Source organism: Somniosus microcephalus, chromosome 10 (genome assembly GCF_052327205.1).
Source record: "Somniosus microcephalus isolate GS21.2 chromosome 10, FLI_Smic_1.0, whole genome shotgun sequence".
Taxonomy (NCBI): domain Eukaryota; kingdom Metazoa; phylum Chordata; class Chondrichthyes; order Squaliformes; family Somniosidae; genus Somniosus; species Somniosus microcephalus.
In genome coordinates, this window is record NC_140996.1 from 168,424,048 (window position 1) to 168,496,136 (window position 72,089).

The 72,089-nt window shown below is 44.6% G+C and overlaps 1 protein-coding gene across 1 annotated transcript; it reads left to right on the plus strand.

The window, feature by feature from the left end:
* Positions 1-20,189: 20,189 nt before the first annotated feature.
* LOC147111840 (adrenodoxin-like) lies at positions 20,190-55,602 on the plus strand. The gene is made up of 4 exons (XM_085999122.1): positions 20,190-20,522; positions 31,406-31,530; positions 49,570-49,699; positions 55,364-55,602. The coding sequence occupies exons 1-4, from the start codon at positions 20,305-20,307 to the stop codon at positions 55,476-55,478; spliced, it is 588 nt and encodes a 195-aa protein (XP_085855248.1). The 5' UTR covers positions 20,190-20,304; the 3' UTR covers positions 55,479-55,602.
* Positions 55,603-72,089: the final 16,487 nt, after the last annotated feature.

The following is a 72,089-nucleotide window of genomic DNA, read 5'->3' on the forward strand; positions in this document are numbered from 1 at the left end:
CGATATTAGATTCTCCTTATATTAAAACTGTTAAATAATTACTGGGTTCCCTTTGTTTCAATTTAATGACAGAGCTGGTTTTCTTTCAAAATTATGCCATGATAAGAATGATTAATGAAAAACTGCCCTTTACTAGACAGTGAATTTATTAATGGTGAGATCAACTTAAGTTTGATAGGAACATTCATTAACATCGTTCTTCTTGGAGAAATGTCATGCAAATATAACAAGATCTGTAACTGAGTAGCCATATTGTAGGTAATTAATGTATGTTCATTATGATCACTGTTTGAAAGAAATGCAATTGCACCAGTCATTTTAATATTCTGTTGTTGGCCAGAACCAGGGAGCAGATTTTGGAGAATAGCACATACTAAAAATTTAAAAATAAATCAACGTGAATTTCATTACACTGCCTTGGTATTCATTTTGTTTCTTCTCTTTATAACCTTCCATTCATTTAAATGTTCCTTTTGATTCTCCTAGGCAAAATGCAGACAAGGACAATCACACAATGGAGAAAAATTAGCCATAGCACTAAGAATGCATAACAAGATTAGTGCTAGCACCAGTGAAGAGGAGAGATTGGGCCATTAGCCTTCCAGCTACAACAGCTCTGACAACTCCTCTGATACTCATTTACGTAGTCCAATACAACATATTGGGCCAGTAATTCCTGTCCCAACGCGTGAGTACGGTCGGGGTACTCACGCGTCTGGCCGGAGGAAATGTCGGTTTTCAGCATGCACAGCGCATGCGGGGAAAACCGGCATTTCCTGTCCTCTGAACGAAGGGGTTCAGAGGCAGAACGCGCGCGACTGCACAGGCAGCGCGTGCGCAGTAAAATTCCTTTTTTTTTTCAAAGTTGCGCGCGTGTAAAGGCCTCCGGTCTTTACGCGTGGAAAAACAAGACGTAAGTATTTAGTTTTTCAGGTAAGTGGGCTTTTAGTACAATGTAGAAATTTTTTTCCCACAGGTTTGTTATTTTTAAAGAATTTACAGGATGGTAAGTTTAGTTTTAGACTCTATTTTTCAAAAAATTATTTTTTTCAAAAAATTAATTGTTTAAAACATTTTTTAAAACTTATTTATAGTTATTATAATCAGTGGGATGTTTTTTTAAATTTTATTTAAAGTTAAAGTAGTGTTTTGGCAGCCCATACTTTTCATGAGTTTGACAGCTCTTACTGATTGGCTGTACAGTGCTCACCTGATCCCAGCCGGCACATCGCACTAACTACGCCGCTGGATCAGGTTAGCACAGCGCGCCGACAGCTGAACCGGGCCTGTGACAGGAAATGCAAGCAGGCCCGGGCTTCAGATGTCGGCGCGCAGGGTGAGTGCAGATCGGGGGCTTGCACGTGCGGCAAGCCCCCGATCTAATTTCAGGGCCATTGTGTGTAGTGGTAATAAAGCAAAAATATTTCCATGGATAAAATGATGAAGCAATATAGTTTTAACTGAATTTGATTATAAAAATTATACGTGGACATTTGCCAATGGCTCAGCTGGTTAAGGTAATATGGAGCTCGGGTATCTAGACCAGGAAAGTCCATGTTCAAATCCCTAGTATGTGTTGAATTAGTTGATCTCAGCTGGGGCTGCAGATGGGATGCTACAACTGGTCTCAATGCACCTGGGTTAAAGAGAAGAAAATTAGCCTGGGTTTCCACTCCTGATCACTATCCAATCAATCCTGTTGGAAATGTGCATGTGTGGACATTGGGTGAGGTCAGGCTCAGGCTTGACTGTAATCCCACGCCCCCATCCCCACAATGTCAAATAGCCTGCTGATGCGTACTATCGGAGCTTATACTTGAAGGATAGCCAGTTGAGCAAAGATGGAAAGTGTCTGTAGAATTATATCTCAACAAGAAGTCAACAACTTTTTGGAAAAATTACTTTTATTGCCAGTAGTATATGATGAGTATTATTAAATGCGATGCTGTAGGCCATTAATTTTTAAACCATAAAATTTGACTTTGAAAAACAAATAAATTTCAATCGTTAACATAGAATTTATTGTCAATTTAATATATTGCTGTTGAATGCCTGTTGATGTTGGTGCTTAAACCAGAAATGATTTTATTCACCAGCAGCTGTGGTTCAAATTCCATTGCATCTTTAAAATGGCATTTCCTCCTCACCCTTTCCCTTGATCTTCGACACCAGACACCAATTGTGATCAAAAGGGTAGCCGGTGACTTGCTGCCAGACTTGTGTTAATGTTGCTCTGAAATTGATACAAGAGTAAGGTCTAATTTTCCCTTGCTACCTCTGGGAAAGCACCTGGCCTTTACCTGGTGCACCCTCACTGCACCAGAGCTAAGATCAGGAACCCAGCATGTGGAGAACTGACAGTCTTGTCACTCTATTTGCAGCACGTTGATGCTTCAAAGCACTATACCATCATTGCAGGCTGCTTGCTGCTATGTTACAACACGTGTGCACAGCTACAGCTTTATACAAATTCAACTGTTTAAATTACTAACATACAGCATCAACTTTAAACTTTGAGACTGCTGAGCTGTCCTGGAAAAACCACATTATGCCATGATCAGCGAAAGATGGGAGCAGTGATATAACTAAGGAAATTCTCTTTTGATCACTCCTACGTGAGAGTGCTCTCCTCCACTAAGAGAGGGCTGATCTGAACTGGCAGTGGTAGCATTGCCTTGCACCGAGCTAATTTCAATTGCATCTGCATGGTACCTTCAGTATCCTTTTGGGAGCCCTGCCCTTTATATTTGTGTACCTCAAGAAGCATGGCAGACCAATAATGTTACAATATGATCCACAAACAAAGCAGATGGCGATAGAACAATTCAATGCACCTTTATGAATTTGGACCAGGTCATCCCATCAAGGATATATTCCCGATGTTCCTCGGGTAAATGAAAACATGGAATTGACAGTAAAAAGTGACTTTTTTTTTAAAGTGTGCTAGGTTTATATATTCTGCAACAATGAGATCACTATTTTACAATGGTACATTTTCATTGTCTAATAAATGGTCCAATAGCATTCCAATTTTTTATCTTCTTTATTTTGAGGAACCATGCAAAATTGTTTAACCAGAACACTGTGGCATTCACTTTTCTGTGACTGAGAGGGAAGGGCAGAAGTTCTGTTTCTAGACCTCTAATAATGCCATTATAACTGGCTGCTGGGGGTACTTGAAACAGCTTAGGGGACTCTTTGCTTTTAGCTCCTTTTCTGTGAGAGAAATGCTTGACTTCCTGAAGTCCTCCGATGTTCCATGATATCCTAACAAAGAAGACCATTAATATTGTACTTTCAAGATGAACACAAATCAACTGGATTTCACTATTTCACCCCCCACTATCCATAAAGTTACTTATATTCAGCACCAAAAAGAGCTTTACAGTCTGTTTTCTACAAAAGGGAATTAAATTGCATCGCCATAACTACAGTCTAAGTGAAAACATTTTAAATCTACATTTTAGGGCAAGGTTATAAATACCAGTCACACATTGCCTGTATCTGCTGACATTGCCAAAAAAGGGCATCCATCCATTGATCCAGTGATCTATCAATTCATAGAATCATAGAATGGTTACAGCACGGAAGAAGCCATTCGACCCATCGAGCACGTGCCGACTCTCAGCGAGTCCCACTCCCCTGTCCTTTCCCCGTAGCCCTGCAAATTCTTTTCCTTCAGATACTTATCCAACTCAAATAACAACAGAAAATGCTGGAATTACTCAGCAGGCCAGGCAGCATCCGTGGAGAGAGAAACAGGGTTAACATTTCAGGTCTGGGACCCTTCATCAGAACTGGAAAAAGCTGGAAATGTAACAGATTTTAAGCAGGTGCAGAGGCGGTGGGGGGGGGGGGGAGGGAGGGGTTTAGGAGGGGAGGAAGGAATTGAAAGAACATGCTGTGAAAATGTTGCAAATGGGAATGGCAAAATCATACTGCATGAAAAATGGGGGCAGGGATTATTATCTGAAATTGTTGAACTCCATGTTGAGTCCGGCAGGCTGTAAAGTGCCCAATCGAAAGATGAGGTGCTGTTCCTCGAGCTTACGTTGAACTTCATTAGAACAATGTACAGGAAACTTTCTGGTATCCGGCACGGATGGGACCGAGCTGGTGCCGGTCTATCAACAATGCCGGAGAATCGAGCGCTATAGTTAAAAGATACGGAGCTCAGCGCTCCGTCTAAAGCAACAAACCCTGTTGCTTGGCAACAGCTTCAAAACAATCAGCACAGCTTGCAAGCATCTCTGTAGCTTAGCAACAGCTTCAGTTAGACGCTTGCACAGCCAGAAATGAGTAAAAAAAAGTAACTAAAAGTAAAAAAAGTTATCTGAACCGACTCCTGAATTTTGCCGGTTAACCGACATTTCCGGTTATTTAGTGGCCGGTTAATCAAAAGTTTCCTGTATTAGGCCGAGGACAGAGAGATCAGAGTGGGAGTGAAGTGGAGAATTAAAGTGACAGGCGACCGGAAGCTCAGGGTCACCCTTATGGACTGAACGGAGGTGTTCCGCAAAGCGGTCGGCCAATCTGCGTTGGGTCTCCCCAATGTAGAGGAGACTGCATCGTGAGCAGCGAATACAGTATATTAAATTGCAAGAAGTACAAGTAAATCACTGTTTCACCTGGAAGGGGTGTTTGGGGCCCCGGACAGTGGGAAGGGAGGAGGTAAAAGGGCATGTGTTGCATCTCCTGCGCTTGCACGGGAAGGTGCCAGGTGAAGGAGAAGGGCTGTTGGGGGTGATTGAGGAGTGGACCAGGGTGTCGCGGAGGGAGCGGTCCCTTCGGAATGCTGAAAGTGGAGGTGAGGGGAAGATGTGTTTGGTGGTGGGATCACATTGGAGAACATAAGAAATAGGAGCAGGAGTAGGCCAATCGGCCCCTCGAGCCTGCTCCGCCATTCAATAAGATCATGGCTGATCTGATCCTAACCGCCAATCTACTATCACAGAACCATCTCCTGAATCTAACAGAATTAGACACACGAAATAGGAGCAGGATCAGGCTACATGGCCCCTGGGCCCGCTCCGCTACCCACAGGGCCATGTCTGATCCGAACCTAGACTCATGTCCAAATTCCTGCCCGCTCCCCGTAACCCTTAATTCCCTTTACTTCTAGGAAACTGTCTATTTCTGTTTTAAATTTATGTAATGATGTAGCTTCTACAGCTTTTTCACAGAATCACAGAAACCCCACAGTGCAGATAGAGGCCATTCGGCCCATCGAGCCTGCACCGACACATATCCCACCCGATCCCCGTAACCCCTACACCAACACATATCCCACTCTATCCCCGTAACCCCATGTATTTAATCCACCTAACACAAGAGTAGTTCCTCCTCATCTCAGTTTTGAAAGAGCAGCCCCTTATTCTAAGACTATGCCCCCTAGTTCTAGTTTCACCCATCATCGGGAACATCCTCCCCGCATCCACCCGATCCAACCCCTTCACAATCTTATATGTTTCAATAAGATCGCCTCTCATTCTTCTGAACTCCAATGAGTAGAGTCCCAATCTACTCAACCTCTCCTCATATGTCCATCCCCTCATCTCCGGGATTAACCGAGTGAACCTTCTTTGTACTGACTCGAGAGCAAGTATGTCTTTTCTTAAGTATGGACACCAAAACTGTATGCAGTATTCCAGGTGCGGTCTCACCAATACCTTGTACAACTGAAGCAATACCTCCCTGTTTTTATATTCTATCCCCCTAGCAATGAAAGCCAACATTCCATTGGCCTTCTTAATCACTTGCTGCACCTGCATACTAACCTTTTGAGTTTCGTGCACCAGGACCCCCAGATCCCTTTGTACTTCAGTACTTTCCAGTTTCTTGCCATTAAGATAATAACTTGCTCTACGATTTTTCCTGCCAAAGTGCATAACCTCACACTTTCCAGTATTGTATTCCATCTGCCAAATCTCTGCCCACTTACTTAGTCTGTCTATGTTCCCTTGCAGGTTTTTTATGTCCTCCTCACTCACTACTTTCCCTCCCATCTTAGTATCATCTGCAAACTTTGATATGTTACACTCGGTCTCCTCCTCCAAATCGTTAATATAGATTGTAAAGAGTTGGGGACCCAGCACTGACCCCTGCGGAACACCACTAGTTACTGATTGCCAGTCTGAGAATGAATCATTTATCCCAACTCTCTGCCTTCTGTTAGATAGCCAATCCTCTATCCATGCCAGAATATTACCCCCAATCCTGTGATTTTTTATGTTAAGCAATAATCTTTTGTGTGGCACCTTGTCAAATGCCTTTTGGAAGTCTAAATACACTACGTCCACTGGTTCCCCTTTATCCACCCTATATGTTACTTCCTCAAAGAACTCCAGCAAATTTGTCAAACATGACCTCCCCTTCATAAAACCATGCTGACTTTGTCCTATTAAATTATGATTATCCAAATGTCCTGTTACTGTCTCCTTAATAATGGACTCCAAAATTTTACCTACCACAGATGTTAGGCTAACCGGTCTATAGTTTCCAGCCTTCTGTCTACTGCCCTTTTTAAATAAGGGTGTTACATTAGCAGTTTTCCAGTCTGCCGGGACCTTTGCTGAGTCCAGGGAGTTTTGGAAAATTATTACCAATGCATCCACAATCCCTACCGCCACTTCCCTCAAGACCCTAGGATGTAAGCCATCAGGTCCAGGTGATTTATCCGCCTTGAGTCCCATTATTTTACCGAGTACCACTTCCTTAGTGATTTTGATCGTGTTTAGCTCCTCCCCCCCTATAGCCCCCTGTTTGTCCAGTGTTGGGATATTCTTAGTGTCCTCTACTGTAAAGACTGATACAAAATATTCATTCAGTGTTTTTGCCAGCTCCATATTTCCCACCATTAATTTCCCGGTCTCATCCTCTAAGGGACCAACATTTACTTCAGCCACCCTTTTTCTTTTTATATAACTATAAAAACTCTTACTATCTGTTTTTATATTTTTTGCTAATTTACTTTCATAATCTATCTTCCCTTTCTTAATCAATCTTTTTGTTATTTTTTGCTGTCTTTTAAAGTTTTCCCAATCCTCTATCCTCCCACTAGATTTGGCTACCTTATATGCCCTTGTTTTTAGTCGAATACTATCCTTAATTTCTTTACTTAGCCACAGATGGCTGTCTTTTCTTTTACACCCTTTTCTTCTCAGTGGAATATATATTTTTTGGAAGTTGTAAAATAACTCCTTAAATGTACACCACTGATCATGTATCGTCTTACCCTTTAATCTATTTTCCCAATCCACTCTACTCAATTCCGCTCTCATACCTTCATAGTCTCCTTTATTCAAGCTTAGCACGCTTGTTTGAGATCCAACCTTCTCACCCTCTAATTGAATATGGAATTCAACCATGTTATGGTCACTCATTCCAAGGGGATCCTTTACTAGGACATTTTTAATTAATCCTGTCTCGTTACACAGGACCAGATCTAAGGTTGCTTGCCCCCTGGTCGGTTCAATTACATACTGCTCAAGAAACCCATCCCTAATACACTCAATGAACTCATCCTCAAGGCAGCCCTGCCCAATTTGATTTGTCCAATTAATATGATAGTTAAAATCCCCCATAATTATAGATGTTCCCTTATTACAAGCCTCAACTATTTCCTGATTGATACTCCGTCCAACAGAGTTGCAACTTGTTCGGAGGCCTATAGACTACGCCTACTAGTGTTTTTTTCCCCTTATTATTCCTTACCTCCACCCAAACTGTTTCATTATCCTGATCTTTTGACCCAATATCATTTCTCTGTATTACAGTGATTCCTTCCTTTATTAACATAGCCACCCCACCTCCCCTTCCTTCCTGCCTGTCCTTCCTGATCGTTAAATAACCTGGTATGTTTAATTCCCAGGCATTGTCACCCTGCAGCCATGTTTCTGTAATGGCCACAAGATCATACCCATATGTAGTTATTTGTACCATTAACTCGTCTATTTTGTTACGAATGCTACGTGCATTCAGATAGAGAACTTTCAAATGGCGGAGGATGATCCGTTGAATGTGGAGGCTGGTGGGGTGAAAGGTGAGGACAAGGGGAACCCTATCATGGTTCTGGGAGGGAGGGGAAGGGGTGAGTTCTGGGTGGGAGGGAGGGGAAGGGGTGAGTTCTGGGAGGGAGGGGAAGGGGTGGACTTATCCAACTCCCTTTTGAAAGATAAGATTGAGTCTGCCTCCACCACCCTTTCAGGCAGTGCATTCCAGATCTTAACCACTCGCTGTGTAAAAATGTTTTTTCTTACGTTGCTTTTGGTTCTTCTGCCAATCACCTTAAATCTGTGTCCTCTGGTTGTCGACCCTTCTGCCAGTGAGAACAGTTTCTCTCTATCTGCTCTGTCCAGACACCTCATGATTTTGAACACCTCTATCAAATCTCCGCTCAATCTTCTCTGCTCTAAGGAGAACAACTCCAACTTCTCCAGTCGATCAACATAACTGAAGTCCCTCATTCCGGGAATCAATCTCGTAAATCTTTTCTGCACCCTCTCTAAGGCCTTCACGTCCTTAGTGTGGTGCCCAGAATTAGACACAGTACTTCAGTTGGGGCTGAACCAGTGTTTTACACAGGTTCATCATAATTTCTACACTTTTGTACTCTATATCTCTATTTATGAAGCCCAGGATCCCGTAAGCCTTTTCAACTGCTTTCTCAACCTGCCCTGCCACCTTCAACGATTTATGCACACATACCCCCAGGTCACTCTGTTCGTGCACCCACTTTAGGATTGTACCATTTTAGTTTATATGTTCTCTCCTCATTCTTTGTACCAAAATGTATCACTTCACACTTTACTGCGTTAAATTCCATCTGCCACGTGTCTGCCCATTTCACCAGCCTGTCTATGTCTTCCTGAAGTCTATCACTCTCCTCCTCACTGTTCACTATACTTCCAGGTTTTGTGTCATTTGCAAATTTTGAAATTGTGCTCTCTACACCCACGTCCAAGTCATTAATATATATATCAAGAAAAGCAGTGGTCCTAGAACCGATCCCTGGGGAACACCACTATGTACCCTCCCCCAGTCCGAAAAACAACCGTTCACCTGTTTCCTGTCACTTAGCCAATTTCGTATCCAGGCTGCCACTGTCCCTTTTATTCCATGGACTTCAACTTTGCTGGCAAGCCTATTATGTGGCACTTTGTCGAACGTCTTTTGGAAATCCATGTACACTACGTCAACCGCATTACCCTCATCAACCCTCTATGTTACCGCATCAAAAAACTTGATCAAGTTGGTTAAATACAATTTGCCTTTAACAAATCCGTGCTGACTTTCCTTAATTAATCCACCCCTATCCAAGTGACTGTTGATTTTGTCCCTGATTACTGTTTCTAAAAGCTTCCCCACTACAGAGGTCAAACTGACTGGCCTGTAGTTGCTGGGTTTATCTTTACACCCTTTTTTGAACAATGGTGTAACATTTGCAATTCTCCAGTCCACTGGCACCACCCCCGTATCTATTATGGCCAGTACCTCCGCGATTTCCGCCCTCAATTCCCTGAGCATCCTAGGATGCATCCCATCCGCTCCTGGTGATTTATCTACTTTAAGTACAGCCAGTCTTTCTAATACCTCTTTATCAATTTTTATCCCATCCAGTATCTCCACTACCTCCTCCTTCACTATTTCTATGGCAGCATCCTCTTCCTTGGTGAAGACAGAGGCAAAGTGCTCATTTAGTACCTCAGCCATACCCTCTGCCTCCATGCATAGGTCTCCTTTTCAGTCCCTAATCAGCCCCATCCCTCCTCTTACTACCCTTTTACTATTTATATGTCTATAGAAGACTTTTGGATTACCTTTTATGTTGGCTGCCATTCTATTCTCATACCCTCTCTTTGCCCCTCTTATTTTCTTTTTCACTCCTCCTGTGACCTTTCTATATATAGCCTGATTCTCAGATGTATTTGCATCCTGACAGCTGTCATACGAGCTCTTTTTCTGCTTCATCATATTCTCTCTCTGTTTCATTATCCAGGGAGCTCTGATTTTAGTTGCCTACTTTTCTCCCTCGTGGGAATGTACCTCGACTGTAACCGAACTATTTCCTCTTTAAAGGCAGTCCATTGTTCCACTACAGTTTTGCCTGCCAATCTTTGATTCCAGTTTACCCAGGCCATATCCGTTCTCATACCACTGAAATTGGCCTTACCCGTTAAACATTTTTACTCTAGATTGCTCCCTGTCCTTTTACATAGCTAATCTAAACCTTATGATATTATGATCACTGTTCCCTAAATGTTCACCTGATGACACATGTTCCACTTGACCTACCTCATTCCCCAGAACCAGATCCAGCAATGCCTCCTCCCTCGTCGGGCTGGAAACATACTGATCAAGAAAGTTCTCCTGAACACACTTCAGAAATTCTTCCCCTTCTCTGCCCTTAACACTATTACGACCCCTGTCTATATTAGGATAGTTGAAGTCGTGCATTATTACTACTCTATAGTTCTTGCACCTCTCTGTAATTTCTCTGCAGATTTGCTCCTCCATATCTTTCCCACTATTTGGTGGTCTATAGAATACACCTAGTAGTGTAATGGCACCTCTATTATTTCTTAACTCTAACCAGATACATTCTGTCCTTGATCCCTCCAGGACATCCTCCCTCCCCAGCACTGTAACATTCTCCTTAACCAATACTGCCACACCACCTCCTATGTTTCCTTCCCTATCTTTCCTGAACACCTTATTACCAGGAATATTTAATATCCAATCCTGCCCTTTTTTGAGCCAGGTCTCAGTTATTGCCACATCATATTCCCATGTGGCTATTTGTGCCTGCAGCTCACTTACCTTGTTTACTACACTTTGTGCGTTGACATACATATACTGTAAACTCATCTTAGACCATCCTGTATTTTTTCTTAGTTGGACCTCACCTAATACCTTACTATTTCTTACTTTAGTGCTCTCTGCCTCTCCCAATCCTTTGAGCACTTTATTTCCCCTTTCTAATGTTATATGTGCTTGACTAATCTACTGGAATTTTTTGAGGATGTAACTGGTAGAATAGATAAGGGAGAACCAGTGGATGTGGTGTATTTGGACTTTCAGAAGGCTTTCGATAAGGTCCTGCATAAGAGATTAGCGTGTAAAGTTAAGGCACATGGGATTGGGGGCAAGGTACTGACTTGGATAGAGAACTGGTTGGCAGACAGGAAGCAAAGAGTTGGAATAAACGGGTCTTTTTCCGAGTGGCAGGTAGTGACTAGTGGGGTACCGCAGGGATCGGTCCTAGGACCCCAGCTATTCACAATATATATTAATAATCTAGATGAGGGAACTAGATCTAATATCTCCAAGTTTGCAGACGCCACAAAGCTGGGTGGGCGTGTGTGCTGTGAGGAGGATGCCGAGAAACTCCAGTATGATTTGGACAGGTTGGGTGATTGGGCAGATGCATGGCAGATGCAGTATAATGTGGATAAATGCGAGGTTATCCCTTGGTGGCAAAAACAGGAAGGCAGATTATCTGAACGGCAATAGATTGGGAGAAGGGGAAGTGCAACGAGCCCTGGGTGTCCTTGTGCACCAGTCGCTGAAGGTAAGCATGCAGGTGCAGCAGGCAGTTAAGAAGGCAAATGGTATGTTGGCCTTTGTAGCAAGAGGGTTCGAGTACAGGAGCAAGGATGTCTTGCTGCAGTTGTACAGGGCCTTGGTGAGACCACACCTTGAGTATTGTGTGCAGTTTTGGTCACCTTATCTGAGGAAGGATGTTCTTGCCATGGAGGGAGTGCAGCGAAGATTCACCAGACTGATACCTGGGATGGCAGGAATGACGTATGAGGAGAGATTGGGTCGATTGGGCTTATACTCGCTGGAGTTCAGAAGAATGAGAGGGGATCTCATTGAAACTTATAAAATTCTAACAGGACTAGACAGACTAGATGCAGGAAGGATGTTCCCGATGGCGGGGGAGTCCAGAACCAGGGGTCACAGTCTAAGGATAAGGGGTAAGCCATTTAGGACAGAGATGAGGAGGAATTTCTTCACCCAGAGTGGTGAACCTGTGGAATTCTCTACCACACAAGGCAGTTGAGGCCAATTCATTAAATATATTCAAGGAGTTAGATATATTTCTTAAGGCTAAAGGGATCAAGGGATATGGGGAGAAGGCAGGGACAGGGTACTGAGTTTGGATGATCAGCCATGATCTCACTGAATGGCAGAGTAGGCTCGAGGTGCCGAATGGCCTACTCCTGCTCCTATCTTCTATGTTTCTATATCCTGGTGCCCATCCCCCTGCCAAATTAGTTTAAACCCTCCCCAGCAAGCCTCCCCATGAGGATATTGCTTCCGGCCCTGTTGAGGTGCAACCTGTCCTGCCTGTACAGGTCCCACCTCCCCCAGAACCGGTCCTAATGCCCCAGGAATCTGAAGCCCTCCCTCCAACCAAGCATTCATCTGCTCTATCCTCCTATTTCTATACTCACCCGCGCGTGGCACCAGGAGTAATCCGGAGACTACTACCTCTGAGGTTTGCTTTTTAATCTCTTTCCTAGCTCCTTAAAATCTGCCTGCAGGACCTCATCCCTCTTTCTACCTATGTCGTTGGTACCAATATGGTCCACGACCTCTGGCTGTGGCAGTTCATCCAATTCATCTATCTGTGGCAGTTCGAAAATCTGCCTTGTTTCAGTTCAAAAAAATATCTATATCTATTATTAAAAATCTTGCATATGAGATAAATATGATTTATTCAGTCACGGCAAATTAACTCACCACAAGTGAATAGTGCATAGATCTGTTAGTAGATAGTACAATTTAAGTGCCTCAGCAAGCTACAGTCTGTTTTCAGCTCAACGCTTTTAAACAGGCTTTCAGTATTTTTTAAGTGTAACTTTAAGATCACTTCCGGTGGTATAACAAAACCCTCCAAACATAATTCAAAAGGACCCATGTATGTAGTCACGGGGGAGACCTAACTCACCGTGAACACTATGGGAGATCTGCTAGGGGCTAGCAAGATATATTGGCTGTCTTATGATTTAAAATAGGGCATAACCCCTATCCGTATAATAAAGTTGCTGTAATCACAACATTAGGGTTCTCAAGAAACAGAGCTAAAACAATAATAATTCCCAAAGGGTTTATTTTCCCAGGTTTGATTTAAATGATATTTAATCGGTAAACAACTTCCACGCTTTTCTGACAGTAACGGCAGTGATCTACCATTGAACCAGAGTCATTTGAAGATCAAATACATTTGTTTGCGTGCGTGTCGTCAAACTGTAGTGTTGCAATCTAGTGAAGGAAAATGGTTTGATTAGTGTAACATTTGCATATTGAATTATCATTGGCCCGCAGGCATCTGTAAGGAATACCTACTATATTCACATGTGATCACATGCTGAGTTGTCATTGGCTTGCAGGCATCTGTAAGGACTACTATTGTTTTGAAGACCCAGGCTAGGGGTCCTAATGCCAGGCTTTTCCCCAAGGTGCTGTATGAGTAAGATCACAGACCTAATGCTTAATAAAAGAGTTAAACTGTAATACTCCGTTGTCCTGCAATTTATTATTTTTTGTACAAAGTGTGCAAAACAAGACATGGTGTCAGAACAGGGATTTGAAATGGACATCGTTGGAGCTCCCTTCCCTCGAATGGATTGGGGATCTTTGAACTTGCCTGTAGAATGGCGCAAGTTCAAGCAACACGTGGAGTTGATGTTCTCGGGTCTGCTGAAAAGCAAAGGGGAGGAAGAAAGATGCAGCTACCTACTCCTGTGGATCGGAGAAAAAGGGAGAGACATTTTTAACATAGAAACATAGAAACATAGAGATAGGAACAGGAGTAGGCCATTCGGCCCTTCGAGCCTGCTCCGCCATTCAATGAGATCATGGCTGATCTTCGTCTGAGATCATAGCTGATCTTACCAGTTCAGTACCCCGTCCCCGCCTTTTCTCCGTAACCCTTAATCCCCTTAGCCTTCAGAAATATATCCAATTCTCTCTTGAAAATATTTATTGAATTAGCCTTCACAGCCCTCTGTGGCAGGGAATTCCACAGGCTCACCACTCTTTGAGTGAAGAAATTCTTCCTCATCTCTGTTTTAAATGATTTGCCCGCTATTTTTAGACTGTGGCCCCTGGTTCTGTGCTCCCCGGCCATTGGAAACATTCTCTCTGAATTCAGCCTGTCCAGGCCTGCCATAATTTTATATGTTTCGATGAGATCCCCTCTCAATCTTCTAAACTCCAGTGAGTACAAGCCCAAACTATTTAATCTCTCTTCGTAGGTCATTCCCGCCATTCCAGGTATCAGCCTGGTGAATCGCCGTTGCACTCTTTCCATGGCAAGAACACCCTTCCGCAGATGGGGCGACCAAAACTGTACACAATACTCCAGATGCGGTCTCACCAGCACCTTGTACAGCTGTAGTAAGGTATCCCTATTCCTATACTCGAACCCCCTTGATATGAAGGCCAACATACCATTTGCCTTCTTAATCGCCTGTTGCACCTGCATGCTCCCCTTCAGTGACTGGTGCACAAGAACACCCAGGTCCCTCTGCACTTCCCCATCTCCCAATCTATTGCCATTTAGATAATAATCTACCCTCCTGTTTTTACCCCCAAAGTGGATAACCTCGCATTTATCCACATTATAGTGCATCTGCCACGTATCCGCCCATTCCCCCAACCTGTCCAAATCGCACTGTAGCCTCCTGACATCCTCATCAGAGCCCACCCCTCCTCCTAGTTTAGTGTCGTCAGCGAATTTGGAAATATTGCATCCAATTCCCTGATCCAGATCATTTATATATATTGTGAACAGCTGGGGTCCCAGGACAGATCCTTGCGGCACCCCGCTGGTCACTGCCTGCCACTCCGAAAACGAGCCGTTTATTCCAACTCTCTGTTTTCTATCCGCCAGCCAGTTCTCTATCCACGTTAATACTTTGCCCCCAATCCCATGAGCCTTAATTTTGCATGATAATCTTTTGTGTGGAACCTTATCGAAGGCTTTCTGGAAGTCAAGGTACACCACATCCACTGGTTCTCCCCCATCTATTTTACCAGTTACTTCCTCAAAAAATTCCAGCAGATTAGTCAAACACGATTTACCCTTTGTAAATCCATGTTGACTCTGTCCGATCCTTTCCCCATTTGTCAAGTGCTCCGCTATTTTATCCTTAATAATGGACTCTAGCATTTTGCCCACAACCGATGTAAGGCTTACTGGTCTATAATTCCCTGCTTTCTCTCTACCCCCCTTTTTAAATATTGGGGTAACATTAGCTACCCTCCAATCCACGGGTACTGTTCCCGAGTCAATGGAGTTCCGGAAGATGATCCTTAGAGCATCTGCTATCTCCAGGGCCACCTCCTTAAGTACCCTAGGATGTAGTTTATCAGGCCCCGGGGATTTGTCGGCCTTCAGTCCCCTCAACTTACCCAACACCATATCCCTAGAGATACTAATTTCTGTCAGCTCCTCCCTCTCATTAGTCCCTATGTTTGCCGATATTCCTGGGAGGTTATTTGTGTCCTCCTTTGTGAATACAGAACCAAAGTATGAGTTTAATTGGTCTGCCATTTCCTTATTCTCCATTATATATTCTCCCGAATCGGACTGCAAGGGACCGACTTGGGATTTTACCAGTCTTTTCCTCCTGATATACCGATAAAAGCTTTTGCAGTCTGTCTTTATGGTCTCTCACCGCGGATGAAGCAAAGGTACTGAAAAGTTATTTTGACCGTTTTGAATCATATGTGATGCCCAAGACAAATACGATATTCGCTAGGTACAAGTTTCAGGAGAAAGTACAAGGAGCTAGTGAGTCGTTTGAACAGTTCGTGACTGAGTTAAAACTGCTGGTAAAAGACTGTGAATATGCAGATAAAGATGAGATGGTCAGAGATCGCATCGTGTTTGGAATACATTCAGCTAAAGTGAGAGAGAAACTTTTGAATGTTGGGTCCGGGCTAACGCTGGACAAAGCTATGGACATAGCTAGATCACACGAGATAGCCCAAGCACAGTTGAAAACCATAACCGGCACCACGAACAGCTTGCGTGAACAGACAGTGCACGCAGTTAATAGACACACACCAAAGAACACCGCCCAGAGAGCGTGTTTCAGAACAGAAAGAACAGAGAGAGTTCTAAAAATGAGCGACACAGACATAATACGCTTCAAAAACTGTGGATATTGTGGAAACAAGGTGCATGGGGAAAAGGAGCAATGCCCTGCCAAAGGAAGGCAATGTGGTAAATGGAACCACTTTGCTAAAGTTTGCAGGACTGTTTTTGGAAGAGCAGTACACACAGTGAGTGACAGCCAAATGCCAGATAGAGAGCCAAATGCAGAGGAACTGTTTATTGATTCCGTGTCACAGAAAAAACAGATTTCAGAGACTGAGCAAGCCTTTGCAGATATTGAGATAGGAAAACAGGGCACAGTTTAAGTTTAAACTAGACACTGGAGCTCAGGTTAATGTAATTTCTCTGCGTGAGTATCACAGCTTGAAGGATGAGTGTAAGCTACAGCCCACCTCACGCAGACTGACTAGCTATGGGGGTGAGCAGTTCATTGTAAAAGGCACATGCGTGATAAAATGCAAGTACAAAGAAAGCGACATGATGTTGGACTTTTACATTGTTGACACTCGAGCACCTCCAGTGCTAGGTCTAAAGGCATGTTTAGACATGAACCTCGTCAAGCTAGTGCTATCATTGACAACACCAGTTGAGAAGCAGACAGTCATGGAGGAGTTTGCTGAAGTTTTCAAAGGAATCGGACTATTCCCAGGTGAATGCACTATTCACCTTGACCCAGCAGCAACCCCTGTGGTTTGCCCACTGAGAAGGATACCCCTTGCTCTACGTAGTTGCCTGAAGGAGGAGCTGCAGAGCATGGAGAATACAGAAATCAGCGTCCAGGAAACAGAACCGACAGAGTGGGTCAACGCGTTAGTAGTGGTTGAGAAACCACGTACAGGCAAGCTCAGAGTCTGTCTCGACCCCAGAGATTTGAACAAGGCTATCAAACGCCCTCACTACCCTCTACCAACGCTAGATGACATCACACCCAAGCTAGTGGGTGTAATGGACGCACGATCAGGATACTGGACTATCAAGCTCATGGAAGAGTCATCTAAGCTAACAACGTTCAACACACCATTTGGACGCTACCGATTTCTGCATTTACCATTTGGTCTTATCTCAGCTCAGGATGAATTCCAGCGGAAGATCGACGAAACCTATGAAGGCCTCGATGGAGTAGTCGCAATCGTAGACGACATCCTCATCTATGGCAGGAATAGAGAGGAACATGACAGGAACCTCCGTGCGATGCTACAAAGATCACGGGAGAAAGGTATCCGGCTCAACCCCGAGAAAAGCATAATCGGATCCACCGAGATCAGCTATTTCAGGCATCGCCTCTCAACTGATGGCATTAAGCCGGATCCAGAGAAAATCTCCGCCATCAAGAAGATGGCGCCGCCGAAGAACCGCGCAGAGCTAGAGACAGTACTAGGCATGGTTAACTACTTAGCCAAGTTTGCCCCGAGCCTCTCCGAAATCAACGCACCCATGCGTCAGTTGCTCAAACAATCCAATGAGTACCTGTGGGACAAACAACATGACACAGCATTTCAGAAAATGAAAGACCTAATCACCAGAGAACCAGGTCCAGTTCTTGCCTACTTCGACCCCAACAAAGAGCTCAGACTACAAGTGGACGCGTCAAAGTACAGACCAAGCACAGTATTACTGCAAGAAGGAAAGCCCATCAGCTACGCTTCCAGATCTCTCACAGTGAAATCAACTATGCTCAAATCGAGAAAGAACGATATGCAATTCTGTTTGGATGTAAGCGTTTCCACCAGTACGTCTATGGCCGACAAGTCATTGTGGAATCCGACCACAAGCCCCTCGAGTCAATCATGAGGAAACCACTAGCCGCAGCCCCACCAAGGCTACAGAGAATCATCCTTCAGCTACAGAAGTACGACTTCACAATCATTCACCATCCAGGCAAAGACATTCCTGTCGCAGACACGCTCTCCAGAAAGTCTCTTAGCTACCAGGACAGCAGCCTCAGTGAAGGCATGGATGTGCAGGTGCACAACAGCTTACCTGTGAGTGACTCAAAACTGAAGGAGATCCGAGCAGGAACAGAGAAAGATGCACAACTCACACTGCTGAGCAAAGTTATACATGAAGGATGGCCTGAGGAAAGGAGGAAATGCCCTCAGAGCATATCTGAATTCTGGAACCACAGAGACGAACTGTCACAAATCAACAGAATCATCTTCAAACGGGAGAAAATCATCATTCCTACCAGTCTCAGAGAAGAGATGTTGACAAAAATTCATGCTGGACATATGGGCATGGAAAAATGCAAACAAAGAGCACGTGACATTATGTTTTGGCCCGGAATGTGCAAACACATTGAGGACATTGTCGGAAAATGTTCCATTTGTCTAGAACGCCGCCCATCAAATGTCAAAGAGCCCATGATACCTCACCGTATCCCAGACAGGCCCTGGCAGGTCGCGGCAACGGATCTGTTCACATGGAACAATGAGGACTACATAGTGACTGTTGATTACTGCAGCAGATTTTTTGAATTGGACAAGCTTCACAGCACCACATCTGCAGCTGTGATCCACAAGCTAAAGGCAGCCTTTGCCAGGCATGGCATTGCAGAGACCTTAGTCTCAGACAATGGCCCCCAATACAAATCAAAAGAGTTCGAGTCGTTTGCCAAGGCATGGGATTTCACACGTCACATCAAGCCCACATTACCCTCAAAGTAATGGCCTTGCTGAAAAAACTGTCCAGATTGCAAAAACACTCATGGACAAAGCCAAAGCAGACAAAAGAGACCCCTACATCAGTCTCCTTGAGTATCGCAACACTCCGGTTGACAACTTCAAGTCACCAGCACAGCTGTTGACGAGCCGCAGACTTCGCTCAATCCTTCCCAGCATCAACCAGCAGCTGCAGCCAGAGGTCATCAGCTGCAAGCAAGTACATGCAAAACGTGTACAGAGACAGCAACACCAAAAGAGATACTATGACAGGTCAGCTAGACTACTGCCATCGCTGCACAATGGAGAATCCGTCAGTCGTCATCCAGCCAGCTGACACTGAGCGATCGTATCACGTCCGCACCCCAGAAGGACAGGTGTACCGCCACAATCGCAGGCACCTCCTGAACACCAAGGAACAACACCGTCATTCTGACGAGGGGATCAGTTCAACAGAGTGTGATGAGCAGAGCAATACACAAAACACATCATACTTACCTGAACCTGAATTGTTGACCGATTCAGGAGCATGCTCAGTTTCATACCACACAAGGTCGGGACGAGCGGTCAAGCCTAGAGTTATCCTTGACTTGTGAACTGTCAAAGGGTGTAGGCAGATCGCGGCCCTAAAAAAAACTGTACATCGTTATTGAAACGTTGAGATGTTTTCAGTGCTAGTTAAATGCTGAGTTTACTTATATGTTTATGTTACCGAGAACATTATGTAGAAGAAAGGTTTAAAAGTAATGCATAACATTTTTCTTTTTAAAGGGGATGTAATATTTGCATATTGAATTATCATTGGCCCGCAGGCATCTGTAAGGAATACCTATTATATTCACATGTGATCACATGCTGAGTTGTCATTGGCCTGCAGGCATCTGTGGAGTACTATTATTTTGAAGAACCAGGCTAGGGGTCCTAATGCCAGGTTTTTCCCCAAGGTGCTGTATGAGTAAAGATAACAGACCTAATGCTTAAATAAAGAGTTAAACTGTAATACTCTGTTGTCCTGCAATTTATTATTTTTTGTACAAAGTGTGCAAAACAAGACAATTAGATTGAATACTAATTTTAAAAATGCACTGACGAACCCATCACGAAGGGAGCAGAATTATATACATCAGTCTCACTATCCAAATGACCACCGAGTATGAACGTATTCAGTTAAACAATAGATAAGCAGCAATGGCAGTGATCCGAATGTTCGACTGGTTAATATCCTGTAAAAAAAAATGTTGCCCCCGCCTTCCTCTCCGGTAGATTTGAAAAGTAAACTAAAGAGAGCGCGGACACAGGGTGGGTATTACCTCGAAGCGATGTTTGACCGTCCCGTTGCCCGGGGGCCTCGGGCCGACGCCAGGAACCGCCCCCTCGCGCATGCGCGCGCTCCCCTCGGTGCGGGAGACTGGTGAGGTCAGCACACACAGGTCAGCGCGGGGCGGGAGCGGCCAACGGCTCCCGTGGAAGAAGCGTAAACAAGTTTTAAACTGAGTCAAAGTACCCGGTACGGACATGGCGGCGGCCACGGTCACCAGGCGAGTTCTGCTGATTTCCCAAAACGCGGCGTTAAGCCGGTTGCGACACCATGATCGTTGCAGGAACTGGGGCCCGAGGAGTTGGCAGAGCGGAAACCGACGGGAGAGCGGGCTGTTTATGTTTGGAGGAGCCGGCGCGACAGGCATCGAGATGTCGGGCCGACGTTCACTGACCTCTGCCGCCCGGTTACAGAGGTGAGACACGACTGGACAACAGCACAGCCACCGGTGGCCTAGCGCCGGGTTGGGCCTGAGTAGCGTCAGATGAAACCGGAGGCATGGTAACTGGAGATTATAGTGTAATGTGCAACACAGCAGCATTAATCCATTCAATACTGGCAGGTCACCCGTGACGTTGCTCAGGTGAGTTGGAGGTTTTAAAAGAAGAGGAGGGTTATGCCAAGAAAGTTACCAGGGACCTTGACATCAGCAAGGGAGATCCCCCGGTATCCTGGCAAATATACATTTATCCTTCAACAAAGATCACTAAAACAGATTATGTGGCTTTTTACCTCATTACTGTTTGTGGGATCTTTGAAGCACATTGGCTGACACGGTTCCCGACATTACAACAATGACTGCACTTCAAGAAATAGGTTTTTTTCCAAACACTTTGGAACGTCCTGAGGTCATGACAGGCACTATATAAGATTTATTTATTTATAATTGGAATTGAGATAGACATTCACATTTGGTCACCTCTTTCTTGATTGCTATAATACTGCCCTGTAATATAAGTAGGGCATTTTCAACAGCAACAATTCTGGGAGCTGGCATAGAGGAAATGTTTTTGAATATTGTATTAATTACGATTTGAAGACATCAAAATGTCTTACTAAATTATTGAGTTGACACCGTGCCGTTATCTACAATTTAGAATAATTAGATCCAAAACATCTTGTTTTGCTTGAAAAATTTTGTGTAATTGTGAGTTTTTCTGAGTGTATTCAGGTTTGGCTCCTTGCACCTCTTTTAGCTCAGTGTTGTCCAGTATGTTAGCTACTAGCCACATGCAGCTAATTGGGTATCCAGATGTGGCTAATTGCATTTCTGGTGAGTAAATAAAAAATCAGTAATATATACCGTTGTGGCCATGTGATTGCAATACTCATTTGCATTGTATTTGCATATTATGTAAATATACACATGTGAAATACATGTTCCTATCTTGTGTGAGTATGTAAGGCATTTTCAACTAAAATTTTGCATATGGCTACAATGGTGTCGCCTTAGCTATACGTGTACCTAGTCAGCACTTTGTATTGGACAACAGTGTCTTAGCTGCATACTGAGACAACTCATGGTGTGGTCTGGATCATTTTTTCTCATTGTGAGTACACCCTCAAATGGTACATTACACCAATGATAAAATTTTAAAATATCAAAAAATTTAGAAAAGGTTTAAAAAGAAACTACAATCAATAAAAGACTGCAAAAATCTTGTTTTTTTGTAAAATGGAATTCTAGATCAAATTTTCACCTGGAAAATAACATTTACCTTCTGATTCTTGGCTGGATTTATATAATGGGGCGGATTTTGGGGTCAGTGGCATATCTATGGAGTACGCCGCCAGCATGCGAATAAAATACGAACTTACGTGATGGGGGCCCTCCTTTGCGAACTTGCTCTCTGACACTGCGTACTTGAGGGCAGTGTAATGGCCCACGGATCCTAGGGGCGCAGCGTTTGTGGAAGCGTACCTGGGATCATGTGGGCCTGGTGCTTCAACCCGTGGAAGCACCAAGTTTCCTCTTGGCAGATATGTGGAGTTAATTGTTCAATGGGATATGATAACTGGTACATGGGGGAATAAAGTTACAGAATAAGGTGACAGGAGAAAGAAGGGTGCTTTTGCATATAATGGGGGGGATGCAAATTGACTTTAGATTTTTTCTTTTCATTAATTAATTAAACTATTACAGTAAATTGTACTGTTTATTCAAAATAATCAAATTATATTACTGCCTGTCTAAACAGAAAAAACTTTTAATAAATTTAAAAAAAAATACACTCCTTAAAGTATTTTAGCTATTGCTGAGCCATATTTAAAGGAGATTTACAATATTCTTTAACCATGGTTGCCAGCTTTTAAAGAGAAGACATATTCTGGTTGGATGCAAACTTTTTTTTTTTTTTTTTACCATTAACGGTTTCATTAATCATCACAAGTAATCTGCAAAAGAACGGAAAGGTGGTTCCTTTCGCAATGAAACAGGCTCCTGCGCCTGCTTTCACTAACTGTAACATTTTCGTCCATAATTGTTGGGCAGTTGGTGGGTAATTAGCCCAACTTTGCGCCAGCAATGAGTATTTCCCCGTCAGTGGGGATCATCTGTCAAGTCGTAACTTGACAGATCGCAAGTTCAGGATTTAGCGTGCAGAAATTCCAAACTTGCTGTCCATTTCAAAGGCAGTATGACGGCATACTCTGAGTACACTGTCATACCTATTGCAAAATCTGCCCATCAATCAAAAGTGAAGAGCCCTAATGTGGATTAGACTGAGACATAGCTCTTGGTACCCTAGTACAATTTCCTGGTCTTTCTGTGGCTTTCCATCAACAGTACCAAATTTGTGAGTAATCTGTCCTTATTGTAGTTGTCTCTGCTCCATGTTATGTCACCTAATTCATAGTGAGAACTTCTCCTCTCCCACTGTCAGTAGTCCTCAACTGTTGTTAATTATATATTTTGTATGAAATTGGTTGCCTAATTTCAGCACTGCATGAAGCAAGAATGGCTCAATATTATACTAGTTCAATACTATTAGCATTCTAAATTCCATTTCAATTTTGTCAACATTAAAATAAAACCTTTGCAATTAATAACTTTATTTAAAGAAGAACAGTCTGAGCCTTCAAAAGTTCAAAATTCCTTGCCAAAGAACTAACTATATGTATTATTCCCATTCTCCAAACGGGTAATTATTTTTTCAAATTGTTTATTAATCCTTTTTAATCCCTTGCTGTAGATGGATGCCAGTTGCTAACCAGTGAAAGAAAGCAGACAAAAAGGTTTTAATGATAAGAATAATATCAAAGAGCTCTTTATATGTGCTGGCATGTTTCCTTACAGGACAAGTCTTTATCCCTTTACTTTTTTTGTCTACCATAGTCACAGCTTTCAGATGTTAAGTTTGATCTATGTTCAGTACATTCACCGTGACCATTTCTCTTCCTGTTTTTCAGTTGATTCAATAATAGTTCCTTACCACTCTAAAGGAATTAGAAAGGATTGGGTGTCTGCCTTGGTTTAGTGGTAGCACTCTCGCCTCTAAGTCAGAAGGTCATGGGTTCAAGTCCCAATCCAGAGAGTTGAGCAGATAATATAGACTGGCACTTCAGTGCAGTACTGAGGGAGTGCTGCACTGTTGGATGTGCTGTCTTTCGGATGAGACGTTAAACCCATCAGGTGGACATTAAAGATTCCATGGTACTGTTCGAAGAAGAGCAGGAGAGTTCTCCTGGTGCGTTGGCCAATGGTTATCCCTCAACCATCAGATTATCTGATCATTTATTCCATTGCTGTTTGTGGGGCCTTGCTCTGCGCAAATTGGCTGCCATGTTTCCTACGTTACAACAGTGACTACACTTCAAAAGTACTTCATTGGTTGTAAAGTGCCTTGGAATGTCCTGAGGTCGTGAAAGGCTCTATATAATGCAAGTCTTTCTTTTAGTTTGCCCTGTTAGTTTAGCAAATTAAGACGGTGAGAGCTGAGGCGCACACACAACACAAAAGTTCCAAGTTCAGTTTGTAGTTTGTGCTGAGTTAGCTGATCTCAGGTGGAGCAGTGGGCAGGGTGCTACAATTGACCTCGGGTCCCTGCTTTAAGGAGGAGAATATTGGCCACTATTTCTGCTCCTGGTAGCTATCTATCACCCCCCCACCTCCTGCTGGAGGTGTGTGTGAATGGACTTCAGGACAAGGATAGGAATGGGCTCAGTAATGGTGTCTCCTGTGACTGGATAGCCTATTGATACTCATTTTTTAGGTACAGATATGAAAAATGTTCACTTGAGTGAAGTAATGGAGGGTGTTCAATACTTGGGAGATTGCACTGCAGCAAGGCATCAGCGCCTGAAAGAGAAGGAGTAAATTTGCATACGAGGTAAAGAACCAACACAAACAAAAGCAGATAATGGCCCTGAAATTAGGATCGGGAGCTTGCCGCGCGTGCAAGCCCCCGATGTGCACTTACCCGGCGCGCTGACATTTAAATCCTGGCCCGCATTGCACTTCCTCTCTCTGGCCCGCTTGAGGTCCTGCCACGCTGTGCGTGCGTGACCCAGCGGCATACTTAGTGCGATGAGCCGGCTGGGATCACGTGAGCACAGGGCAACCAATGGGAGGTTGCAAAAGTTCATTCATGAGTTTGATAGTGAGAGTTGTCAAACTCATGAAAACTCCTGGCCCCAAAACACTACTTAAACTTGAAAGAAAATTTAAAAAAAATTGCACTACTTAAATGAACCATAAAGAACTGTAAAAAACTATTTTAAACAATAATTTTAAAATTTGAAAAAAATTATTATATAAAAAATCGGGGCTAAAACTAAACGTACCTTACTGTAAATTCTTTAAAATAATAAACCTGTGGAAATGTTTTAAATAAATTGTATTAATAGACCACTTACCTGTAAAACTAAGTACTTACGTGTGGTTTTTCAATGCGTAAAAACCGGAGGCCTTTACACATGCGCAACTCTCTAAAAATAAAGGAAATCCAAGTCGCATGCGCTGTGCATGCTGAAAACCGGCAATTCCTCCGGGCACACGCGTGAGTACCCCGTCCGTACTCGCGTGCTGGGAGAGGAATTACTGGGCTAATAAAGGTTATTTTGTGTGTATATATATTCCTCATAGGAATTTTAGCCTGTTTTTGTTGTCCTTTCTGTTCTGTTACTCTGTTCATATGTCATCAATTACAGAAGAACTATGACACAACAGGGTTTGATGTTTCTGCTTCATTGCCTTTGTCTTCTTTAAGGGATTGGAAGAAATTAGCGACTAGTGTTTTTGAAAGTACCAGTGTTCTCAGGATATTTCCTATTTGTTCCTTTAATATTTTCTTTACAAGCTGGACTTCCTGACCTTAAGTGGATTTGTTTACTTGTGTGAAAATTCAGTGTATTTGAAGGGGTATCTGTCACTTCCTCTGTATCCTGAGAGGCTTCACTCTTAAGTCACCCCTTTTTTCACTTCCTATCTCTGTAATCTCCTTCAGCCCCACAACCCCCCGAGATATCTGCGCTCCTCTAATTCTGCCCTCTTGAGCATCCCTGCTTATAATCGTTCAACCATTGGTGGTCGTGCCTTCTGTTGCCTAGGCCCTAAGCTCTGGAATTCCCTCCTTAAACTTCTCCACCTCTCTTTCCTCCTTTTAAGACGCTCCTTAAAACCTATCTCTTTGACCAAGCCCTGCCCTAATTTATCCTTATGTGGCTCGGTGTCAAATTTTTTGTCTTGCAATACTCCTGTGCAGCGCCTTGGGACGTTTTACTACGTTAAAGGTGCTATATTAATAGAAGTTGTTGTTTAAAAATAATCCTGATATTTCCCTCTACTGTGGAGTGTGAATTTTTTTGTCATCTACAAATGATGAACCGTGTTAACTCTTGGGGCTCTGAAAAAAAACAAAAGGGCCTATTTTAACACTGCCTGCCCAGTGTCAACCAGGCAGACAGGCAGCTAAAATGGCCTCGGCGACCTACTGTGATTTTAACCTTATTTTTGAGCAGGCGAGCGGGACCTCCTTTGAATATGCAGCATAGGCTCTGATTACGTCTTTGGGGCCCGACTGCAATTTTAGCCCAAGGCCTGAGCATGGAGCCGTCCCGGCTTCCCCGCCAGGCCAACTTGACAGACAAGTGGATCTGGTAATGGAAGCGTCCAAAAAATGTAAATTAAAAAAAATGTTTTGTTTCCTTTTGGGCCAGGAGGTGCAGGAGTGTTTCAGCGGGCCTCTCCTTCCTCAGGTTTCCAATCCCCTCCCCTGACCACAAGGCCCTTCCTACCCGCTTCCTAAGCACTTACCTGACTATCAGGGACCGTCAGCCTCTTGCTGCCCAAAATCATGCTCCCACCCACTGGCCAGCTAGCACATCCTGTCATTTTTGGGTGGGAGACTGAGTTAAAATCTCCCAGGCCACACAGAGGGCCAGACGTTTTCCCATCCTTCCAGCCCCCACCTGCATGACTCCTGCTGGGAGTTAAAATAAGGCTAAAGAGTAGTGACACTACGGTGGCCTTTCTGACTGTGCTTGCATTGGAGAACAAGATCTCTTTTCTACTCTGTGGTCATGAGCTGTAGAATGGTGTGTTTCTTACACCCTCAGAAGTGCCAGTGCCCACAACAGGAGCTAAATTAATTCTATAGCTCGGGAAGCACAGTAGAGAATGCACTGTAACTGCATAGCACTGATTCTTTTCATCCAAAGGGGGCAGCAAAATCCTGTAATTAACAAGCAGTGTAGGTTAGCTAAAAATTGAATAACTCAATTATTTGTGGTTTCAATCATAGGCTATTCATTTCTCAGCACAAAATCTTTCAAAGCCAAGAAGCAGAAATGTTTGCAGATGGCTAATTATTTTTGTAAATCGGTGCTTTTTAGGCCAGCAAACTTTTGTTAGTTTGCCAAAGCAGCTGATATTTATCAAAAGAAATTGTTTAAAAATCTGAAAATGTTACACTGGAATATTTCTGCATCGTTATGAAAATTTAACTTCAGTTTCAATTGGTGTTTTTTTGGGGGGTGGGGGAGAAGAATGGAAAGCAAGTTTTAATGAGGGTTTATTGAAGTAATTTGTGAGCAAATTGATCCACACATTCCTAGTATTTGTATAGTGCAATGGGGTATTTAAAAAGGGTACACACAAACATTGGGTGAGATGCCGTTTGTGCAAAGTAAACAGCGGAGTGACAAAAATTGACCAGCAAGTTCTGGAGATTCACAACTCACTGTGTATCCCTTCTTCCCCTGAACCTGTTGGACGATTTGCGCATTAATAACGGCGTGCATCGTGAACTCGCTGTTATTTTTCCAGAAAGATTTGGCCCAATAACTTTTGTTTGTTGGGAATGCATTCCGTGGAAAACAGTTCTTGTATGTTTTAAGTGTCATGATATTTAATCAAGGCACTAACAGTTTATTGCTCAGGACATCTCGCATAGTACCTTCAATTAAAAAATCTTCAAAAATATATTTCCTCTTATTTTTATAAAATGTACATTATTCAGTAATTCATTTAATTTTAAGAAAATTTTCAGCAGAAATGATCAAAGAAATTGAGATCATCCTCAAATTATAGTTGTCTCAAATTGTGATTGCTGAACCTCTTGAGGGTATCTTTGGTGTTGCATTGAATCCTTGGTGACTATTGCATGTGGTCCATTAATTGTCAGAATCAAATGCAGTCTTAAATTGAAAAACCAAGCTTTGCTCGGCCCCACTACTGACTGGCATCCTCTAGCCCACCCATCCCACTGATTCTGGCTGTTGCTCCGTCTGTCTCTGGCCTGTCCACACCTATTTCTATTCCCTCTGCTCCCATCCTCCAATTTGGTGCCTTTTAATTTTGAAAATACTATCAGTATTTTTATATTTTCCAAGTTGATCTTCCTGCTCATCCCAAACCCTGCTATCAGGCCCCAAATGAACCACCACCATTCTTTGTAGCCTTCCAGCCTCAGCTCTATTTTGCAGTCTGCTGCTCTTTGCTTTCTTCATGGTACCGGAGAGACAGACATATAGCAAGTCCAGTGTTCTACTTTAATATTTATTTCTGTGTGTTCAAGTGCTGTTCTGTTTGTTCTCAGTGCTTTAAGTAATGCCATTAGGATGCTCTTTCCCTGGAGTCTTTAGTCTCGCCAAGTAATAACAACCAAAATAATTTAAGTAAAGCACAGATCTGTATTTACTTTCTTAGTTTATTATTTGGCATTTATTTCTGTATTAATTTACTGATTTGCTAGTGTGCCTGCTGCGCCATTAATTTACTAGTTCACTGATGCCTATTTCTCCATTAATTTGTTGGTGCCCGTTATTCTATTAATTTATTAATCCTCTGCTGCCCTCTTGAATTTCTGAATTTGCTGTATTAATTTATTGGTATGCTGGTGGTCAATTAATTCGCTGTTGCCCTCTTCTCCCTTAATGTATTGATTTGCTAGTTTGCCTGATGCTCCATTCATTCACTGGTTAACTTTTTCTCTATCCTTAAGAATCTTATATACCTCTCTATAAGATCATCTTTCCGATGCCTTCTTTCTAAGCAGAGAAGCCTGGGTTTCTCCAGTCTTTCTCATAACCCTTACACTGAGGATCTGCATAGTAGCTATTCTCTGCACTGCTTTCAGTGCTTGAATATGTCTCTTCTTGGGGACTAGAACTAGACGCCGTATTCAAAGTGCGATCTGACCAGTGCATCATTACCTCCTCTATTTTGTAGAAAATACAGGGGGTGTTTTAGGTGTAATGGGGTTATTGTCTCTGGCCAGTCAGAAGTATCTGAGCTGCTCCAGAGCCCCGTGCGGTTTCGAATCGCTCCCCTTTTCTGGTTCTGACCGCTGGACTTATTTCAGTAGCGATGTAGATAAAACGAGAATAAATTGAAAATAATGATGAATACAGCACTCTTTTTTACTTAATACAGCACACCTTTGCTTAATACAGCACACCTTTGCTTAATAGGGGAGGAGAAACGGACACATCGAGGGAAAATTGACTAAAATTACAATTTAACAAAATCTCCCTTTAATTCCCACCCCTAATACCTATCTAGGTTGCCTTGTAAAGGGCCAGAAAGTTTTATGCTCACCAGTAAACGCCTGCTCCGTGCCCCTGCGGTCTGTCTTGGATTCTTCACCGCCCCGAAGTAGAGATACCCCAGTAATTCAAAAGTAACTGCTGGTATTCCACTTCTTTGGGCGGGCTGTTGAGCTGTTCCCCTTGTAGGCAGGGCACGGAGGAGAAGCGGCAGAGAGAGAGAGAGAATGGCTTCCTGAGGGGCTATCTTTATACCCCATTGGGAGCCGTTGTCTTCGCGCCCAAATCTGGATGTATCTGGGCTATACAAAAGGGACCGAACTGCCCCCATTGACTGTAATGGGTTTGAATGTGTTACCCATTCATTTCAACTGGTTTGCGACCAGTTTGAAATGTCTCACTGAATCCTTAAGTGTTCAGTCAACAGCACTCAAGTGGTTTGTAAACAATCTATTGTCCTGCGGTCACCGCCCAACCGCAACTGATTGACAGCTTTAAGTACTTGAGCCCTTGAGTCAACATTGTAGAGGGCTTATAAACAAACAACCCTTTGTCCTGTGAGTGAAACTTCCTAAACTGCAGTTGATTGACAGTTTCAAGTACTTCAACGTATTCACACAGGCTGGTGTTTTCAAATCCTTTTGCCAGCCAGCGACGGGAGATATTCAGGCCTTTGTCTTCTGCCATGAGACCTGACAGCCATTTTGATACCCTGAGTTTTTAAGGTATATTCCACCCAGGTTTTCTTTAATCAAAAAAAAAAATCTTAGGGGGCTGTAGAAATTTTCCAAAATTCTTGTGAACCTTACACCTCCTCTGAACTGCTTTGGCTCTGTAGTTCAACATCCTATTGGTTTTGTTGATTGCTGCTCTGCATTGGTTGGACATGTTTAGCGTTAAACCTATTTCATTCCTAGGTCTCTTTCAACTTCATCCATAGCTATTTCAGCACAACTCATAGTGTATGTGTGTTGTCTATTTTTCATTCCTATGTGTAGCACTTTACATTTTTCTTCATTAAATTTCATCTGCCATTGTTCCGCCCAATTATTTCTGTAATTTCTGAGCTGATTCAACTACCCCTCCCAGTTTGGTATCATCTGCAAATTTGAGCACTTTGCATTGAGTTTCTGAATCCAGGGCATTTGTATAAATTTAGAAACAGTATTGTATCCTAGCACTGAGTCGCACTCCGTGCTTTCCTGCCACCCCCCCCCCCACCCCCAACACTCAGTCATAACTCCTATAACGAGTATTAATTTTTTCCTACCCTTCAACCAGTTTCTTATCCATTCTCAGGGATTACCCTAAATCTCCACAACTGTGAGTTTAATTAATAGACTTCTATATGGAACCTTGTCAAAAACCTTCTGGAAATAGAGGTACACCATGCCATAGGGCTTACCATAGTCCACTTGCATTGTCACTTCCTCAAAGAAGTTCAGTAGGTTGATCAGGGAGGGTTTGCCCCTTCTGAATCCACACTTTCTGCTGTAAATGAGGTTATTGAATGGATGATCCCCAGATTAACTCCTGATAATCAATTCCATTATTTTACATGGAATGGAAGTAAGACAAAAGATCAAAAAAGAGCAGCCGAGTTCTCCCTGTGTCCTGGCCAACATTTATCCCTCAGTCAACACCTCCAGAAGCAGATTATTTGGGCACTTATCAGTGATGTTTGTGGGACCTGTGCACAAATTGGCTGTCAGATTTGCCAACAAAACAACAGTGACTACAATTCAAAAGTAATGAATTGGTTGTGAAATACTCTGGGATGTCCTGAGGATGTGAAAGGCGCTATATTTTTTCTGGATTTAAGCACTTTGTCAGTTGTGGGCTTGCTTTCACCATATCGCACAACCATGATGGGTGCTTCAGCAAATCCATACTCGCCGCACGTACTAGCAACTTAATCCAGAGGCTGTGGTACACTGAAAAGAAGTACTTCCTAGCATCAAACCTAACTGTTTTTTGTAACTTATACTGATGTCCTCTAGTCTTCCTCTGCCTATCTAGCTCAAATAACCGTTACAGAATTTAATCCTTTTTGTTATTTTAAAGACCTCAATCATATTGCCAATGGGAACGGTAGCATAGTGGTTATGTTACCGGAGACAGGAGTTCAAACTGTTATGTCTTATTAATATTGATTTAATACTGTTTAATCATTAAAATCTCTGCTATGATATTATACAAAGTCTTTTCAGTTGATGTATGTTAGAATCTTTTCACTTGGTGAAAATAAGTTATTCATTCAGCTTCAGCCAGCAGATCAAACTTATCTATCTTGTACTTGTGCTCCTTTTGCAGTTCAAAAGATAAAGTGACAGTCGATTTTATTAACCGTGATGGAGACAAACTTAGAGCAGAGGGAAATTTAGGCGATTCTCTATTAGATGTTGTCATTGATAATAACTTGGATATCGATGGCTTTGGTAAGTTCTGCTGTTTTTAATTCAACAATATTAGTTATTCAACCATGGTCTGATAAACAAAATTATGATTCAAACTCTGACTTGTGTGTAATCACAATGTTCCATTCAAATGAAAGAAATATCTTGATATGCTAAAAAGATTGATAACATTGGTGCTGAGAACTAAATGTGTCTTTTTTGTTGGAAAGCATATTTTAAACAGTATATTCTCTGAGCTAAATGTTGCAGCCGAAGGTGAATTTATAACCATTATACAGTAGTTTGCATCTTGTTTGAAATTCATACAAGGGGATTCATTTTCTTTTTAAATATTTAAATATTTTTTATAATTAAAACAAAATCCTAATTTTATTTGTCCTGGATAATTCAACTTCAGATATTTTGAGTACTACTTCATTGGATGAGTGCTTTTTATGTTAAAACTATTTTTGTGACTACAGCTAGCTTCTTAAGTGGAAAAAACTTGATTATAATTTTAACTGCAGGAACAAAAACAAATGTTGCTGCCTGTTGCACAGTGATTTGTTCTCTGCTGTATAACACGGGAATGATGGGTTTCTGCTGGCTTATTTTTCTCAGTGTATAAGCTTTTTAACTTAATGTACATGTGCTACCAAATAATGTTACCACAAATTGCAGCGTAACAGAAACTACCATAGGAAAACGTACATTAAATACAAGTCCAGCAACTGTACTTGTGAAAATAAGATGCTCTGAATCATTCTGCTATGTTGTGGTGAATCATATCAAAAATTACCACAGAAGTGTCCTGATGTGTCAGCAATGGTGATATTATGCCTGTTCATACACACCTTTGGTTCCACAATGTATGATATAAATATGATGCATAATAGGGAATAATGATTTGTATGAGTATTGGGCCCAACGTCATTGGATATATTTTCCATGTTCTCCATTATCCTAAATAAATTGCACTGTCTTTGTATATTGGCTAGCTCTGCACTTGATACACAGTATAGTACTAGTATTATATTTTGTAGCATATTCTGCTTCCATCAGAAAGAAGCCACTCTGGGGACCATTAACTTTCAGAGAGAGAAAAAATGGAAAATGTCTCTCCACCAGACATGTGAGGCATCCCAAGAGGCACATGATGTCCACATGGCTAACCTACTCCAGAATATACAGACCAAAGTGTGCCTATCTGGAGCCCTGACACAGGAGGCAGTGCTTGTTGAGGCATGCCATCAATACTGTAGCCTGACGGACACTGCACTCCGCTGCCAGTGCCTTTTGAAGGTTACCACCACCCTGAATTTTCATTCTAGCAAGTCATTCTAGGCTGCCTGTGAGGACATCAGTAAAATTAGTCAACCAGCTGTGCACTGATGCTTTGTGCGAGCGAGCCAATTCATCACTTTATCCATGGACAACTATAGGACCCTGCACTTTTACTGAGTGGCAGGATTCCACAAAGTTCAAGGTGACATGGATTGTACTCTTGTAGCTATATGTGCTTTCTTTATTAACCTCATCATCTTGCTCAATGTCCAGCTTGTCTGTGACCAGCAGCATCACATCAAGCCTTTATCTTAAGAGATTCCACTGTTCTCACACTCTTTCAAATAGAAAGGCAAGTGTATGTGTTACTGCTGGGAGATCAAGACTGCCCTCGACAGCAATGGCTGATGGCGGCTGTGTGTTTTCCCAGAGTACCAGCTGAGCATTGTTATAAGTGAGGTACATTCTTCGATCAGAGACATCTTGGAAGATACAATTGGAATCTTGAGAACACACCTCAGGTGCCTGGACTGGTCGTGGGACGTTCTGCAATATAATCTGGCTAGAGTTTCCAGGATAGTGATGGTGTGCTACAAGCATGCATTTATATAACGCCTTTCACAATCTCTGGATGTTCCAAAGCGCTTTACAACCAATGAAGTACTTTAAGTGTAGTCACTGTTGTAATGTAAAATAAAACTGATCAATTAGCATATTTTATGATTACATCTACAATGTGAAGAAAAATTACAGTAGAACTAAATAAGTCTTTCAAATGGATAAACCGCCCTACATGTAATTCAAAGGCCTAGTTCGCCCCACAAACCTTTTTTTTTAAATGCTTGAATTTGCCAAAAAAAATCATAAAATCTAAGGCCTAGAAATTCAGTATCACCACATTTGGGGTGCTGCAGCTGGGCGATCGCTAAATTTAGCGACCGGCGCAACTTAGCGCCACCTTCGCCGAAATTGAGTTGCATCGCCCCAAGAGGTTGCTGCTGCGCTAAAGCAAGCGGTGCACGACTATCATAAGGTGCTAAGCCAGCGAGCCGGGGCGCTACCACCGAGGGCGGGCGCAGCGCAGGTGCGGCGAGTTGCTGATTGAAGGCAGACACGCTGGCGCCGGTCAGCTCTTAAAGGGGGAGGGTCGATTTGTTTTGCTGCGACGCCCTGCACACTGCAGCCCTGAATCAAGGCCTGAACATAGCTGCTTCACCAGTTCAACGCCCAGGACTATGGAGAAGGCTAGGGAGCGAGCGCAGCGCTTCAGCGAGGGTGCCCTGAAGCTACTGGTTGGCGCAGTGGAGCGCAGGCGACCTGCCCTCTTCCCTGATAGTGGCAGCAGGCCGCTGCCCAGCGAGTATAGAAAAGTCTGGAGGGAGGTGGCAAACAGGGTGACCTCCAACAGCGTGGTTGCCAGGACTCCTGTGCAATGCAGCAAAAAGTTCAACGACCTCACTCGGGTTGTCAGGGTGAGTACCCTTTCCAGTATCCTCTTCATCCCTGCATGTGCACCTCACTTTATGGCCAAAGGGACCTGAAAGCCCCAAGGCCCAGCCCTCATCCAACAGCTATGGATCTCATGAAAATCACTTGCACATTCAGCACTTTACACACTGTCAGGGCTATTCCACCATGGGAGGCAGTGCAGGCAAGATGAGGGCTTGACATTGTCAGGGCTATTCCACCATGGGAGGCAGTGCAGGCAAGATCAGGGCTTGACGCTGTATACTTAGAGTCCGTCCTTTCTCTTGCAGGGCAAGCTGGCCCACAATCGCAGGCAGCAGCGACGGACCGGGGGAGGCCGTCCTGACCTTAAAGAGCTCAGCGACCTGGAGCAGCGAGTGGAGCAGATTATGGGAGGCCGGCTGATTGGCCCAGTCGCCACTGGAGATGCCGACCCCGTTCTGGACAGCAATGGTAAGGTCATCACCTTTTTGACCTCTCTCTTTCCACTTGTGCCTCACACCAGCATCCTTTGCCACTCTCGAACCAATGCAGTGCATAGCAGCACTCATGCCTCACTCTAAAGCAACTCTTGTGCCTCCCTGCTTTCGCCAGGTGAGGAGGCGGGTCCTCAAGCTGGCACTGTCTGATTCAGAATTCGAGGAGGAAGAAGAGGAAGTCGGCCTGTCAGTGCCACCCTCAGCCGACGCAGCCCATGGCCACGATGGGGACATGTCTTCCCTGGAGGGGAGCAAGGGGAAAGGGTCTGATGAGGGTGAAGCTCCGGGGCCCAGCGGGCTGCAGCAACGCGGGAGGGGTGGGGAAGCTCGGCGGCCTTCTCCCCGGAGGGTGAGTGCGGCCTCCAGTCCTGCTATGGTGAGCGCAGAGGAGGTGCGGCTCCTTGGTGAAATGGGCGCCCAGGCTGAGCGCAGGCACACTGAGCTCATGGCTGCAGTGGCAAGGATGCCTGACTCCATAGAGTTACTGGCAAGGAGTGTTTAGGAATTCGGGGCAGCACACGTGGCTTCCAGCCACGTGCTCAGTCATGCCGTGCATTCACTGGCTGGTGTGATGCAGGCACAGACCAGGGCCACACGGGCACTAACTGCTGCCACCCTTGCTGGATTGGCCAGGCATCGACGGGGCCCTCGCCGCGCCGCAGCAGCCCAACAGTCTGTGCTTCAGCAGATTGCTGCGCATGCTTCAGTTCTGGCCCGTGCGAGTGCCAGTGTCTCGGCCGACCAGGGAGTGCCTGTACTCTGTCAGGTTGGCAGCATTCCTGCAGCCAACACTGTCACTCCACCACTGCAGCTGCCACCACCCGTAGGACAGACTGCTATCGCCCAAGCAGAGTTGGAGCAGTCAGAAGCCGGGCCCTCCAGGCCCAGAGCTGGTCCAGGCCGTCCCCCAAGGGCATCTGCCATCTCACCATCTGACCCTCAGCAGCCTTCCCCCAGCCTTGCTGCAGCCACTGGGGTCCCATTGAGGAGGAGCTGCAGGGCGGGAAGGGGCCAATCGCGGAAGCGAGGCGGATCACCCTCGCAGGCGAAAAAGTAGAAGGTGTGGCAAAATGTTTTTTTTATATGAAGGCCGAGAATGTTGTGTTTGTTTTTTATATGAAGGCTGAGAATCATGGTCATTTTTGTTTAACTTTTTTTCATTTTCTCAAGGTTGTGAGAGCCAGTTATGTGTCTGACTGTTTTTTGGGGGGTTTCCCTGAATTTGTTTGTCATGCGGGAAGGGCACAGAGTTTGTAAAATAAAAAATTTTCTTTATTCAGATTGTCCATGTTTGCACTTTGAACTATTTGTTGCCTTGACCGGCTGAGGGTTTGCAGAGCGGCTCCATTCATGTTCTTTCATTGGCATAAGCCATTCCCTGAGAGGGGGCCTAGAACCGAGTTGCAATAATCCGCCGACGGACGGCCCTTGCACTTTGTGCCTCCCTCCCGTCTTGGTGCTCCTCCTCCTCTTCCTCCTCCTCTAGCGGTCCTCCAATGTCTGCTGGCACTGGCTGAGTCCTGAGGATAGCCAGGTTGTGCAGCATGCAGCACACTACAACGAAATGGGAGACTCGCTCAGGCGAGTACTGTAGTGCTCCTCCGGAACGGTCCAGACAGCGGAACCGTTGCTTGAGCACGCAGATTGTGTGCTCAATGATGTTCCTGGTAGCTTGATGGCTGTCATTGTATCGCTCTTCCGCAGGGGTGCTGGGCGCACGGAGCGGGTTCATCAGCCAGGTGCACAAAGGATAGCCCTTGTCCCCGAGAAGCCAGCCTCCTGGGTGAGCCGGGGCTTCGAAGTCTGGCGCAGGATAATATAATAATAATAATTCAACTTTATTGTCATTGTACAATGCACAAGTACATGAACAACGAAATGTGATCTTGCAAGCTCCCATGAGTCCAGTACAAATAACATTAACATTAAACGTAAATAGCACCGTCCTGGGAGTAGCAAAGCCGCTGCGTCTGTGCGCGCCGCCATTCCATTTCCACCATGCCTCCTGTCCGACAATCTTCAGCCCAACGCCCGGGCCTGCTCACCAGCCGCCCCTCCCGGGGCTCCTTCCGTGACCTTCTGCACCTGGTCTTCCCTGATGGTCACCCCTCCAGGTACTAACCAGGCCTGGCTCTGCTTAGCTTCCAAGCCTTGCCAGTGACCCTGTCCCTAGTCCTGTAGGCATCGTGGCTGCTGCCTGGAAAGCGGGCATTGACAGCTAGCATGAGCTGCCTGTGGTCACACACCAACTGGACGTTGAGCGAATGGTAGCCCTTCCGGTTGCGGTAATCCTCGGCATTCTGTAGAGGTGCCCGCAAAGCCATATGCGTGCAGTCAATGGCGCCCTGGACCATGGGGAAGCCCGCTATTCTTGCAAATCCCATTGCACGCTCTTGCCGCTTGTCCAGGGTCATGGGGAAGGAGATGTACTGACGTCTCCTTCTGAAGAGGGCATTCGTCACCTGGCGGATGCAGCAATGTACCGCGAACTGGGAGATATTGGCAATGTCCCCAGTAGCGGATTTTAAGGAGCCGGTGGCATAGAAGTTGAGAGCCACTGTCACCTTCACTGCCACCAACAGAGACGTCCTGTTCCTCAGCTGTGGCTGCAGATCTCTCTGAAGCAGGTGGCAGATCTCTGTGACCACCTCCCTTCTGAATCGCAGCTTCCGAACACACTGCTCCTCAGACATGTTCAGATATGAGAACTGCTGGCGGTATACCCTGGGTGGGTAAGGCCTCCTGTGCCAACGCCTGTTGGCCCTTCTCCGTCTGGCCATGACTGGCACTCTCTCTCGGCGTCTCTGAGCCCTTTGAATGCAATGCAGAAAGCCAACGTTTCCACCCATTGCAGCCCCCATTATATGTGGTGACTCAAGGCTATGGCACTGAAAGTTAAATCCAACTGCAAAGCTCTGGCCTGAAGCCAGAAGTACCTGTGCGAGCGCTGAGTCAAAGCAGAAAGCTCTCTCCCTTTGTATCTCTCCAAATATCTCTCTCTCTCACACAGGAGTGGAACAAAATGGCTGCCACAAAGAATGGCGGAAGAGTCCCCTTTAAATAGCACCCCCAGCGCCCCACAGCGACTGGGAACCGTTCCACTCAACCAGTCGCTGGGGGCGCCAGGCGCACAGAAGGGGGGGCGCCACTGAAGCTCCGGTTCGGGGCGCATCAAGGGCATTGCACCATGAAATGATGTCAGGATCTGCACGCGCAGCTGAGCAGGCACTACGGTTTTGCGCTGCCGCTAAATCTTGACTGAAGTTCGCGAGAGGCTCAGATCGCGCCGCGCCTGGGCGCTAGCCGCTTCGCGCCCCACTTCTCCTAAGGCGCTAGCGGCTGGCGCTAACAACTGAATTTCTAGGCCTAAGTGTCTTTGGTGTTAAGCGAATAGATGATTGCAATTTGTTTAGCAGACCATATATTAAGTAGTATTGGGGTTTACAAAGCAGCTGGAAGGCAATCTGCCAAGCTATACATTAGTTTTCTGTAGCCTAACACTTGCTGTATTATGAATGCTTCCATTTATTGGCTTCTATTTTTTTTCAAGAATTAAATAATCAAGTAATTCTGATCAACAGTATTTATGACATTTTAGTTACTGTAAAACATTTGCACAGTTTGCTGTAAAAGGATTTTATGTAATAAAAATGTGAGTTTAATTTATAACCCATTTTCTTTTCCCAGATCTCTACCCTTCACCGTCCCTCATTTTATGCATTACTGCAAAAAGACAGCATGCACCCTAAACTCAGTCAAAAATGATATAATCAGCAATTATACGAGAGCGATCCAGGTTGACTTGCCCTTCCTGTGGAGTACTGTCTAGTCTCTATTTGATCCTCTCCTTGATGACTGAAGATTCGGATAAACTCCATGAAGGACTAGTTTAAAGCCTTATTTATCTCTACTGTGGTCCAGACTGCAGTGGTTCTCCAAATCTGCTATTAACTAAGAAAATGCTGAAGTGCTTCAGTGTCTAGAATATGCTGTACCAAGATTGTTTCCTATTTCTAGATAAGAATGCGCTCTTATAAAATGCGCACTAAATGACCTGAATACGTTGAATTTATCAGAATTCTTTGAAAGCATTGCTGACTTCATCTATCTATCTATATATATATATATAAACGAATCGATCTGTCTGTCTTCTGTCTGTCCTCGGGTGTGCGTCTGTCCGGCTATGCGCTCGAAAGTTATAGAGTGTACCTACGCGTGTGTTACCTCCGAAGAAAGCTTACGGTTCCGGGACGGTCATAAGCGTATTTACTTTTTGGTCGGACGGAAATTGTTCGCGCCTTATGCAAAAAACCTTCAAAATTAAACTCATTATCTGCTACTGACGTCAAGGTTCGACCAATCCTGTGCCGTCACGATTGACCAATCCTACAGTACAGTCCCCTGATGGTTGGCCAATCGGTGTGTGTGTGTGGGCGGGACTAATAGTTTTCATCTCAGGGATGTGGCAGCCATTGCCTCAAGCTAAAAACACCATTTACTTCCAGCTCAAAATCTGCTGATGCAGCTTCGAAAAAGTTAGTATCTCTTATGTTATTTTTAAAAGATTTACCAAAAACATTTTATAAGTACTTTCACTTTCATCTTTTGAAGGTATTAAAAGGTAGAAATGTTGCCCGGCAGCAGATTCACAAAGGGACAGACAGACAGGGCCTGAAAGGCTGGTACTCGATTTAAAATGTTGCCCGGCAGCAGATTCACAGAGGGACACAGAGAGGCCCCAAAGCCTGGGACTCCATTTAAACCGCCCGGCCCAAAACAGCCCTGGCAAAGCCGGGCTCCCCCAGCTAGTTTTATATACAGAGAACGGTTGGTCCCCATCAGATATAGAATGCTAGGTTAAACCCTTTACTTTATTAGTAGGTTTGCATACTTCAGGCCACTGCTCTCCCTAGCATCAAGGAAGCAATGGAAAATCAATATTTTAACTCCACGAGGCTTGTGAACAATTGACTTATTAGCACTTTGTTCCTGTATAGGCAAGCTTAGCACAGGGTGCCTGAGAACATTTTAACCTGGAACATTGGCCCATGCCTGCTACAAAAGCCAGGAAACTACATGTCTTGGTGTTCCTTACCTCATCTGGTTTCAAGCTAAAACAATCATAATGCCTCATGTTTTGGAATTCTCTCTACCTCAGGAAATTGCTTCCTTCTGTCATGGATCCCAAAAAGGAATAGTTTCCACTGTCAAAGCTTGTATCTGATAAGACATAGATTATAATAGCCCTTTTTGGCAGGCTGCAGAAACAACCCTGGACTTAGTACATTTTGGAGTTATGCAGGCAATGAGACAAGAATGAACTGCTCTATACCAAAGCCCATCTCCACAACATTGACTAACAGTATTATATGAGCTATTTGTGCTTAAGACAGAGCTGCTGCAGCTGCACTTCATTATTCTGTGTTGATACAGTGTCAACAGTGGTGAAGCTTTGACTTGCTTTTTTGGCCTCAAACTTTCCCAGATAATGGAATACTGTTTCTTGTGCCGATGTCCCACAACAGAGCATATCATTCCTTGTTGAACCAAAGCTGTTGGAGCATGCATTTGGCTGTGAGAAATTTGATTTGCTTTTTGGCATTTAGGTAATCTTCTCAAAGTCTTACTGTGCTGCAAATGTGAGAGATGTTTGTCCTTGTTACAGTTGCGTTCAGCTATACCCTGTTAATATAATTACATAACGTGTAAAATATATGCGTTTACAAATGAAAGCCTTTTTGGAAGCATAGGAGTCCTTATATTTTCCTGCTTAAATTAGACTTTCCTGCTTAAATTAGACATTGTGTATGTCTGTTGGGTGAAAATAGCTTCTGATGCTTCTCCACAGTTTAATACCCTGCCAACCCTTACTGTCTAGGCTTACACATGAACAGTAACCAGCTGGGTGAGATACCATTTGGACAAGATGCCACAAGGTAGCCTGCACCTGTGAAACTGTTCCTAGGACAAGACGCTGCCTTTAGAAGAAGAGTGGAGAGATGAAAAAGTACCTTGTTGCATGATTGACTGCTTAGCATCTTTTGTGGAGATTTGCCTATTCTCAGCTAGACCTTCAAATTTTTAAAATCCCACCCCAATTCACTCAACACCATAATTAAAGATGGTGACCGAGATGTAAATGCTTGAATACCAAATCTCTCCATCCCCCATTTTAAATCCAATATATAGGAAGTTACTGTAAGCACAAGATAAAATTATACCTAAATTGTTGGAATACTAGCTGAGGTGAGAGAAATTTAAACTTTTAGATTAAATCTGGGAAGGTGGTCATGAAATTCCTTGGAGTCTTTGTACTGCTGCATAGTCTGATTTGACAAAGGTCTTTTGGGGTTGGAATGTGCAGCCCTAGTTAGAGCTCAGCTATACATTTTTATTAGCTTGTTGGGTTTTATTTTACTGTTGATGTTCTCAATGTTTGCCACTAGGTGCCACTATAATAACACATAGTGCTACCAATTAGGATACTGTCCATCTGACTAATGTATATTTTCTATTGGCCTTGGTTAGTGCAGCAAAAGATTTGGAGCTTCAAACCTCATCTGTTCTACATGAATTTAGTGACAGAAACACTGTTTAAAGTTTCCATGATAGTCATACGTTTACCCTCCAGCTCTGACTATAACTAGCATGAAAACTTTAAACAATGTTTCTGTCGCTTTAGCGAGAATACAACACAGATTCACTAGGATGGTGCCTGATATGAAAAAATACAAAGAAAGACTTGGAATTTTTTTTTACTAGAACAACACAGAATAAGGGGCAATATGAGAGACGTGTTTAAAATTATAAAAGGATGGGACTGGATAGTCAGAAGTAACCATTTCCAGAAGTTGATTCTAGAATAAGAGGCCTAAAAGATTAAATGTAAAAGATATAGAACCGAGAGCACGAGAACTTATTTACACAGAGAGTTTGAGGCTGTGGAATTTACCTCCAAGGTTAATGGTTGAGCAGAAACTATGTCAACATTCAAGATTATTAGATTGGATAAATGGATGAAGGAAAAGGGGATGAAAAAATATGGTAACAGGGCAGGTAAATGTGATTAGGGTAAACACTGACACAGACTGTTTGGGCCTAATGGGCCCTTTCCGTGTTGTAACTTACTATCAAGAAACATGATATCAAGAAACAGCTGGGCGTACTTGATACAGCAAAGGCTATGGGCCCCGACAACATCTCTGCTGTAATGCTGAAGATTTGTGCCCCAGAACTAGCTGTGTCTCTAGCCAAGTTGTTCCAGTACAGCAACAACATTGGCATCTACCTGACAAAGTGGAAAATTGCCCAGGTATGTCCTGTCCACAAAAAGGAGGACAAATCCAATCCAGCCAATTACCGCCCATCAGCCTACTCTCGATCATCAGCAAAGTGATGGAAGGTGTCATCAACAGTGCTGTGTGGCACTTGTTCACCAATAATCTGTTCACCAATGCCAGGACCACTCAGCTCCAGACCTCATTACAGTCTTGGTCCAAACATGGACAAAAGAGCAGAATTCTAGAGGTGAGGTGAGAGTGACTGCCTTGACATCAAGGCAACATTTGACCGAGTGTGGCATCAAGGAGCCCTAGTAAAATTGAAATCAATGGGAATCGGATGGAAAACTCTCCACCGGCTGGAATCATACCTAGCACAAAGGAAGATGGTAATGGTTGTTGAAGGCCAATAATCTCCGCCCCAGGACATCGCTGCAGGAGTTCCTCAGGACAGTGTCCTAGGCCCAATCATCTTCAGCTGCTTCATCAATGACCATCCCTCCATCATAAGGTCAGAAGTGGGGATGTTCGCTGATGATTGCAGTGTTCAGTTCCATTTGCAGCTCCTCGGATAATGAAGCAGTCCGTGCCCACATGCAGCAAGACCTGGACAACATTCAGGCTTGAGCTGATAAGTGGCAAGTAACATTCGTGCCACACAAGTGCCAGGCAATGACCATCTCCAACAAGAGAGAGTCGAGCCACCTCCCTTTGACATTCAACGAGATTACCATCGCTGAATCCCCCACCATCAACATCCTGGGGGTCACCATTGACCAGAAACTTAACTGGAGCGGTCACATAAACATTGTGGCTACAAGAACAGGTCAAAGGCTGGGTATTCTGTGGCGAGTGACTCACCTCCTGACTACCCAAAGCCTTTCCACCATCTACAAGGCACAAGTCAGGAGTGTGATGGGAATACTCTCCACTTGCCTGGATGAGTGCAGCTCCAACAGCACTCAAGAAGCTCGACACCATCCAGGACCAAGCAGCCCGCTTCATTGGCACCCCATTCACCACCTTAAACATTCACTCCCTACACCGTGGCTGCAGTGTGTGCCATCTTCGGCAGCACCTCCCAAACCGCAACCTCTATTGCCTCGAAGGACAAGAGCAGCAGGCACATTGGAACACCACCTGCAAGTTCCCCTCCAAGTAGCACACCATCTTGACTTAGAAGTATATTGCCGTTTCTTCATCGTCGCTGGGTCAAAATCGTGGAACTCCCTACCTAACAGCACTGTGGGAGTACCTTCACCTCACGGACTGCAGCGTTTCAAGAAGGCGGCTCACCACCACCTTCTCGAAGGCAATTAGAGATCGGCAATGATGTTGGCCTTGCCAGCGACGCCCACACCCCATGAATGAATAAAAAAAACTTCTATATATTGTTATATACGTATTGAAATAATACAAGTTCCTGTTGGGGAAACCCGTTTAAGAAATTTTCCCCACCACGTTGGACACCTGTCTGGTCACAGCAAGGGGATGCACAGTTAGTCCCCACTGTTTATAGCGGGTGCATTCATTCGAACAGGATTTGCCTGCTATACGCGATGGACGGTATAAAGGGGTAACGCTATGACATTGCTCTACTTTGTACTGTAGATCACTATTGAAGATACGAGTACCCGAGTACTCATATTTGCTACTGCAGTCGGTACATAGTACAAACAAACTTTGCATCAAAAGTGCTTCCTGAATTTGCTGTTCACTTCTCCTGAAGTCATGGTTTAAATTAACATAACATAGTGCTCTGTAGTTTTCTAATCCGCTCAGGTCCAATGTTCCCCATAATTTTTATTTGGACTGCGCAGCCCATTGAAAAGTCCGCGCCTACACAGTTTTTTTTCAATTTAAAAGCCGGCTCACCGGCTGTGTGGGACCCCTGGAACGCTGTGCAGCTGCGCAGCTCAAAGGGAACATTGCTCAGGTCCCCTCTCATTCTCCTTTCTACCTAAATAGTCCAACTTTTCTTATCAAGTTAAGTTACTTGCAGCAAGTTATCCACATATTTAAAATTCTTTCCCACCTCTTTGGCCACCAAATATTGGGAAGGAGATGGAGGAGCAAATCTGCAGGCAAATTACTGAAAGATGCAAAAACTTTAGACCAGTAATAATGGGGGACTTCAATTGTCTCAATATGTCTGGGAAAGTAACAGAGTGAAGGTCCAAGAGGGGGATAAATTCCTGAAATGTGTACAAGAGAACTTTCTTGATCAGTATGTTTCCAGCGCCAATGAGGAAGAAAGCAGTGCTGGACCTAGTTCTGGGGAATGAAGTGGAGCATTATTCACTGGGAGTGCATTTGGGAAACATGGACCATAATATCATTAGGTTTAATGTAGTTATGGAAAAGGACAAGGCAAAATCAAATGTGAAAATATTCAACTGGAGGAGGGCTAATTTTAGTGAGTTGAAAAGGGACCTGGCCCAAGTGGATTGGAATCAAAGGTCGTGATTTTGCCGGTGCTCAGAGTGTGGGTTTGGAGGCGGGTCCACTGTCAAAATTGAAATGATTGACCGGGTTGGGAGCCCGCTCCGAACCCCCTCCATGTAAGTTTCCAAAGTGTCGGGTCTGCGATTTCAGAACAGACCCGACGCCAAGCGGCGGGGGAGGCATTTAAGATGGTTAAATGCTTTGTTAACTACTATTTTGCCAGCCTATTTCTATTTTACCACATTTTTAACGGGGTTCACGTCGTTTGGAAATCAAGTCGGGTAAGTATGTCGGGTTCTCTCTCTCTCCCCATTACTGTGAATAGGTAAGTGATGGCTGCAAAAGTGGTATGAGAGCTACCATTTCACAGCTGTTCACTTTCCAATGTCAGAAGTTTGAGCCTTCTGGACTTGGAAGACACTTTTGAGCTGTATACAGTTTGGAAGTGTTTGGAGTAAACTCTCTCCACTGTCACCTCCTTGGAGCAACCCCTCTCACCATTGACAGATCGCTTCTGTCATCTCAACTTCAGCTGCCATCTATTAAAGCAACATCGGTGCTTTTCAAAAAATCTCACCGTGGTCCTCTGAATCCCTCCACGATCAGCCCCCACACCAACAACACCCACCTTCTCCGCAATCACCTGATGCTGCACAGGGCATCAGCACCCAACAACATTGCTGCCCGAGAGGCCAGCGATGGCATCACCATGGCCAGATTTACTTCACTTGACGCTGTACATCCTGCCTGCCACATGATGCGCCTGGTTGACACCGCCCCACACCAGCACCATAAAGCATCCCTACAATGTCCAAGCCATTCCTTTCACACTCATCACAATTGGCGGGGGGGGGGAGATAGGGGGAAGTTATGTCTCAACATTCACTGGAACTCACTAAAACACTTCTAAAGGTGAGCACAGATCTGTCCAATAAGGTAAAGTGTTGAAAATATAGATTTCAATGTTTGACAAGACATTATCAGAAACTTCACATGAACATTGGCTAAACCACCCAAGTGCTACCCTTGTGTGTTGTTAGTTGGTATGCTTGCAGTAGGATGAGGATGAGTGTGGGGGTGGCTATTGAGATGGGGAAGTGATAATGTAGATAGAGAATGATGGGTGGAGTTGCAAGGTAACTTGCTGTGAGTAATGATGTGCAGGGGTACGATAGGGAAGGCAGAGTGATGTGAATGTGATGAGTGGCACAGCAGGATGAGGATGAGGTTGAGTGTGGCTTGGCAGTAACGTTTCGTGATCTGCTCAGATCATTGAAAGGCTTGCGCCACTGCAGCCTGGTCCTCCTGATGACATTCCTGCTTTTGCCCTCCTGTGCAATGTGCAACCAGGCTGCGTTGGTCTCCTGGGAAAGTCTCTTCCGCCCATGGAAAGGGAAGAGAACCACCCTGTGTACTGTGACTCCCTGCATAAGCATATGGAGGGAGTCATGGGAGAGCCTGGGTGCAGCCGTCCACCTTTGTGCAGTGCTTGTCAGTGTTTGCAGCACATCAGACCCGCTTCCTTTTAATTGGCTGGGAAACGCGCAGGGCTGGCTTAACGAGCGCAATCTACGTAAAATCACTCCGAGCGCGGATTGAGTTCATTGATGAAGTAACGGAGAGGGTTCATAAGTGTAGTATGGTTGATGTGTATAAGGACTTTCAAAAGGCATTTGATAAAGTACCATAAAATAGACTTGTTAGCAAAATTGAAGCCCATGGAATTAAGGGGGCAGTGGCTATGTGGATACAAAATTGGCTAAGGGACAGAGAGCAGAGAGTAGTGGTGAACGGTTGTTTTTCAGATTGGAGGGAAATGAGCAGTAGTGTCCCCAAGGGATTGGGACCACTGCTCTTTTTGATATATATTTACTGACCTGGACTTGGGTATATTAAGGTATAATTTCAAAGTTTGCAGACAACACAAAACTCAGAAATGTAGTAAACAGTGAAGAGGATAGTAACAGACCTCAGGAGGACATAGACAGACTGTGAAATGGGCAGATACATGACAGATGAAATTTAATGCAGAGATGTGTGAAGTGAGTCATTGGGTAGGAAGAATGAGGAGAGGCAATAAATGGTACTAATTTAAAGGCAGTGCAGTTTGTCTCCTCCCACAGTCGATAAATATTCACATTTGTATTAAGTTAGATACAATCCTGACTGTAGCTGAGTTTTTAACCTCCTTGGTAGGGGTTTTCTGCTTCTGTGCTCACAAGGCCACAATTCTCCACCCATGCAATTTTCCACCCATATATTTACTGACAAACATTTGTTTGGTGAGCGAAGAAGTGGAAAACTCTTGTCCTTATATCTTGACACTGAGTCAAAGAGACAGCTATAAAGGTAAAGACAGACACAAATGCTTCAGTTTTTAACCTCAGAAGGAAGCAATTTATTTGTAAGAGCAACCAATACAACTCTGTCGACCTGGACAGTGCAGGCAGCCATTTTGAGAGAGCCCTCACTGTAGTATCTTAATTTTTCAGACATTTCTCTTATCTAAAGATATACCACTGTGATTTGTTTCAAAGTTTTAGAGCAAAATCTTTAAGTTACTGTTGTGTGTTCTAAAGTCAGTAGCCAACTAAAATGGTACTCCAGCAATTTCAATTTTAATTTCTGTTTGAACTTTATTCATGTTGCACACAGGTGATTGGAATTGCATGTAGCCCCCTATTGACTAGGTTCAATAGGCACTCAGTATAAGTTCTCAACTACGGGTAAAGCAGAATGAATTGTGCAGGATGGTTATTACACACCATTGCAATATGTGTATAATTTTGTGTAATTATTTATGTGTTTTGAATACATGCTCACTCTTATTGTTTGCTTGCTTAATATATCTGAGCAAATTATGTGGTCCAGTCTCAAAACAAGCTACCTTGCAGAGAAATATATGATCGCAATCTACACAAATAGGTTCTTTTGTAAACTGCATTTTTTAAATTAATAATTTGATCTTGGCAAACATAATTCAACATATTCTTGCACATGAAATAAATGTATTAAGTAGATGGTACTTCTTAAGGTAACTCTTTGGGCTACTAAACTAATGTAGGGTTTATGTTTATAATAGTGAAGCATGCATGACTGCACCAAAATGGTATGAGCCCCTCCCCTCCCTCAAAGTTGGGCAAATTTGAAATATTAACACGGGTCAAGATGGCTTTTTCATCCATTGCAGAAATCCAATCTGGAAACAAACTATGGCCTTAAATACAGGCAGTTGGCCAGGATAAACTTACCTTGATCAGATAGGTATTTCAATAGCTCATATCTAATCCATGAACACCAACCACCCCATATGAGCTGTAGAATCTTCTGATCAAATTCCAGAAAGGTGGAATGGAGTTAGTGGGCATTTATTTAAAATAAATAAAGTGAATGGGTAAGAATGTCCATTTATATAACATTGATTCTACTCGGGGGGGGGGGAAGATATTGGCAGCACGGTGGCATAGTGGTTAGCACTGTTGCCTCACAGCGCCAGAGACCCGGGTTCGAATCCGGCCTCGGGTGACTGTCTGTGTGGAGTTTGCACATTCTCCCCGTGTTTGCGTGGGTTTTCTCCGGGTGCTCCGGTTTCCTCCCACAGTCCAAAGATGTGCGGGTTAGGTTGATTGGCTATGATAAATTGACCCTTAGTGTTAGGGGGATTAAATACGTGGGGTTACAAGGATAGGGTGGGATATGTGTTGGTGTAGGGGTTACGGGGATCGGGTGGGATATGTGTCGGTGCAGGCTCGATGGGCCAAAATTGCCTCTATCTGCACTGTGGGGTTTCTGTGATATTGACAGGTTTTGAAGAAGCGAGTTGACACAGCATTACATTCTGATTGGCTATTGCACATATCTAAAAACTCAGGTGGATGATGGAATAAAAATCCTTTAAGGTGTTGCCTGAGATTTGTTAACTATATGGATGCTTCATATAATTCTGTGCTCATACTGCCAGTTGTTATAGAACTGGCTATTTTCCCCAGTAAATTTAAACACATGCTTTCTGCAAGAAAGCAGACCTGTGCAAATATACTCACTACAATTGTATAGAATGTATGGAGTTTAAATCACATTTAAATTATAAGGGAATATAGCTTGGATTTCTTCAAGGTCAAATTGGGATGTATCTCAGAGAAATACATTGGTTACAATTGTTGGGACAGAACCAAGCTGGAATGGATGAATTTTTGATATTGAGACTTTCTATGTTTTATATCATCAGCACGTAGTTGTGCCTCTACCTGTGAATGTGGGTGAAAGAATGGCAGCAGGTGGACACAGTCTGCTTACGATACAACCTGACTTTCCATGCCATCCTTATGTTGCTCCTATTTTTCTTCCTCCAAACATCATTACATTTTTTTTCCAGCACTAAGCTGCTGATTTGGGGGCTGTTGAGGTGGCACTAACTTCTTCAGCTATGTCCCTCCACTGTGCATTCGCTGGCCCATGATGGTCTTTTTCCCTGTGTGCCAAAAAGTCCGGCCAAGTTACCCTCATTGCTTCTAAGATCATCTCCATCTCTGCATCAGTAAATCTCTTTCCTGCAAATCTTCTGGCTGCCATCAGTTCTCATCGTCTCCTGTGCTCCTTCTGCTGCCACGTCCCTATAAGCTGCCACAGGCTTTTGACACCTGTAGCAGCATCTGTGTTTCCACCCCCTTAGGTACTTGTGCCCAGTTACTGCCAGGTCTCCAATGAGAGCCTGTCGTTCTGTTATGTAAATGAGCTGATCCAGGAAATCTGCTGTGTTCAGTGGCGAGAAAAATCTGCTGGGTTCAGTAGCAGGGTCAATACTCGGGCACGGAAGTGCACATATTGCTGTATTTCTGCAACAGAATACGGCATTAGGAAATATAGGCCATGATGTAGAACTGCACTGCTTTTCCATATGAATGTGGTATCACCCAGTTACCCTTCAGTGATAGCCTAGTTATAGAACTGGTCAATTTTCTTATCCTGCTGAAATGAATATATGTTTTATAAACCTGTACTTTAGAAATTTCGTTTCTGCCTGTAGTTTAGCCACCAAGCTAGTCGTAGTCTTCCAAAAATAGTTGCAGTACTGTAGTTGTAACTGTTAGCAAATACAGTTGACAGTGTATCTGCCTCACTCATAGGTGCTTGTGAAGGAACCTTGGCATGCTCCACCTGTCATCTAACCTTTGAAGAGCCTATCTACAAGAAACTGGATTGCGTCACTGATGAAGAAATGGATATGTTGGACCTAGCCTATGGTCTCACTGAGACGTAAGATATTCTGTTTATTTTACATTTATTACAAATCCCCATAAGATGTTAATACATTTAAAACTATTTATATCCGCAACAATTTGCATTTATATACTGCCTCTAAGGTAAAGACAAGTCCCAAGATGCTTTGCAAATCTGCATAAGGAAAACTGATGTCGAGCCAGGAGGCAAAAGGTTGGAAAAAATGACTGGAAGTTTGTTGAAAGGGATCTGCCTTGAAAAGGTTCTTTAAAGATGAAGAGAGAGATAGAGAGGTTTCCGGAGGGAGTTCCAGACAGTAGGATTGAGGCAGCTGGGAGGATATGCACAGAAAGCCAATGTCAGAGGAATGCAGCCTTCAAGAGGGAATATAGGACTGGAGGAGATCGTAGTGATTGGGTAGGTTATGGTACACGGAGGGATTTATAGACTGGAACAACATTTATATTTAATTCATGGAGCCTATGTAGGTCAGGAGGATGGTGTAATGGACAAGTATAACTTAGTTCCGGAGGATACATGCAGCAGAGTTTTAGTCAAGTTGGAGTTTATGGACGGTGGAAGATGGGAGACCAGCAAAAAGAACAATGGCAAAGCCGAGACTGGCGATAACAAAAGCTTGTATAAAGGTTTCAGTGGCAAAGGTAGGCAGTGTTTCAGAAATGGAAGTAGGCAGTCTTGGTGATAGGATGTTGGGTTTAAAGCGCAGCACAGGGTTGAATAAAACACCTATTTTGCTACCCAGACTAGAATCGGTCGACAATGATTTAGAGGATTTCTCTTGTTCACAATGGTCATTACCTAGCACTTGCTTGGCCTGAATGTTACCTAGCACTTGTCAGCCCAAGTCTGGATGTTATCCAGACCCTGTTAGCTGGAATGGGTTGCTTCATTATTAGAGGAGTTATGAATGAACTTGAACACTGTGGATTCGTCAGCAAACAGCCCCACTCCTAACCATATGACAGAGAAAAGGTCATTAATGAAGCAACTGAAGATGGTTGGGCCAAGGACACTTCCCTGAGGAACTCCTGCAGCAACGTCCTGGGCTTGTGATGACTGGCCTCTGACAGCCATGACCATCTTCCTTTGCCTCAGGTATGACACCAGCCATTGGAGAGTTTTTCCTTTTAACCCTCAATTACTTCAGTTTTTCTGGGGAATCTTGATGCCATACTCAGTTGAATGCTGCCTTGATTTTAAGGGAAGCTACTCACAGCACTCCTCTGCCATTCAGCTCTCACATTCATGTCTAGATCTAGGCTGTAATGAGGTCTGGAGCCGAGTGGTTCTGATGGAACCTGAACTAAGCATCGGTGAGTAGGTGTTGCTCGATGGCACTATTGATAGAATCATAGCATGGTTACAGCACGGAAGTAGGCCATTCGGTCTATTGAGCCCGTGTCGACTCTCAGCTAGTCTCACTCTCCTACCCTTTACCTGTAGCCCTGCAATTTTTTTTCCTTCAGATACTTATCCAACTCCCTTTTGAAAGATAAAATTGAGTCTGCCTCTACCACCCTTTCAGGCAGTGCATTCCAGATCTTAACCACTCGCTGTGTAAAAAAGTTTTTTCTTACGCCGCCTTTGGTTCTTTTGCCAATCACCTTAAATCTGTGTACTCTGGTTCTCGACCCTTCTGCCAATGGGATCAGTTTCTCTCTTATCTACCCTCTCCAGACCCCTCATGATTTTGAACACCTCTATCAAATCTCCTCTCAATCTTCTCTGCTCCAAGGAGAACAACCCCAGCTTCTCCAGTCTATCAACATAACTGAAGTCCCTCCTTCCGGGAATCAATCTCGTAAATCTTTTCTGCACCCTCTCGAAGACCTTCACATCCTTCCTAAAGTGTGGTGCCCAGAATTGGACACAGTACTCCAGTTGGGACCGAACCAGTGTTTTCTGCAGGTTCATCATCATTTCCACACTTTTGTACTCTATACCTCTATTTATGAAGCCCAGGAACCTGTAAGCCTTTTTAACTGCTTTCTCAACCTGAGCTGCCACCTTCAACGATTTATGCACACATACCCCCAGATCTCTCTGTTCGTGCACCCCCTTTAGGATTGTACCATTTAGTTTATATGTCTTCCCATTCTTTCTACCAAAACACCACTGTATACCTTCCTCCAGTCCGAAAAACAACCGTTCACTGCTACTCTGTTTCCTGTCACTTAGCCAGTTTCGTATCCATGCTGCCACTGTCCCTTTTATTCCATGGGCTTCAATTTTGTTGGCAAGCCTATTATGTGGCACTTTGTCGAACGCCTTTTGGAAATCCATGTACACTATGTCAATTGCATTACCCTCCTCAACCCTCTCTGTTACCTTATCAAAAAACTCGATCCAGTTGGTTACACACTATTTTCCTTTAACAAATCCGTGCTAGCTTTCCTTAATTAATCCACCCTACTCAAGTGACTGTTGATTTTATCCCTGATTACTGTTTCTTAAAACTTCCCCACTACCGAGGTTAAACTGACTGCCCTGTAGATGCTGGGTTTATCCTTGCACCCTTTTTTGAACAATGGTGTAACATTTGCAATTCTCCAGTCCTCGGCACCATCCCTGTAATCTATGGAGAATTTGAATATTATGGCCAGTACCTCCGCGATTTCCGCCCTCAATTCCCTCAGTATCTTAGGATGTATCCCATCCGCTCCTGGTGATTTATCTACTTTAAGTACAGCCAGCCTTTCTAATACCTCTTCTTTATCAATCTTTATCAATTTTTACCCAATCAAGTGTCTCTACTACCTCCTCATTCACTATGTCTATGGCCGCATCCTCTTGGTGAAGACAGATGCAAAGTACTCATTTAGTACTTCCTTTCATCACTTATTGATGATTGGGAGGAGGCTGATAGGGCAGTAATTGACTGGGTTAGATTTGTCCTGTTTTGTAGATAGTGCCTAACTGGGCAATCTTCCACATTGTCAGGTAGTTGCCAGTGTCATAGCTATACTGGAACAGCTTGGCTAGGTGAGTGGCTAGTTCTGGTGCACAGGCCTTCTTCACTATCGCTGGGATGTTGTCAATGCCCATAGCCTTTACTGTGTCCAGTGAAATCATCTTCTTAATGTCACGTGGAGTGAGCCAAATTGGCTGGACACTAATATCTATGATGGGGGAGATTGAGGAGGCCGAGTAGGATCATCCACTTGGCACTTTTGTCTGAAGACACTTCAGCCTTGTCTCTTGCACTTGCACGTTGGACTTCACCATGGCTGAGAATGGGGATATTCATGGAGCCTCTTCCTCCTGTTAGTTGCCTGGTTATCCACCACCATTCTCAACTGGATGTGTTAGGGCTACAGAGCGTTTTGCGCTGATCCTTTGATTGTGGGACCACTTAACTCTTTTTAACCAGCTGCTTTGATGTTTAGCACGCATGTTGCGATGTGTAATAACTTCACAAGTTTCGTACCTCATTCTAAGGATGCCCGTTGCTGCTCCTAGCTTGATGCTGTGCCCTTTATTATTTCTATATTCCTTTTTAAAATTTTAACAGAAAAATTAAACTGAATAAACATGAGACCAGAGGTATTTATACTAATTATGCGATTTTAGCGGAACTAGTTTTATAAAGACTATCTCAGACGTGGATTACTGCCTCCAGATGATAGAACATTGTGAGGGTGTTTCATTTTGGCTGTCTATTTGGAGCACCAGGATGCTGTGCCACAGTGTAATGGGACACAGCTTTGTTCAGTCAAAGGTTGATTTCCCAATCTCAGCTGCTTCACTATGGGGGGACATTAACGTTTTCCCAGAGGTTGGGGGAGGAGAAAAGATAGGGAGGGTCATTCGGGCTGTTTAGCTGACATTTCAGAGCAGCAGATTGGTTACAGTAGGTGCATGACCCTGGATGGCAAGGGAAAGAGAAAAATTAAGCAACTAAAAAGGTTTGTACCCTCCCTCGCATAAGCTTCCTTCATACTGAAGTAGTACTTGCTTTTTCTTAGTAAAACAAATAACAAGAGGATACACCTTTATTGATTCACATAACAACAGAAAATGCTGGAAAAACTCAGCAGGTCAGGCAACATCCGTGTAGAGAAATTTGAGTTGACGTTTCGGGTCGAACCCTTCTTCAAAACTGATTCACACATGGGCTGCAGAAGGCTAAACAAAAATTACTTGGAGGTTTTAGCTATAAGCGTGTTTTCTTTTCCCCTGAGAGGAAAGCTGAAGTTTGGGGTGCAGTATATAATCAAAGGCAACCTGAATAAATATGCCAGGACCTCATTTCAATCACAAAATACAAAAATGAGAAGAATGAGAGGGGATCTCATTGAAACTTATAAAATTCTAACAGGACTAGACAGACTAGATGCAGGAAGGATGTTCCCGATGGTGGGGGAGTCCAGAACCAGGGGTCACAGTCTAAGGATAAGGGGTAAGCCATTTAGGACTGAGATGAGGAGGAATTTCTTCACCCAGAGAGTGGTGAACCTGTGGAATTCTCTACCACACAAGGCAGTTGAGGCCAATTCATTAGATATATTCAAGAAGGAGTTAGATATATTTCTTAAGGCTAAAGGGATCAAGGGATATGGGGAGAAAGCAGGGAGAGGGTACTGAATTTGGATGATCAGCCATGATCTCATTAAATGGCGGAACAGGCTCGAGGGGCCGAATGGCCTACTCCTGCTCCTATCTTCTATGTTTCTAAAATGCAACTATAAATTTTATTCTAAGTTGTACATTTTATAATTGCTTAAGGTATTTGAATAGTGAACTAAACTAATTAATCATTTGCCAGATTTTTACTTTATATACCTATTTAATTATTTTCATCTTATTTGCATCCCTCCATCAGTTTTCGTCGATTTTTATATATATATAAGTTCTGAATACTTTTTTTTTTTAAAAAGAAGAGACTTATTCCTTGATCTAAAAATTATCCGTGAGGATCTGTTTAGGCTAACAATTACACATGGCAAGTAGTCTGTATGTGAGATTAACTGTTTAATTTAAGTGAATTATGGTTGTCTCATGAATGGCCATTCTTATCTATGTCATGGTAGGCTGTGGCACATTCTGTTTTCTTAACCCATGTGGAGAAATACCAGTAGAAATAAAAATGATCGTTCAAGGTATGTATATATGACTTAGTGCAGTTTAACTGATTCTGTCACAAAATTACTTACAATTTTTTTTAGTTGAACTACTTCAGTCATAAATGGAATATGACATATGAAACATCTCAACTTGATCATAATTCATTGGTAGTTTTGTTACTCATGTTGTCCAGTCAGCCTGTGTTGTGGCAACATTTATCATGACTGGTTGAGACTGACCTGTATTTGGAAAGCCTAATAACTTTAAAGGAAAATTTAGTGGATGTTCTGAACATCAAAGCTACTTTGTCCAAACACTTTTATATAGATTATTATTTTAAGATACGACTGGTAAAAGTTTAGAGATTGAATGTGGATTTTTAAATGTTTGCTGGAATATTGAAGTAATTTTTTCATATAAAGCCAGGCAGACATTGTATATATCATTATAATTATTATGACTACAGTATTTGAAGAATCAGCTGCTTGGAGTATTTCCCAAAATAACACTTTGCAATGAGCCAGAAAGGTATTTTACTGCATCAAGTACTGATATGGATGCATATCTAAAGATTTTTCTGTATTGTTTTAAAATGTAATTTGATTTGATCTTCAGCTCTCGCTTGGGTTGCCAGATCTGCCTTAAGAAGTGGATGGATGGAATGACTGTAGAAGTACCAAGTGATGTTGCTGATGCTAGACAAACCAAGGACTTTGGCTCATGCTCCTAAAGGAATTAATCTAAATTAAAAAATCTATATGGCTAAAGAAAAAGTTCAGTTCTCTTTAATCAAAGTATGATTGATTGTTTTACAGAATAAAATTTTCAGTTTAACTGATTTACTTAATATTGAATATATCAATAGTTTCTCATTTTAATTTCTTTTTTGTGGAGACTAACCACCAACATCAAGTTATGCTGTACTAATTCAGAGATGTTACATTGATAAACTGCTTAACAGAGCAACTATTGCATACAAAATGTATAATCAAAGAAAGCAATTTAAATGTTAGAGTTTGAGAAAGAGGTTTGTAAATGTCCTATAAGTACAGTATGGTTACTGACCTTTTTTAAGTGCTGGAATTTCAAGGAATATTATTGACAATTTTGGGAATCCGGACCAGTTTTGGCTAACTCAAGGTGGAAGTTATTGAAATTGTAATCACATGACATTAGTTGTAACATACATGCTATATTTCAGCTTGTAGCTGATAAACTCATTGGGCTGGACTTTGATACTGGAGGCGTGTAGGAGGCGGGACTACAGCTTTTGGGATTGTAGTCCCACCTCCATCGAGTTGTGGCCAACCCACGCGATTTTCACTTGATTGACCTTGAGCCCGCCCAGCGGGCTCAGCAGGTCAATTAAGGGCCACCTGGCAACAGGTGATGTCACAGATTGACATTTCATCTGTCAAGAGCTTTTGACAGATGAAATATCAGCATTTGACAGCTCTTTGAAGCTGTCAAACACTGACAACCTGTACACTAAGTTAATTCCTTCCTCTCAGGCTGATTTAGAGATCTCTCCAGAACAGAAAGCTGAATGCTGCAACTTTTGACAGCTCGCGGCCATTCTGCTTTCTGTGCCGGTGAGATGAGGGACTCCCGAGACCTGAAGGAAGGAAGGCTGTAAAGATAAGTAAAACTTATTTAAACACTTTACACACACCAAACACACTTACCTCTGCACCCATCACTCACCTGAACACTGACATCTCAAGCCCTTCAGCCCGACGGTCCGCCTCGCTAACTTGGCGTGGTTTGGAGCTGTCGGGAATTCCACACTTCAGGGATTAAAAATAGGGATTAGGCTAAAAACTGCCTGTTAACTACCTGTTTACAGGCTGTTAATTGGCACTAATCCCCTTCCCGCCTCGGGGAGGCGGCTCCCAGCACAGGTCGGGTATCCGCCTCCTTTGAAACTGGCATGGAGGCAGGTTTGGGGTGGGATGGGTTCGTGCCCCCAGATTTCGCGATTTTTAACCCCCCACACGCCTCCAATCCCGCCTCAATGGCCCAATGAAAATCAAGCCCATTGAGTATATTTAGAGTCATAATGTTAGTAGATTAATTTCTTAGTGATATACTTTTGAAAATGTTGCTACACTGCAAGTATCTTGCCTAATAGTTTCTTTGGTAAGCTGTTTCATTAGGAACTTTAATGCAGCATTAATATGGTTTCTCATATTGTATTTTATGAGGACCTTATTGGAGCATGAAATACCATAAATACTTTTAACCATGATCTTTTTTGAGTTCATTTTCTTGTACTGTGTTACAAGGGAAACAGTGACTTCATGGTGTGCCAAAAGGCTTTTCAGTTTTGAGGGTCAATAGCCCCCTTACAAATATCAGTTGACATCATATTCATGTTGATCACTTGCATCATTTTAACTCCCATCAGTGAAACTTGGTTCATAGCCGACTAGAACAAATGCCCTTGTTGAGGTGAAATCTAGATGGTAGTGTTGGTTGTTTTTATATGGAAATGGCGTCTTTTAGAATACAAGTATCTACCTGTTGAAGTGATGCACTCTGATTTGTACACACAAATATATCCATTCCTCCTCTAATAATTTCCCTGCCTGTTTGATGTTAATGATGCCATGTCCTTTGAAACAATGAAACCTGTTGCAATTCATGCACATACCATTTTTTTAAATATAGCTGAACAGGCTGGGGCTCTCTTTAGAAAAGAGAAGGCTGAGAGGTCTTTAAAATTATGATGGGGTTTGATAAGGTAGACGTAGAGAAGATGTTTCCACTTGTGGGGGAGTCCAAAACTAGGGGACATAAATATAAGATAGTCACTAATGAATCCAATAAGGAATTTAGGAGAAACTTCTTTACCCAGAGAGTAGTTAGAATGTGGAACTCGCTACCACAAGGAGTAGTTGAGGCAAATAGCATAGATGCATTTAAGGGGAAGCTGGAGAGGTACATGAGGGAGAAAGGAATAGAAGGATATGCTGATAGGGTTAGATGAAGTAGGGTGGGCAGAGGCTTGTGTAGAGCATAAAACACCTGCATAGACTAGTTGTGCCAAATGGCCTGTTTCTGTGCTGTAAACTCTATGTAATTCAAGCAATTGTATGTAAGGGAGTTGCAATCTTTTTCTTTTGTCGGAGGAGGCAATGAAAGGGGACAGCAATTTATAAGATTTTATTCAATATGCCAAATCCCTTATTTTTCATTCTATTGTAAGGAATATTATAGCCATAAAACTGTTATGTGAGGATGTTAATGTGCATCTTGAAATCTTGCTTCTTCCCTCCTGTCCCTTTCCTCCATATCTCTGTTGCCTATGTGAGTGTGGTAAGTAATGACTACTCCAACATTTACTTGTACTTGCAAAGCCTAATTATACGCAGGTCATTTTTGCAAAGAGGCTATAAAGGGGGTCCTTAATTTTGGTACTTGTATAAAGGTGTTCTTTTCATATCCTGTGATAAAGTTTTCTTTACCTGGACTAACTTAACAAACTGTGGCTAGATCACAATTCAAAACTCGTGCAAAAAATGTTTCTCAAAAATCATGTCTAAGAGGGATAAACTAAATACTTCAAAATAATTGCTAACTGGGGACAGATCTTCAATTTTTTTAATTGCATTTCTGTCATTTGACCTATTTGATTTCTGCATATTTGTTGGTTTCTGGAGCTATTTTCTTTCCCAAAAAGTTCTTTAAATGCGAGCAGGAGGAAAATGTTTTAATACATGCTTTTCCTTTGAAAATATAACTGTTGTTGATTTTTCTTTTTTGTAAAGGAGCTCTATGGGTTAAGTTGAAGTTTTCATTTGCATGCTCTATTATGTTTGTCCACTTCCTGCTATTTCTTAACCGTTCACATGATAATGAATCTTTATTCGTGTTTCCCAATGTCACACAATATCCAAAAACTGAATGAAACATTTTCATAGAATCAGAATGATACAGCACAGAAGGAGGTCATTCGGCCCATCGTGGCTGTGCCGGCTCTTTGGTAGCGCTATCCAATTAATCCCTCTCCACTTCTCTTTCCTCATAGCCCTTTGAATTTTTTCCTGCATAAGAGTTTTAAAAAATAGAAAAATAAAATGTTATCACTCATTTATAAATTAAAAATACTCTTCAAAAAGGTAAGTTTATTTTTAGCCCCGTTAAAACATTTAATTTTTTTTCAAGAAATTAAATTTTTGTTTAAAATATTTAATTAAATGGCATTTTAATTAATTTTAAATATGTAATTAAAAAAAAATTATTTAATTGTTGGTGTATTTTTTAAGTGATCCCCATTCATACTTTTGACAGTTCCGTATGGGGATTCCTTTTATTGGTTGGGCCAGGCCACGTGATCCCAGGAGCGCCTACGAACCGCTTGCGCCCCTGGGATACTTGGGGCTCTGCCTGCGCAAATCCAGAGAGGCCCCGGATCACAAGCCTCCGTACCTCCCGGGCCACCAGGTACTTTCGTAGACACTTTGCAGGCCGGAGGCGTCCGCCCGCGGGAAGCCTCCAATCACAAATGTTGGCCCACGACCTTAAATCTGTGTCCTCTGGTTATCATCCCTTCTGCTGCTGCAAACAGTTTCTCCTTATTTACTCTGTCAAAACCGTTCATGATTTTGAACATCTCTATCAAATCTCATAATCTTCGCTGCTCTAAGGAGAATAACCCCAGCTTCTCCAGTCTCTCCACATTCCCTCAGCCCTGGTACCATTCTAGTAAATTGCTACTGCACCCTTTCTAAGGCCTTGACATCCTTCCTAAAGTGTGTGCCCAGAATTGAAACCAGTGTTTTATAAAGTTTTAGCATAACTTCCTTGCTTTTGTACTCTATTTCTCTATTAATAAAGCCAAGGATCCCATATGCTTTTTTAGCAACCTTGTCAACTTGTCCTGCCACCTTCAAATGTGCACACACACCCCAGGTCTCTCTCTTCCTGCATCCCCTTTAAAATTGTACCATTTAGTTCATATTGCCTCTCATTCTTCCTACCAAAATGTATCACTTTAAACTTCTCTGTGGTAAATTTCATCTGCCATCTGTGCCCGTTTTACCAGACTCTGTCCTCCTGAGGTCTGTTACTATCCTCCTAATTGTTTACTACATTTCCAAATTTTGTATCATCAGCAAACTTTGATATTATACCCAAGTCCAGGTCATTAATATATATCAAAAAGAGCAGTGGTCCATATACTGATCCGTGGGGGACTGTTCACCATTACTCTATGGTTTGAGTCCCTAAACCAATTTTGTATCCATGTTGCCACTGTCCCTTTAATCCCATGGCTTTAAATTTGCTAACAAGTCTATTATGTGGTACATTGTCCCACATTTTGAGAGTCCATATACACAACATCAACTGTACTACCCTCATCAACCCTCTCCGTTACATCATGTAAAAATAAATAATTATAGTAATTAAATCTATGGATAAGGCTATTAATGCAATTCTTATATGAATTTATTAACTTTGACCTCTAGGTATTCCTTTCATTCAGTATGACTCATGTTGGGAACTGTACAGAATGAGTAATTGAACCTGTATCTTCCTACTCCTTGGCACCGAGCATTCGTGCTCTAATACTTAGTGCCAGTAAGTCATCCATGCTACAGGAAACTCTCGATTTACCGGCACCTAAATAACCGGAAATCTCTGTTAACCGGCAAAATTCAGGAGTAGGTTCAGGTAAGTTTTACTTCATATTAGTGGCCATTCCTGGATCTGTGGCTGTGTAACCGGGGTTCCTGCACCTGTTGCTAAGCAACAGGGATGCCTGGATCTTGTGGCCGGGGTTCCTGCACCTGTTGCTAAGCAACAGGGAAGCCTGGATCTGTTGCTATGTACGGGGCTCTCGTACCTTTTACTATACCTCTCTGTAATCCGGACTTTTTGATAAACCGGCACCACGTCGGTGCCGGATAAAAAAGAGTTTCCTGTAACTGTTTTTGATGAACAAACATTGGGCTGGATTTTGCCAGGCCCGAGGAGGCGGGTCAGGTGGGAAAGTTGCAAAAAATGGTGGCGGGCTCCGATCCCGACTCCAGCCCGCCTCTGAGCAACTTTCTCAAAAGCGGGCTTTCAGACCCCGTTTCGGTCAGAGGCAGGATAGGCCCTTAAGGCCCTTAATAACCACTTAAATGCCTCTATAATGCCATTTTGAGAGGCCTTTCTGAGTTTAACACATTTCCCCTGTGCTGCACGTCTCCTCTGGAACACGCCAGTTAATCCTGGCGGGCTCATAAGTGGATGGCTTACTAACAGCTGCAGCTCCACCATTAAAAAGGAGTTTTCAACACTGATTATTTGCAGGTGGCAGAACTTTCTTTTCTCAGGTCTGGGAGAACTTTTAGCAGGACTACTCATTTTGGAAGTTTTGAAGCTGAGATCCATCTCCCGTGTGACCTCCTGGGAAACCCCTCTCCCCACCTTGACTGAGCGCTTCCTCAACTGAGGTATATACCTACAGCATAGGAACCATTTATTTCCTTTCCTCCTGGACCTCGGATTCGGACAAAGACCAGCCGCAGCAGCAGCAGAACCCGGAATAACAGCAGGAGCGCCAACCTGCTGCTCACCCACCTGAAGCTGCACAGGCCAGAAGGCGCCAGTGCATGGAAGCACGTCGCCGCAGGAGATACCCCCAAAACAGGGTTTACAGACAGAGGATGCGCTACCTCAACATGACTGAGCAGCAGTGCCAAAGGAGGCTCAGACTTTCGCGAGAGGTAGTGGGTGACATCTGCACAATGCTGCAACAAGACCTGGAGCCCAGAGGAGCGGGTGGACACCCCTTACCAGTGGCCGTCAAAGTCACGTTGGAATCGATTCTGGGGGAGGTGGGACCAGTACAAACCGGACGGTTTGCACCTGGACAGGAGCGGGACCGATTTCCTAGGGGGAGTGTTTGCAAGTGCTCTGGGGGAGGGTTTAAACTAAAATGGCAGGGGGTTGGGAACCTGAGCAGGGAGACAGAGGAAAGGGAAACAAGGATAGAAGCAAAAGATAGGAAGGAGAAAAACAAAGGTGGCAGTCAGAGAAATCTAGGGTTTAAATCAAACATGGCCACAGTAAATAATAATTCTAAAAGGTCTAAGAGCATTAAAAAAACAAGCCTGAAGGCTTTGTGTCTTAATGCGAGGAGCATTTGTAATAAGGTGGATGAATTAGCTGCGCAAATAGAGGTAAACGAATATGATATGATTGGGATGATGGAAACATGGCTCCAGTGTGGCCAAGGCTGGGAACTCAACATCCAGGGGTATTCAATATTCAGGAAAGATAGACAAAAAGGAAAAGGAGGTGGGGTAGCATTGCTGGTTAAAGAGGGGATTAACACAATTGTAAGGAAGGATATTAGCTCTGATGATGTGGAATCTGTATGGGTAGAACTGAGAAATACCAAGGGGCAGAAAACGTTAGTGGGAGTGGTATATAGACCTCCAAACAGTAATGCGGAGGTTGGGGATGGCATTAAAAGGGAAATTAGAGAAGCGTGCAATAAGGGCACAGCAGTTATCATGGGTGACTAATCTACATATAGATTGGGCTAACCAAATTGGTAGCGGTACTGTGGAGGAGGAATTCCTGGTGTGCATACGGGATGGTTTCCTGGACCAATATGTCAAGGAACCAACTAGAGATCAGGCCATCTTAGCCTGGGTATTATGTAATGAGAAAGGATTAATCAGCAATCTTGTGCGAGGCCCCTTGGGTTGGAGCGATCATAATATGATAGAATTCTTCATTAAGATGGAGAATGAAGTAGTTGACTCGGAGACTAGGGCCCTGAATTTAAATAAAAGAAACTACGATGGTATGAGGCGCAAGTTGGGTAGGATTGATTGGGGAATGTCACTCAAAGGGTTGACGGTGGATAGGCAATGGCAAACATTCAAAGATCGCATGGATGGACTACAGAATTTGTTCATCCCAGTTTGGCATAAAAATAAAACAAAAAGGTGACTTAACTGTGGCTAACAAGGGAAATTAGGGATAGCATAAGATCCAAGGAGAGGACATAATAAATTGGCCAGAAAAAGCAGTAAACCTGAGGATTGGGAGCAGTTTAGGATTCAACAAAGGAGGACAAGGATTAATTAAGAGGGGGAAAATAGAGTATGGGAGTAAGCTTGCAGGGAACATAAAAACTGACTGTAAAAGCTTTTATAGATATGTGAAGAGAAAAAGATTGGTGAAGTCAAATGTAGGTCCCTTGCAGTCAGAATCAGGGGAATTTATAATGGGGAACAAAGAAATGGTAGACCAATTAAATACATACTTTGGTTCTGTCTTCACAAAGCAGGACACAAATAACCTCCCAGAGATGTCGGGGAACATAGGGTCTAATGAGAGGGAGGAACTGAAAGAAATCAGTATTTGTAGGGAAATGGTGTGAGGGAAATTGACGGGATTGAAGGCCGATAAATCCCCAGGGCCTGATAATCTACATCCCAGGGTACTTAAGGAAGTGGCCCTAGAAATAGTAGATGCATTGCTGGTCATCTTCCAAAATTCTATAGACTCTGGAACAGTACCCATGGATTGGAGGGTAGCTAATGTAACCCCACTATTCAAAAAAGGTGGTAGAGAGAAAACGGGGAATTATAGACTGGTAAGCCTGACATCGGTAGTAGGGAAAATGCTAGAGTCCATTATAAAAGATGGACGGTGGCAGCACGGTGGCATAGTGGTTAGCACTGTTGCCTCAGCGCCAGGGACCCGGGTTCGAATCCGGCCTTGGGTGACTGTGTGGAGTTTGCACATTCTCCCCGTGTTTGCGTGGGTTTCCTCCGGGTGCTCCGGTTTCCTCCCACAGTCCAAAGATGTGCGGGTTAGGTTGATTGGCTATGATAAATTGACCCTTACTGTTAGGGGGATTAAATACGTGGGGTTACGGGGATAGGGTGGGATATGTGTTGATGTAGGGGTTACGGGGATTGGGTGGGATACGTGTCGGTGCAGGCTCGATGGGCCGAAATGGCCTCTATCTGCACTGTGAGGTTTAAAAAAAAAAAAGATGGAATAGCAGAGCACTTGGAAATCAGTGACAGGATCAGACAAAGTCAACATGGATTTACAAAAGGTAAATCGTGCTTGACTAATCTACTGGAATTTTTTGAGGATGAAACTGGTAAAATAGATAAGGGACAACCAGTGGATGTGGTGTATTTGGACTTTCAGAAGGCTTTCATTAAGGTCCCGCATAAGAGATTACCGTGTAAAGTTAAGGCACATGGGATTGGGGGCAAGGTATTGACTTGGATAGAGAACTGGTTGGCGGACAGAAAGCGAAGAGTTGGAATAAACGGGTCTTTTTCCGAGTGGCAGGCAGTGACTAGTGGGGCACCGTAGGGATCGGTCCCAGGACCCCAGCTATTCACAATATATATTAATGATCTAGACGAGGGAACTAGATGTAATATCTCCAAGTTTGCAGACGACACAAAGCTGGGTGGGCGTGTGTGCTGTGAGGAGGATGCCGAGAAACTCCAGGATGATTTGGACAGGTTGGGTGATTGGGCAGAAGCATGGCAGATGCAATATAACGTGGATAAATGTGAGGTTATCCACTTTGGTGTCAAAAACAGGAAGGCAGATTATTATCTGAATGGCAATAGATTGGAAGAAGGGGAAGTGCAACGAGACCTGGGTGTCCTTGTGCACCAGTCGCTGAAGGTAAGCATGCAGGTGCAGCAGGCGGTTAAGAAGGCAAATGGTATGTTGGCCTTCGTAGCGAGAGGGTTCGAGTACAGTGTGGTAAACCACTGTTTGTATTCCACTGTGTACATGTCTGTACATGCCTCGGCTGACTCCTCCCACGAGTCCAGGTATAAAGGTGACTGCTCCACAGTCCCTCTGTATTCTGGACTGGTCGACCACTTGAGGCACACCTTCATTCTCTTGTTAATAAAAGCCTGTTAGTTACTCGCTTAACCTCAGTCTTTTGAGTGATTGATAGCGCATCAATTTTATTAACAAGATTTTTTATAATGGAGAAGATCCTCACACCAGCATGCCTAGACTTAGACCATCGGGAGGCGGACGCATCCACCAAGTTTGCTCACTGGCTTAGGTGCTTTGAAAAATTCCTGATCGCCTCCGCTGCAACGCTCAAATCGGATGAGGACAAACTGGATGTCCTGACCTCCAAAGTGAACCACCAAGCGTACTCGGTCATCCAGGATGCGACCTCGCACACGGCTGCTATCAAGCTCCTCAAGGACCAGTACACGCGCCCAGTGAACGAGGTGTACGCCAGGCACCTCCTGGTGAGTCGTAAACAACAACCTGGGGAATCGACCGAGGAATACCTTCAGGCTCTGTCTGTGCTTGGCTGGGCCTGTGGTTGTAAGGATGTAAAGGCCGCCGTGTACACAGAGGAACTTATCCGGGACGCTTTTGTAGCGGGCCACAGGTCCAATTACACCCGACAGCGACTGTTAGTGCGAGTTCAGAGGCCTTGTTGAGGTCGAGGTCACTCTGCTCCATCATTGGACGCAGCCTACCGGGGCATGGATGCCTACTCCTCTGCACCGTGGACGCCGCGGGGAACGACAGCCTGGGACACAGTAGGACCGTCTCATAGCGCCGTGCCACCCCAGCAATGGCCCAACTACCGCAGCAGTGACCCAAGGCCAGAAATGCTACTTTTGTGGCCAGGCCAAACGCCCCAGAGCGCGCTGCCCGGCGAAAAATGTGATCTGCTCGGGCTGCGGGAAGAAGGGACACTACGCCAGCATCTGCAGGGCCAAAGCCACCCCGAACCCCAGCAGCGCCGCGTGTGGGCCGTGCGGGCCGCCATCTTGGGCCTCCCCAGCCATGTGCGAACCACCGGAACAGCAGCCATTTTGGACGCCTCCAGCCACATGGGGATCATGGATGCCGCCATCTTGGACGCCAGCCGGGACGCAGCAGGCCCCCAACACCGCCTCATCTGATACCCGCAACGACACACCGACCCCTACGCTGGCCTCCGTTACGCTGGACCAAGCGAGACCGCACCAACTGGCCCGGTCCACAATGGACATTAAGGTAAATGGTCATGAAACAATCTGCCTTTTTGACTCTGGGAGCACGGAGAGCTTCATCCACCCCGACACGGTGCGGCGTTTTGCTCTCCCAGTCCTGCCTGCGCACCAGCGGATTTCTATGGCCTCCAAGTCCCAGTCGGCGGACATTGGCGGCTACTGCGTGGTGACACTCTTAGTAGACGGGACTGTGTAATATAATTTTAAACTTCTGGTCCTGCCCCACCTCTGCGCTGCCGTTCCACTGGGGTTAGATTTTCAGTGCCACCTTAAAAGTGTTACGATGGCGTACGGTGGACCCCTCCCCCCCCCCCCCCCCCCACTCACAGTCCGCAGCCAGCAGCTTCCAAATTGCCTGCCGCGCACCAGGTGCAACCTCTCCACACTCAGAGTCACCCCCCCCCCCACTGTTTGCTAACCTTACCCCCGACTGTAAGCCCATCGCCACAAAGAGCAGGCGATACAGTGCCGGGGGACAGGGTTTTCATTAAAACCAAAGTGGAGCGGCTCCTGAAGGAGGGGATTATTGAGGGCAGCACCAGCCCCTGGCGAGCCCAGGTTGTGGTCGTTAAGACCGGCGAGAAGCAGCGCCTGGTCATCGACTACAGCCAGACAATAAATCGCTACACCCTGCTGGACGCTTACCCACTCCCCCGCATAGCTGATATGGTCAACCAGATTGCGCAGTACCGCGTCTTCTCGACCATTGACCTGAAATCAGCGTACCACCAGCTCCCTATCCGCCCTGAGGACCGGCAGTATACTGCCTTTGAGGCAAACAGCCGCCTCTATCACTTCCTTAGGGTTCCCTTTGGCGTTACCAACGGGGTCTCCGTCTTCCAAAGGGAGATGGACCGGATGGTCGATCAAAATGCGTTGCAGGCCACTTTCCCATATCTGGACCATGTGACCATCTGCGGCCATGACTTGCAGGACTATGACGCAAACCTCGAAAAATTCCTCTGCACCGCCCAACTCCTGAACCTGACGTAGAACAAGGAGAAGTGCATATTCCGCACAACCCGCCTCGCCATCCTTGGCTGTGTTGTGGAACACGGAGTCATCGGTCCCGACCCCGACCGGATGCGTCCCCTTATGGAACTCCCACTGCCCCACTGCCTCAAGGCCCTGAAGAGGTGCCTAGGGTTTTTCTCCTATTACGCCCAGTGGGTCCCCTACTATGCGGACAAGGCCCGTCCGCTGATCAAGTCCACCTCTTTCCCCTTGACGGCAGAGGCCCGCTTAGCCTTCCACCGTATCAAGGAAGACATTGCCAAAGCCACCATGCACGAATCCATCCCCTTCCAGGTGGAAAGCGACGCGTCCGACTTTGCCCTGGCCGCTACCCTTAATCAGGCGGGGAGACCCGTGGCCGCCTTTTCACGAACCCTCTAGGGCCCGGAGACCAGACACTCCGCTGTTGAGAAGGAGGCCCAGGCTATTGTGGAGGCTGTGCGTCATTGGAGGCACTACCTGGCCGGAAAACGATTTACCCTGCTCACTGACCAGCGTTCAGTTGCTTTTATGTTTAACAACAAGCAGAGGGGCAAAATCAAAAACGACAAGATCTTGAGGTGGAGAATCGAACTTTCCACCTACAATTACGAGATCTTGTACCGGCCCGGGAAGCTCAATGAACCCCCGGATGCTCTATCGCGTGGCACCTGCGCCAGCGCGCAGATCGATAGACTGCGGGCCCTCCACAATGACCTCTGCCACCCGGGGGTCACCAGGTTCTTCCACTTCATCAAGGCCCGCAACCTGCCTTACTCCATTGAGGAGGTCAGGACCATGACCAGGAACTGGCAAGTCTGTGCTGAGTGCAAACCGCACTTTTATAGACCAGACAGGGCTCGCCTGATAAAAGCCACTCGCCCCTTTGAGCGCCTGAGCGTTGATTTTAAAGGGCCTCTCCCCTCCTCCGACCGTAATGTGTACTTCCTCAACATTATTGATGAGTACTCCCGTTTCCCGTTCGCCATCCCCTGCCCGGACATGACCAGTGCCACGGTCATTAAATGTCTGAACGACCACTTCACCCTGTTCGGTTTCCCCAGCTATATCCATAGCGACCAGGGCTCATCGTTTTATGAGCGACGAACTCCGCCAGTGCCTGCTCGCTAGGGGTATTGCCACAAGCAGGACCACCAGTTACAACCCCCGGGGGAACGGACAGGTGGAAAGAGAGAATGTGACAGTTTGGAAGGCCGCCCTGCTAGTCTTAAAGTCTAGGGGCCTTCCGACCTCCCGCTGGCAGGATGTGCTCCCCGATGTGCTCCACTCTATTCGGTCACTGCTCTGCACTGCCACTAACGCCACCCCTCATGAGAAAATGTTTGTCTTCCCAAGGAAGTCCACATTGGGGACATCACTACCGCCATGGCTGACGTCCCCAGGGCCGGTCCTACTGAGAAGACACGTGAGGACCCATAAAATGGACCCCCTGGTCGAGAGGGTCGACCTCCTCCACGCCAACCCCCAGTACGCTTACATTGCGTACCCAGACGGGCGGGAGGACACAGTCTCCATACGAGACCTCGCACCCTCGGGGGCCCCAGTAACCCACTACCACCCCCCCCCCCCACGATCCAAGCTCCAATATCCAACCCCAGCAGACGGCACGCCTGGGCCCCGCGACCCGCTTGACACCCACGAGGACTACACACCAGTGCCCCAGCCTACGCGGGACTCGACGCCAGAAGCTTCACTACCCCTGCCGTCGCCACGTCGATCACAGCGGCAGACAAGACCTCCGGAGAGACTCCAATACACAAACTTTTAATACACTTCACCCTGCCGGACTCATTTTTAAACAAGGGGTGAATGTGGTAAACCACTGTTTGTATTCCACTGTGTACATGTCTGTACATGCCTCGGCTGACTCCTCCCACAAGTCCAGGTATAAAGGTGACTGCTCCACAGTCCCTCTGTATTCTGACTGGTCGACCACTCGAGGCACACCTTCATTCTCTTGTTAATAAAAGCCTGTTAGTTACTCGCTTAACCTCAGTCTTTTGAGTGATAGCGCATCATACAGGAACAAGGATGTCTTGCTGCAGTTGTACAGGGCCTTGGTGAGACCACACCTTGAGTATTGTGTGCAGTTTTGGTCGCCTTATCTGAGGAAGGATGTTCTTGCCATGGAGGGAGTGCAGCGAAGATTCACCAGGCTGATACCTGGGATGGCAGGAATGACGTATGAGTTGAGATTGGGTCGATTGGGGTTATACTCGCTGGAGTTTTGAAGAATGAGAGGGGATCTCATTGAAACTTATAAAATGTTAACAGGACTAGACAGACTAGATGCAGGAAGGATGTTCCCGATGACGCGGGAGTCCAGAACCAGGGGTCACAGTCTAAGGATAAGGGGTAAGCCATTTAAGACAGAGATGAGGAGGAATTTCTTCACCCAGAGAGTGGTGAACCTGTGGAATTCTCTACCACAGAAGGCAGTAGAGGCCAATTCATTAAATATATTCAAGAAGGAGTTAGATATATTTCTTAAGGCTAAAGGGATCAAGGGATATGGAGAGAAGGCAGGGACAGGGTACTGAATTTGGATGATCAGCCATGATCTCATTGAATGGCGGAGCAGGCTCGAGGGGCCGAATGGCCTACTCCTGCTCCTATCTTCTATGTTTCACCACCGCACTTTTTTGCTTCAGGCTCATACCAGCAGACATCAGCGGCATCTCCCAGGCGGCCACACACACTTGCATCACCCAGGTAACCGATGCCCTCTTTGCCAACGTGCACAATTACATCAACTTCTCCAAGGTCCAAGCAAGTGTAACCGTGCGTGCGGTTGACTTTGCTAATCTGGCAGGCTTTCCATGGGTGCAGGGCGTCGTAGACTGCACACATGTGGCCCTTAAGGCACCCCATCACAATCCAGATACTTTTGACAACCGCAAGGGCTTCCACTCCGTCAACGTGCAGCTGGTGTGTAACCCCAATAAGGAAATTTTGCATGTTTGCGCAAAGTACCCTGGCAGTTGCCATGACTCCTTCATTCTGCGACAGTCTAGTGTGCCTCCACTCTTCAGTCCGCCAGACCAACTTTACGAATGGCTACTTGGAGAGAAGGGCTATCCCCTGAAGATGTGGCTAATGACGCCGTTGAGGTCATCCAATGAAGCTGAGGAGTGCTACAACTCCAGCCACATTTCCACCAGATCCATTATCGAGCAAACCATCGGCTTGCTGAAGATGCGATTCAGATGCCTTGATAGATCAGGTGGAGCCCTGCAGTACTCAACAGCCAGGGTCTCCAGATTCGTCGTAGTCTGCTGTGCACTTCACAACATAGCACAGCATCGTGGCTTGCAGCTGGCTGAGATACAATTAGCTCATCACATAGCCGCCTCGGATGAGGAGGAGGAGGAGAGCGACAACGAACAACTTGCGGAGGCGGATCAACCAGCAGCAGCAACACACGAGAACATTGCTGACTGGGATGCAAGGGATGCACTGATCTTGGCAAGATTTGCTTAGGCTGGCCAATCAAACACAGTTGCCTCGCACCTTCTTACCGCACCATCGACAATGGACAAGAACCTGCGTCCTCCTATCACTCTGACCACCATACTGGCAATTCCAAGTCACTCTGAGCCCTCAATGTGGAAGTTCCATTTGCGAAATGACACAGCCCACAACGTCAACAGTTTGCCATCAAGTCATTTTATCACATAAATTCACGGATGGCATTTCAAAATTAAACAATACAGAACACCTAAGTGACTACCCTTGTGACTACTTGTACCTTATCTTCCTCTTACATGTGCTTCGATGTGGTGCTTCCCCTGTGGCTTCAGCAGATTTGGAGGCCCCTTGCTCATTTTCATGCTGCTCCTGCCTCGACACCTTTGGCGGGTGTCCTCTGGGGTTGAGAGCCTGTGAGGGCTCGCCAACAGTCTGCTGCTCTTACGGCTGTGCAGGGGCTGAGACACCGATCTCAGTTGGGTGAAGACTCTGGTGGGGCTCTGACCGAAAGCTCTGCAGTGGCATGGTCGTGTGAGTGCTTGGAGAGGAGCCCCCACTTTCTTGTTGCCTGCCACCAACATCCCTCTCATGGGTTAGCCCCACTTCAGAGCTAGCAAGTGGCTTGATAGCACCTTGCTGCACTTCAGGGGGGCCATGAGGACCTGTTTCTGCACTGGCAGTCCTACTCCAGAGGACTTCCACGAAGCTCTGGTTTCTCTGCTCAATAGCTGACCATTGCTCCTCCAGTGATGTCAGTCTATTCTGAACAATGACCATGTTTTCAAGACCCTGTTGACTTAGCTCCACCATGGCCGTAGCCATCCTGTCCTCGACTGTAGCCATTCTGTCCTCAACTGTAGCCATCCTCTCCTCGACTGTAGCCATCCTCTCCTCGACTGTAGCCATCCTCTCCTCGACTGTAGCCATCCTCTCCTCGACTGTAGCCATCCTCTCCTCGACTGTAGCCATCCTCCTCTACAGTAGCCAGCCTTGCCACGGAGGTAGCCATCCTTTCCGTGGTGATGCGTTCATGCGCCAATGCCTCCACAAAGGCTCTGCTCATGTTAGCGATGGACTCCTCCATCCACTCCACACACTCGCAGTGACCCTGGAGACAAAACCTGCCAGAGATTACTGCACCTGTTCCTGGAGTTCCAGCACCACTCTCCTCCTGGATGGACCCAGAGGCATGGGGTCGACATGCAGCTGAGCTGAGCTGAGAGTGTCCTGCGCCCTCCGATGAGGACTCTCCACTGCTGTCCCTGTCTCCACCATCTGCTGATGCTCACTTGTGAGCTGTGATACACCAGGTGACAACACTACTCTATCTCCTGAAGGTCCCACCGAGGTGTGAGTGTCTGCGCTGGTTCTGGGTGCGCTTAATTCTGCTGATGCTGCACCCTCAGAGGTTGCAGCTTCCTCTGTGGAGTCTGGTGGCTCAGGCTGTTCCTCCTGGACAGTGGAGAGGGGGGCAGTCGATGGTCCTGTGGGGGAGTAAAGGAAAGAGTTAGACATGTGAGATAAACGTTGCATGCACATTGAATTGTGCAGATGCTCGTAAGTTAATCTGTTAAGAGCATTAGAATCAATATCAGTCACTCATGCAATGTCAATGAGAGAGAGATGAAAAACTATTCTGTCACCAGCTTGCTCTGATGCGCCCGTCTGTCCGTCCCCCACTTGCGCATCTTCCTTGACTCCCACGATCTCCAGGGCTGCCTCCTCTGCACTGGTGAGCTGGGCTATTGAGGGTGGCCCTCCTCCTGTCTTCGCCCTTTCCCTCTTATTGTAGGCTCTCTTTTCCTGCAATGAGGGACACAAGTGGAGTTTGAGTGAGAATG

What these genes read in the sequence shown, in the direction of transcription:
- LOC147111840 (XM_085999122.1), top strand. Translation starts at nt 20,305, where the DNA reads ATGGCGGCGGCCACGGTCACCAGGCGAGTTCTGCTGATTTCCCAAAAC. An exon ending in CTTGGATATCGATGGCTTTG is followed by an intron (nt 31,531 to 49,569) that starts GTAAGTTCTGCT and finishes CCTCACTCATAG; the next exon opens with GTGCTTGTGAAGGAACCTTG. An exon ending in GCCTATGGTCTCACTGAGAC is followed by an intron (nt 49,700 to 55,363) that starts GTAAGATATTCT and finishes TTTGATCTTCAG; the next exon opens with CTCTCGCTTGGGTTGCCAGA.